General features: G+C 36.1%; 2 protein-coding genes, 1 non-coding gene and 1 pseudogene across 3 annotated transcripts; 3 read left to right on the forward strand and 1 right to left on the reverse strand.

The window, feature by feature from the left end:
• The first annotated feature begins 17,975 nt into the window (after positions 1-17,975).
• LOC141691013 (transcription repressor OFP12-like) lies at positions 17,976-18,629 on the forward strand. Its single transcript, XM_074495763.1, has one exon. It carries the CDS (start codon positions 17,976-17,978, stop codon positions 18,627-18,629), a length of 654 nt encoding a protein of 217 aa, XP_074351864.1.
• Positions 18,630-24,422: 5,793 nt separating this feature from the next.
• On the forward strand, positions 24,423-24,495 carry TRNAV-UAC (transfer RNA valine (anticodon UAC)). The gene has a single exon. It is a non-coding gene; the product is annotated as a tRNA-Val (tRNA).
• Positions 24,496-24,890: 395 nt separating this feature from the next.
• Positions 24,891-27,428, reverse strand: LOC141688996 (small ribosomal subunit protein uS13z/uS13y/uS13x-like). Its single transcript, XM_074493156.1, has 4 exons — positions 27,280-27,428; positions 27,012-27,172; positions 25,442-25,630; positions 24,891-25,335 (listed from the first exon to the last, which is right to left on the reverse strand). Exons 1-4 carry the CDS (start codon positions 27,280-27,282, stop codon positions 25,230-25,232), a joined length of 459 nt encoding a protein of 152 aa, XP_074349257.1. The 5' UTR covers positions 27,283-27,428; the 3' UTR covers positions 24,891-25,229.
• A 17,298-nt stretch (positions 27,429-44,726) lies between these two features.
• On the forward strand, positions 44,727-44,824 carry LOC141694213 (small nucleolar RNA R71; annotated as a pseudogene).
• The last annotated feature ends 27,265 nt before the right edge of the window (positions 44,825-72,089 follow it).

The following is a 72,089-nucleotide window of genomic DNA, read 5'->3' on the forward strand; positions in this document are numbered from 1 at the left end:
TTAGTGCGTGACTGATCAGCAGCCTAACCTTGGTTTTTAAAACTTAAAAATGAATATCCAATTCTAATGATGAGTTAAAAAGCAACTTGATTCCTTTGAATCATTTCAATTGATCATTGTTTAACCTCAGTTATCACTATTATGACTTGCTGAGCTAGTTAGCTCACCCTTACGAATCTTTTATATATTTTACAGTTGAAAAGAATGTGGATGATAGTGAAGTTCCTCAGTCCAAAGTGCGGGCTAAGGTTCCAGGGAGTTGAATCAAGCTAGTAGAAGCTTCATGCGGTATAGAGATAGTCATATTGTAAGAATGATTTTATTATCAATTTTAAGTTAAATTAGTTGGGATTTGGAACGTTGTAATAAAAGTTAAGGTTGTGTCTTATTTTCATACTTTAACCTGTTGCGATCCGTGGTTTTGTGAAGCAGGGTCATTATAAATAATATTTCTTATACAGTTTTATATATTGTGTTTATGTTGTGGACCCCAAACTTCTGACCCGGGTTTGGAAGGCGCCACAGGTTGGTATCAGAGCTACAGGTTATAAGTCACTGAAACAAGCCTAGATTGTCGGGATTGGATAGAGGGTTAGGATTAGGAATAGGAAGTAGAAAGATAAGACGTTGTGAGATTGAGTGCGATGGTATAGTAGGTCTCCGGCATAGTTCGTATTGCGATTCGGGATTCTCAGCTTGTGACGTGATTTCCAGACAACGGCAATGGCAGATCCTGATTTCCTGATGTCATTCGATCGTTTAGAGCTTTCCGTTCAAGGATCGTCATCTTCTTTCAGATTGGATTTGTACCTTGTTCCTCCACCAGCATTAATGGTACTACCTTCTGTTATAACGAGTGCACTTCTTCAAGCTATTCTATGCTACTTTTCTACCTCTTAATATGAGACTACCTATTCAAGAACCTCCATCTGTTTATTCTTGTTTCACTGGACATTCGGCTGTGAGCATATCTCTTTAATCTACCCTACATCTTGTTCTATACCCCCAGTTTAGAACTTGTCCTATGAAGCAATTGTACCTACAAAGATGGATTCGAGAGCTACAGTAAATGGTGAGCGCTTGAGTTATAAATAGAGGTGAGACGAAGTTTAGAAAGGAGATTTAAGTGTTTCAGAGGATAGCTGTTATCGGGTTAAAAGAAGCCCTTAGTGACTAAGCCACCCGTGAATAAGTATGGGATGAACTAGATGAATTTTGAAGGAGTAAGAGAGAAAAGTATAAACTTGGAATATTTGTGAAATTAAATGATGATGATATGATAACTGCGATATGTAAAGTAGTGATGTGATGTGATACGGGTAAACTTTGTTCTATGAAATAGACTTGTGGACTATTGGATAGTCTGTTCTATTTAACTACTGTAACGATAATGTCGGGAGTATCACCAGTATGGGAGCTTTGATGTGAAACTACGAATAAGATAATGTGCGACAACAATTGAAGTTTCGTCGATTAAGGAAGGTAAGTGGACACGATGAAGGAGAAAAGGTAGATTGGAGTGAACGAACTTTTATGTGATTGTTTCTTTAATATGGTACCTCGTTATAGGTCGGAAGGACAACAACCAACTCATATAGTAAGGACAACCAGGTTTGTGATTTTTCAAACTTTTTAGACAAATTTTCGAAAAAGATTTTCCTTTACAAATTTCTAAAAGCCTTTTTGAATAAAATGATTTTTAAACATTGGTTGTCGAGTTACTACTTGAGTTTCTTGTTTGTTAGAAAGCCTGGATTACCTGGAAAGATGCTGTTTCAGACCTAGTATTGCTAATTCCAATAACGAAGTAACCTGCGATTATGAAGAAGTTGATTATTCCTAACAGTAAGGTGCAAGTATTGTTTGATAAAATTTACAGCATAATCAGCGTACGGAGTAACTATACATTCAATTACTAGGACTATCAGAGTTCGAAGAATTCATTGATTCAACCGAAGCCGGAGCGTGATCGAAAAGATTGGAAAGATTTCCAAACCTCTCTAAAAGAAGAATATTGTTAACAAAAGGATCGTTATATTGTATGGTTCGTGGTTATTCTAAATTAAAAGAGGAAGCCCGAAGTTATCAGATAAGAATGCCATTATGATCGAATTGTTAAAGTATTATACGTGTAGGTGCGACGTTACAGACGCGAGACTTGACAAGTAAGAATCTACCATAATGCTTAGTTGCGAAGGCATTTTAGCATACTTCTAAAGTTGTTATATGATATAATTGGGAAATGATCGAGCAAGCTCGAAAGATGAATACAAGTGAAATGTGGATGGTGACCAACGGTATCATTCTCGTCCTCAGCATTACAGCGTATATTCCTTTTTAATTCCTAAAAATGTATGAACATCTTTTATTAATTCTTTATGATGATATCAAAAAGAAAGATATTCCATTCCTTTCAGATTTATTGGCTTCCCTCAAATTTTGCTTTCTGATTGGGACAAACAGTGTTATGGTGAGACACTTTGTCAGAATGACGAAGAGTCGGGTGGGACGCCACCTAATCATGTGTTGTATGTCATATGGTATGAAAGACCGGCCATCTTAAGTACCAATGTGGTTGTCTCATTCATATTTAAATCCTTGTTTCTTCTTTCTTTTCAACTTTCAATTTTGTTGAATTGTGAATCCTTCTAGTTGCTTCGTTGTATTGTCGTTCTTTGCAAGAGGTTTTCAAGCAGAAATCAACGTATCCTGAATTAAGCGGACGAAATTCCATCTACGTTTTATGCATGGGAAGGAAATAAGGGCACTTGGCGAGGATTACAAATTACTAGTCCCAGTGAAGAATCCACTAAGAATCAAGGGAATCCACTCCAATAAGGAATATATTTTCGAGAACGAGAATACGCGATTTTCCGGTGAAATATGTTGTACGGAATACGGACGTGATGATATGGATAATCAAGGTGAATACCTTATGTGTTAAGGTATTAAAAGATGTGAGAGAAACTTAATTGTTTATCTCTCAAGGTTTTATAGATGAGATGAATTACCCTGTTGAATTGATAAGATTGTGATTAACGGACTAGCAAGTCAAGAACGTGTAGTTGTTAAAGTAAGTGAGTACCAATGGTAAAATTGAAATTCCTGGCAATAAGTTGTGTAGAATTGATATCCTGGGAGGTAAGAGGATTTGATATTATTCTAAGGAATGGATTGACTACTAAAGCGTGATGTCCAGACAGACCGTCGTGACGAAAAGATAATTCTGAGGATGCCAAATGAGAAGGTGAGGAGGTTCAGAAGATAAAAGAAGGTAACGAATTTGTTAATGAAAATTACGGTGATCAAGATATGAGCATTATGGTGAATATGGAATACATAAAAGTCGGAAGCAAACAAAGTATGAAGATTTTTATGGTAATTAAGGAATTTAAAGATATGTTTTTGGATGAGTTATCAACATTTCCTTCGGATATAGAAATTGAGTTCGTGACTGATTTAGCACCTGAAATGAAGCTAGTGTCCAAGGCTCCGCACAGCATGGCGCCAGTTAAAGTGAAGGAGTTAGCAAAGTGAATTCAAGAAATGCTAGAAAAAGAAATGATTAGACCTAGGGTACCCCATAAGGTGCACCGGTATTAAATGTTAATAAGAAAGATGGAAGTATGTGATTATGCGTCGATTAACAAGAGCTCAACAAGTTTACTATCAAGAGCAAGTATCTGTTACCTTGACCCAATTATTTGTTTGATCAAACGAAGGAAGCAAAGTACTTTTATAAGACTGATTTAAGACTTGACATTTCACTAATTGAAGATTAAACCTATGGATGTATCAAGGATAATTTTCATAACTAAGTACTGTTCTCATATTGTCATCTATATTAACCAATATACCAGTAATATTTGAACTAGATGGACAGCACCTTTAAGGAATATCCGAGTAAGCTATAGTTGTGATACTTAAAGTCAACGGAGGACCATGCGAAGCATTTAATGATAACTGGGAAGTTGGAGAAGAAAGAAGTTGTATGAAATATAGTTCGTAACATAAATAGTCAATGTAGAAAAGATCAAAAGAGATTCAGCAGAAGTTAAAGATACTACGAATAAAAAGAGACCAGAAACACTCATAAAAGTAAGAAGTTTATATAAAGTAAAGAAGGGTAAAGAAAGTTTTACAGAGTTAAATGAAAGAATGGTTACAACACCTGTTTTATCATTTTAAAAGTATCAAGGAGGTTTGGTAGTGTATAGTGATGCTTCTCATTAGAAAATAGGATGTGTGTTGATGCAGCACAATAGAGTTATTGTATATGCATCCAGACAACCAAAACCTTATGAGCAGAAGTATCCTACCCATAATTTGGGATTAACAGTAATAATATTCGTTTTGAAGGATTTGGGAAACATGATATGTATAGAGAAAGGTGTAAGATCTATACGGGCCATGAGAGGTTGAAGTATGTGTTCACGAGGAAAAGCAAAGATAGAGGAAAGTAATAACGGACATAGAAACTATACCAGAGGGATTAACTATAGAATTCTGAAAGTTGGAATTGGAAGCTAAAGTTCATAATCCAAAAGGAAGAAGATGGATAGTGTAACCTTTCAGTTGAAGTTGTGAAGGGAAAAATAAGATGTCAAGAGAAAATAATGGATCACGATGTTAGTAGTTAGAAAACGGAAATTTATACGCCCAGGAGAACGATCACGATATATCCAGATTTTCTTCCAGCACTTGGATGCTACAAGTAGAAGAATTAAGAAATGGGATCCCACAGGGAATTCACAATATTAAGTATTTAAGTTATTGAAGAGATGTCAAGATATATGGAAATTTAAAGAAAAATAGTGATAACCAAGTATAAAAAGGAAATTTCAAGATAGATCAGGAGGTGTTGGACAGGTCAAAGAGTTAAAAACGAAATATTGGAACGCCTAGTGGATAAAGCAGATCCAGGAAGTGACTTTACAAGAGGCGAATCGTGAAGTGGGAGTTTAACAAAACAACGAATAAGAATAAGTGACCCCTATAAAGAATTAATTTCCTATGAGACCTAATTCAAGCAATCTATTATATCTCGAGGAATAACTTAAGATCCAACCTAAGAAAATTTCAGAGATTACGATTAAAGTGAGTTAAGAGCATTGCGAGCTCGGGTGATATTATGTGAAATGACGAGTGCATCAGGTGATTATAAGAAATTAAGGAACGTGGTGTATAAGGAGTGCTTGGATAAGCAAACTGTATTTATTGATAACATCCTCAGCTACTCAAAGAATAAGAAAGTCTGTGTGGAATGCCCAAGAATTTCTCTCCAAGGATCAGAAGGAAAGTAACTATGTGTTGAGTCTTCAAGAATGAAATTTTGACTAGGGTTAACAAGAGATTCTGAATTAATCCATTAACAACTACCTAAGTAAAACTGTATGGTAACAGATGCATTATGTCGGCAGAGAAGGTTGAATGTAATTAAGACCACCGAGGAGCTAATAGACGAATTGGAAAGAGTGGAATCTGGAGTTTAAATACTTAAAGGTGATAATACGTGAATATATGAGACTACTTTTCAGCCTTAATTGATGAAAAAGAATAAGAGATGCTTAAACATTTAGAAACCAAGTTAAAAACGAGCTCCGTCTAACATCCTTATGTGGAGAGTCAAAGTACGGAAATGATTTAGGAAATGTAAGATATGTTGAGAGGTGAAGTTTTAAGGAAACACTGGAATGATCATTTATCAGCAATGTCAGTTTTGTAATGCCCCTGTATCAAGCTTCGTGTGAACGCAAGTGTAGGTTCCCATTTCTATTAGAATAAAGTGGGAGAAAGAAAATTGTTAAATCCTAAGTTGTTAAATCCTAAGTTAAATCGGCACGCCAAAAGCGTAGTGCTATTAGTTGAAGCAGCTCGGAGTAGACAAAGAAAGAAAACGAAATTGTATTGAGAGAAAATATGAGTATAGAAATAGGACCGGTAGTGTTAGTAAAAATGTCGTCTTGAAAGAGATTGGATAAGTTGAGTAGAAGGGACAAGCTAAGTCCTAAAATTAGTAAACCATTCGAGGTATTGATACATATAGATAAAGTTGTTCATAAAATGATATGACCGTCACTCCAATGTGCATACCTAATGTATTTTGCTTGTCAATATTAAAGTGATAAGTATTGGGTTGAAATTAAGTAATTGATCAAGAAGCCAATGAGGCTCTTGTCTAAGTTGTTCTGCATATAGTGATCAATCCAAATTCTTGATCGTTAAAGGCAAGTCCTTGGAAATGAGTGCATACCTATTATGAGTACGTTTGAACCTTCGAGTAGAAGGGTCTACTTAGAAATTTGAGTCAGATATGCTTGACAAATATCCTCACTTAATTAATTAGACCAGATTCTAAGGACAGAATCCTTATAAGGGGAGAAGGATATAACGACTCGTGTGTTTTTCAATTATTTAAATATGTGATTATTACGGAAATTATTAAAATATGTGTATTGGTTTTGACCGCTTTGTGTTGGTTGATTATTGTATAGGTGTAATTTATAATATACCGGGTTGTTCGTGTGATTAATTATGGAGTCGTATTGGATTGTTTTTATTTTCCAAAGTGGATTTGGTGCAAATTTATTTGCATAAATATTGAGAATATTTCAAAAATTATTTTTATGATTTTATAATTACAATAATTATTTTTAGGATTTTATAAAATTGAGAAATCAATATTTCATTAATTATTTATCTTTAAATGATTTTCTGAGTATGTTTAATGGTAAAATCCATATTTAATTCTAAAATTCTTCAAAAATTATGAAACTCATATTTATTTAAGTTTGGAATATTCTGAGAATTTTAAAATTATTTTAGAAATTTTAGGGATTAATTTTACCTGCGCGTTATTTCGTTAATTGTTAAAAAGCGGGCATAAATCGCGCTTCAGAAATTGTTTTAAAATTTCATAATTTACGTTTTTATTTACTTTGGGATATTTGTAACATCTTAAGACTATTTTCATAAATTTCTGAATTTATTTAAAATATAGCTCGATTCGTTAATTTCGAAATGGGGATACGAGTTACATTTCAAAAATGTTATAAAAATTATAAAAATTCTATTTCATTAGTTTCGGGATTTTTAGAAAATTTTAGAATTATTTTGGGTACGGTTTGGGTAATAATTATTCGCAGATTTTACCATTAAAATCGATTAAAATGATACGAATTGGTTCGTAATCAGCCAGGACACGACACGTGTCCATTAAACGGGACACGTGTCGTGTAATTAAACGAAACAGAGGAGTGAGTCGTTGGAGATGGTAAACATCAATCTGTAGTCTCTCAATCTCTCATCTCTCGTTCTCTCTCTATCACTCTACTCTCTCTCCGCTCTCTCTATTATTATCAATCTCTATCGGTATTTCCTTTCTTTTCTTGTTGTCGTTCCTTCTTATTACTCCTTATACCGCCTGTGTTTCGGTAACTACTTCCACCCTTTTTGTTTTGATTGCTAATCGATTCATCTATGCTGTTATATGTATATGTATACATATGTGATTGTATGTATGTGTATTGATGTGTGTATACAGTTCGTGTATGTGTGTGTGTATGTGGGTGAAGTTTGGGTGCGTGGCTCTGAACTTTCCGGCCGTCCCTGTGTTCTTGGTAGCTTTGCGATGTTCGTGTTGTGGCGCGTTGTGCGCGTGTAACCCTGTTATGTTACCTTGTTCTGTTGGTTATATTCCGGTTCAGTAATTTGAATTAATCCGTGTAATTATTTTAATTACAGGGAATTATGACTACGATTCATAATATAAATAATTTTGTGCGATTGGTTTTAACTGAATTAATTGGTGGAATTTTTGTGTTGGAACCCGAATAATTGGGTGCCCCGAAAATTTTGCCGCCATCGGCGATGAGCCTCGGCGAGCCGACGGTGGACAATGATGAATCATTTATGAGTCCTACAAATAAAAATATAAACATGCGAGTAATAATAATTAATAACTAAATTGTATCGGTGAATGGAATTTGTAAGTTATAACTGGTTGTCGTGGTTCGAATTGGATTGTGATTTGTGTTATTGACGTCGATGATGTTTCGACGGGTAGTCCGATAAACAAAGCGGACGCTGTCCGATTTCCGGAAAATCAAACTACGGGAATACGGGAAGCGTATCCGAGGATTATCGGGATGTTGAGCGAGTATAAGTAAATACATATACGTATGTTTATACAGAACCTGATTGTATGTTGTGTTGTATGTTTTGGCCAAAACACGATAATCCTAATTTCGTAAAATGACGAGTATACGTATTTTCTGAAAATGAACACTGGATTGATTTCGATAATATGAACCCTAATTGTGTTCTGTGTTATTCTAATATGAATAATTACGAGTCGGGTTTGAATATCGTTGGGTAATAATTAGTATCGAGGATATGTCAAGCATACCTAGACGTCTAACGTAGGGCATTTCGACCCTGTAGGTTATGATCGAGAACCTAAAAGTTTACGATGGACTAAAGATAACCTAGTGGTCAATTGACGAGTTCAGTAGAGTTTCAACAGGAAGACCTGAGTGTCAAGGTCGAATCCAGAGTGACATAGTGGTTGGACGTAAAAGCCTAAGCGGCAGAGTTGGTCCAGAATTGATCAGTAATAGTTATAAAGCCTTGTAAGGCAAGTATTTCTGAACTTTGCTTCAAGATATATATTACCAATGTTTTCGAACTGTTTCATAACATGTCGCTATTATTCAAAATAACTCTTGTTTACATTGTAAGTGCATTAACTATTTACCCTTGAATCCCTTATTTTTCTTGATCTTGAGCCGTAAGCCTTGTTCTTTGTAAACCTTCCTTTGTTGATCCTCAGACACCAAACCACAAAAATATGATACTATTTCCCAAATGTTTAACTACCAAACACCAGAAGAAAATGGTTTGAAAACACAGAAAATTTTATACCCCAATCATTCTTAGTAACATCAAAGAACCATATCCTGAAAAATCATTACTGGTTTGATACATGACCCTTGTACAAACTGAAAATCGTTTCTTATACATACCCTGATATACCCTTGAGATATCCATGAGTTTTCTTATGTTTTATGCAAATGTTTAACCATCATCGATTATGATCTTGTTTTATTGAATCATATTGTTATTTTTATTGAACTGCTTTAGGATTGGATAGTTTTTATATATGTGGACCAGATTCGTGGTCAGACTATACCAATGGTCAAGTTAGGCCAATGTGTGTCTTGGATCCAGTAATTAGAGCAGTGTTGTGTGCTTGTTCGGGGTTAGTGCGTGACTGATCAGCAGCCTAACCTTGGTTTTTAAAACTTAAAAATGAATATCCAATTCTAATGATGAGTTAAAAAGCAACTTGATTCCTTTGAATCATTTCAATTGATCATTGTTTAACCTCAGTTATCACTATTATGACTTGCTGAGCTAGTTAGCTCACCCTTGCGAATCTTTTATATATTTTACAGTTGAAAAGAATGTGGATGATAGTGAAGTTCCTCAGTCCAAAGTGTGGGCTAAAGTTCCAGGGAGTTGAATCAAGCTAGCAGAAGCTTCATGCAGTATAGAGATAGTCAGATTGTAAGAATGATTTTATTATCAATTAAAAGTTAAATTAGTTGGGATTTGGGACGTTGTAATAAAAGTTAAGGTTGTGGCTTGTTTTCATACTTTAACCTGTTGTGATCCGTGGTTTTGTGAAGCAGGGTCATTATAAATAATATTTCTTATATAGGTTTATATATTTTGTTTGTGTTGTGGACCCCAAACTTCTGACCCGGGTTTGGAAGGCGCCACAGATCTGAACTAGGATCATATCATCACCATGCTTCTTGTAGAAGAGAGTCTTGCCAATAGTACCTATAGTGAATCCATGCTTAATCAAAAATTCTGACAGTGTATTAAACCAAGCTCTAGGTGCTTGTTTTATTCCATAGAGAGCCTTTAATAACTTGTATACAAAATTTGGAAATTCTGGATCTTCAAAGCCAGGTGGCTGTTGCACATAAACTTCTTCTTCCAACTCACCACTAAGGAAAGCACTCTTCACATTCATTTGATATACCTTGAAATTGGAGTGTACGGCAAATGCAAGAAAGATCCTTATTGCTTCAAGTCTTGCAACAGGAGCAAAGGTTTCATCATAGTCAATTTCTTCCTCTTGTGAGTAACCTTTTGCTACCAACCTTGCTTTATTTCTGGTGACAATTCCATTTTCATCCATTTTGTTCCTGAACACCCACTTTGTTCCAATAATACTTCTATTCTTTGGTGCAGAAACCAATTTCCAAACTTTGTTCCTTTTAAACTGATTTAGCTCTTCTTGCATAGCAGATATCCAATCAGGATCAATTTACTCAGTTTTCTTAAGCTCAATTTGAGACATAAAATATGCATGAAGACATTCATTTACAGTTGCACTTCTAATCCTCACTCCAACTTTGGGATCACCAATAATTACATCTGTATTGTGACTTCTATCCCATTTCCTTGTGTGACTTTGCTGACTTGTGTTTTCTGCTTCTTCTTCTTTATTGGTATGACATCCAGAACCTTCTTCTCTTTCTCCCCCTGAATTTGTGCTATCAAATTCAGGTATATGAGATGAGCTTCCATTCTCATGATTCACTTGTTCAGTTGACTTTTCATCAATTTTGTGATTTGTGTTGACTTCAGCTTCATCATCAGAATCACTATTAACGTTGAGATTTTCAAATTATAGGGTCTTAGCTTCATTTTCACTAAGGCATTCCAAGCCTGGACATTTGTCAACATTGAAAGTAACATTTGTGCTCTCCATAATTTTCTTCTGATCAATCACATAGTCTTTGTATGCAGTTTTCTCCAATGAATATCCCATAAAAATTGCTTCAAAAACCTTAGAGTCAAATTTTCCCATATATTCAGAGTTGTCCTTCAAAATATAGCACTTGCTTCCAAATACATAAAAATGCTTCACAGTAGGCTTTCTTTTAGACAAGATTGAGTAGGGTGACTTGCCAAGATTCTTGTTAATGAGATATCTGTTTTAAGTGTAGCATGCAGTGTTCACTGCTTCTTCCCAAAAACTTGTTGGCAGCTTTGCATCTTGCAGCATTATTCTAGCAGCCTCTACTAGTTTTCTATTCTTTCTCTCAACTACCCCATTTTGCTGAGGTGTTCAAGCAGCTGAGAATTCTTGAACAATGCCCTTGTCTTTGCAGAATTCAGTTAAGGTTGAATTCCTGAATTCTGTTCCATTATCACTTCTCAATCTTTTCATATAATTCTGATCTTCAGCCTGCTTCTCAATACTCTTTATGTGCTCAATTATGATGTGTGGAGTCTCATCTTTGGAATGCATAAATTCTACCCATGTATATCTTGAGTAGTCATCCACCATCACAAGTGCATATCTCTTTCTTGAAATTGATAGGACATTAACTGGTCCAAACAAATCCATGTGAATAAGTTGCAAAGGTGCACTTATATAATTCACAGTTTTACTCTTGTGACTTAATTTTTTTCATTTTTCCTTTTTGACAAGCATCACAGACTTCATCTTGAGCAAACTCCAGGTTAGGCATGTCTCTCACTAACTCCTTTTTTACTAGAGTATTGATTGCTTTGAAATTCAAGTGAGATAGCTTCTTATGCCATAGCTTTTTTTAACAGATGCCTTGGTGTAGAAGCAACAAATTCCATCCTCATTTGCCTATTCTAAGTCTGCAACAAATAAGCTTCCCTTCCTTTCTCCTTTCAGATGAACTTCAGGAGTCTTTTTGTTGATAAAAATGCATTCTCCTTTGACAAATGATACCTTGAATCATTTGTCTGCAAATTGACTAACACTGAGGAGATTCACTTCAAGACCAGCTATCAGTGCTACATCTTCAATGATAACATTTCCAGAAATTAATTTTCCATATTCCATTGTGAAACCTTTGTTGTTGTCTCCAAAAGTCACTAATGGGCCAGCCTTCTCCTCAAACTGTGATAGCATGACCATATCACCTGTCATATGTCTTGAGCATCCAATGTCTATGATTCATATGACTTTCTTCTCTTTGCCCTGCACACAATGAGTATTAAGTGTGTTTAGCAACCCAAGCAGTGTTGGGTACTTTCTTCTTGTTAACAGAATGAGCAGAACTAAAATGAGTAATTTTAGAAAGAATAGTGTTCATTGACTGTTGTACATTTTCCCTTTTTGATGTAGACCCAATTTTTACTTCTTTGAGATCTACTCTCAGCTTGTGGCAACTTTTCATCACTTTCAAGTTGCAAGGGATGCAATCAAATATTTTTCAACCTCTGGTGAGTTGATAAGAACATCGTACGTTATAAGTTTATGTTCATCATCACTCAAGATTCTATCTCTATTTCGTATACCGGGTAGCGTTGGATATGTAGAAACTTCCAACAGACTGGGATCATGAGATTTTCGGGGTGCCTCATTTTGACGAAGTCGATTGTGTATCGTTATAATTTTAGAATCAAAGTATAATGAGAAAAAATGTACACCCTCCTCCTCAATATATCGTTCGTCCACTGAACCCTCGACTCGGGCTTTATTTCCAACTATCAACTTAAAATTTGCAAATATCTTTCAACAAAATACATCCATTGAAAATTACACGGGCCATCCAATTTACACTCTGTAGCCAAATGTATTGGCAAATGCTTCATCGGATCAAAAAAACTTGGAGTGTACATGACATCAAGTTTTGACATGATTCTCGCTATGTCTTTCTCCATTTTTTCCGAATCATTGTACTTTAGATTTATAGAACATAAATCTTGAAAGAAGTTAGACAACTCAATAAGAACATCCGCCACACGCCTAGGTAGTAAGTCACGGCAAACCATAGGCAACAATTTTTGGTTAAAAATATGACAATCATGCGATTTCATCTGTGAATAGATTTTTTTTCAAAATTCACACACCTGGATATATTAGAGGCATACCCATCAGGAAGCTGAAATGTGTAAATCCACCTAAATAACTTAAGAAGTCGATCCCTTGAAAGCACATATGGGGCATTTGGCATCGTACCATCATCTTGAATCCAAAATTCATGATGCACACCTAGTTCTTTATAATCTTTTCTTGCTATTCTGTTGTCTTTCATTTTCTTAGTGTCACCAATCATTGTAAAAAATATGTTCTCAAAAATATTTTTTCGGTGTGCATGACATCAATGGTGATAAAGAGTGAGTGTCTCCCAATATGGAAGCTCAAAAAATGGGGAAAAGTGAGTCCAATTATGTATCACACCATAGTCCCTCGATTTTCTCCAAGATGTCTTTCCTGAAAGAAGAAACTGCATATCCTCACAAAGATTCCTTGCTAGTAATCCTGGATAACGACATGTAACTGAATGTGCTTCAGTTCTTCCAAATTTTGTAATCCTTCTCAACGGATCATCCGGTTCCAAGAAATATCGAGAAGTGCCATAAAACTAGGTTTAACAACATGATTTAGTTGATTGGCTTTTACTTGTCCTATACAAATATGACATGCCAACTTCCCCTTCGTGGACCACCCACTAAGCATTTCAAGTACATCAAAGTCACTAATTGTCCACATTAATTCTGCCGTAATCATAAAATTTGTACAAGGAAACCTACCATAAGTTTCAGATCCGGTGCGCCATAATATATTCAATTCATCATTCAATGGTCGGAGGTAAATATGAAGATCTTTTGTTGGATCATTCGGCCCAGAAATCAGAAGAGGCATAAACATGTAGGGAGCCTTCATGCACATAGATGGAGGAAGGTTGTAAACTACAACCACAGGCCAAACAGTATACTCCCTAGCGTGTGAATCACGGAAGGGGTCAAATCCATCACTAGAGAGGCCAAGTCTGACATTCCCAATCTCTTTCAAAGAGTTTAGAAATCCACGATCAAATTGTTTCCACTCATCTCCATCTTCCGGATGACATAATTAACCTTAAATTTTGACCATGTTGTGGTGCCACCTCATATCTTCTGCATCTTCTTATTCATGAATAAACGTCGCAACCTTTGGGTAAGAGGAAAGTATCGCAAGATCTTTCGTGGGATTTTATTTTCTTTGGATCCTTTTGCTCCTTGTATCGACTTGTGGTGCATATATCACAATATGTCTTGTTGCTATTTTCTTTGTAAAACAACATGCAATCATTCTCGCAAGTATCAATTTTTTCATATTCCATACGCAATCTTCTTATCATTATTCGCACGTCTTAGTAGTTTCGAGGCAATTTATGATCAACGGGAAATATCCAATAAGGTGAATCAACTCATCAAAGCCACTATTAGTACAATTATGTTTGTGTTTCCAATGAAGTAGCTTGTTAAGAAATAACAATATTGTGAAATCCCGATTGTTTGGATATGTTGGCTCAGAAGCATTCTCCACCATCTCGTAAAATTCTTTTGCTTTTGTATTTGGTTCTTCCTCAAAATTCTCAAAATGTCAATTTGCATCTGCAAAATCTCTTAGCATATCACGAGTATCATATATATTTGCATCACTATAATGAATATTATGAGAACTTGTATCGGCATTAACTCGAGGCATATCCTTCTCCCCATGCAAATCCCATCTAGTATACCATTTCATAATACCATTAAGGTATAAATCAACTTTTACCGAACTAGGATTCTTGACATAATTATTTACACAACCGTTACATGGACATCTTATTAGCCCTCCATCTTTAGGATCAAGATGATCACATACAAATTTAATAAAATCATCCACACCATTTTTGTACTATTCCGTTAAAAACTTCAAATCGATGTACTGATTAAGACCAACCCAACTACGATCGGATGTCATCTATAAATTATACATACGTGATATAAGTTGAATGCAAATTAACATAAATGTAAATATATCATAAATAATCAATTTAAATTAAACAAATCGATAAATTGGCTACCATTATAATTTACACTAATAATCACCATAAAAGTTCAATTAACTATAATTCACGGTTCACAACTACTAATAACACTAATTTCATCAACAAATTAAGAATCATCAAAAATTCATGTATACATGTATAGAATCATATAATAGTACCATAATATATTAAGAAAGTAAAATTAATTAAATGCAAAAGTTAAGAAATGAAACTTACTTGATGATTAATTAGATCTCATGACAAATGAGGACAAAGGGTGGAGTTAGGTGGATAAAAATGGAGAAATGGTGGAAGAAGAAGGCAAAGTGAGAGGAGAAAATTTAGTAAAAAAAGAAAAATTTAGAAAAGAAGTAGAAGATATCAGATCTGAAACGAGTAAATTTGACCAAGTTCGGTCATATATATAAATTCCACCGTCTGTGGTCATATTTATAAATTCGACCGCAGCAACGACAAGGAAGTCAAATTTAATACATTATTTAATCTTTATGAAAATTTATTTAAAAAGTAGTTCACAATAAAATTGACTAGTGGCGGTCAAAGTTAGATATGACCGATTTCGGTCAAATTTATTTTCTGATAATTTCTTTTAGCTTTGGCGGAAATTTTAGCGCCAATTTTTTTTTGAGCAAGACTAAATATGACCGTATGCGGTCATATTTATGGCGCTTAATTTTGGCTGAGCTGGCGAGAAATTTTCCTCCATTTTTTTGCAATCCTAAAAACTAAATATGACCGGCTAAATGTGACTGACAATAAAATTGACTTCTCTCAATCATATTTAATCCTTGACCAGGTTTAGAATGCTGGTTGACTTTCAATTTGACCGCCGGTAGTCAAATTTAAGTCTGGCCAATTATATATGTAAGATGATCATAAATATGAACAGTATCAGTCAAATTTTGCTGTAATCATATTTATATGGTCAAATTTACTCTTATTTTTTTGTAATGCTACTTTAATATATAATTTTCAATTTTTTAAATAATAAGAAAAATCCCTGATAAAAAATTGGACAATTTGACCACTAAAAAATTTGACGATTAAAAATGGACCAATGAGATATTTTCCAAAATGTTTGATATTCTGTCCGACATTTAAATCTCTATTAATTAGGGTTCTATGAACAATTTAGTACATATATAATCCCTCATTATTCAGTATTCAACAATATATTCTTCCTTCGTTCCATTAGATTTTATATGGTCTTTTTTTAAAAAATATTATATACTCAAAAAAGATTATAACATCTTATCATTAAGAAGATTATTTAACCTATTTCTTATTCTTCACAATTCAAAAGTATTAATATCAGTTTTTATTTACATTGAAAGTTGACAGTGAGACGGAATATTTAATGCATATGTGGGTTGACATGGTTATAGAAATTGATTATAGATATTTACCGATTTTTTAAAAATTACCAATTATATTTTAATAATATTAGATAAATTCGATAAATTACCGACAACAATATTTTAAAATTTTTTGATAAATTAAAAATCGTCATCTCAATCAATTAGTTTTGTTTTTTGAAATCTGGAACCATTACGTGAATTCGTATATTTACGTCTATTACTCCCTCCGTCCCAAAATGATGTTCCTATATTGACTTTCGGTACTGTTCACGTTAAGCGATTGACTACTAATTTACGTCTAATCTATAATATCAAACATAGTCATGAGTGATCTCGTTGGATTCGTATTTATCAGTACTTTAATACAGTGAAATTTTTATATTTAATACTAATACGAATTTAAAGATATTAACGATCAAAAGTGTGCATTGGCAAACATGTCCAACACAAAGAGCAAACATTTTTAGGGATGGAGGGAGTAGTGTGTATGCATGCTCTTCTGGACATCTTATCCTATTATAATGTTTAGTCTTACACAGTTACACTGTCACTGAGCCCCCTCGTTGGTGTTCAGAAGGTGCAGCAAGCTTAATTGACGTAACATAAAATACAATATCCAGCCAGTCTATTCAGAAAATATTAGTACCGCATGAAAGTCCAAAATATATAATTATATAATTCTTACAATTTTCTGAACCATACTGGTAAATTCAAAGTAGGGAGCAGTTTTTAATTTTCATGAATGATACAGAAGCAATAATTTGGGGCACATATTTATGAATATAGTAGGACCCCAACTTAGGTGAGGTCTCTATTGAAGATCTGGTAATATGTTACTTCAGAATCTTACCTGCTCGTATTTCATGAACTCGAGCAAGGTTCTAACTTCTAAGTGTGAAAATGAAACAATTCTGTATATGTAGGTTCTAAATGTGTGTGATTAGAAAAAGAAAATGCATGGTTACCCTCTGAGAGATTATCCCTGTGAATGACTTTCACTGACTTGGGAACAAAACCAAAAAACTTGATTAAAGTATTCCTGGCATGCACCAGACCAGTGCTCCTTCCTTCTCCGGTTTACATGTGCCTATTGCTTAAATCTTACTGAAGCCATCTGTCGAAACAAGTGCAAGTTATATATATAATTAAGTCATAGAAATCTCACCGTCGACTTCAACAATTAACTTCGGTATTCTTATATTCTTATAATAAGACGGTGCAAGTCTTTCCACTAATCATTTTGTTCACCATCCAAAAACCTGTTTTGCTTTCTTTTGCACAGATGTGTACGACAAGGATACTTAATCTTCTAAAATTTGAAATTTAACAATAAGAATACCAATTACAAAGCATACATGCATGTATAACATAGACCGCGGGTCAATTTCGTATATGAAATGATTTTTACTTAATTATCTATATTTTTTGTACACTCCATTGAAAATACATTAATATGAAAATAGATAACTGAGATTTAGTTTTACAGTATACCTCAAAATTGTCCACCAAACAAAACTAACTACAGTTAAACATATAATGATCTCTAGGCTATTTCGACACCAACAAATAAATTATAAGCTGGCTTTCACAAATCTTGGCTGGAGAGTTCAAGTAAGACAATAAAAACAATACCACACTTGCAGTGGCATGTTCCCTATTAAATCATTTCTCTCTTCTTCTCTCTTCTTCCATTACCAAAACATTGAAAGCTAGCACGACTAACCTAATTAAGATGCCAAGAACATTGGGAAGAAACCTCCAAATGTGCTTCCCTAAGATCACGTATCAAAAATCTATCGAAAAATTACAAACTCAAGAAAAAACCAACCAAAACCCTAGCAATATTTCATCAATACTCATCAAGAACTTCAACTCGATCTATCAATCCTCGTCAAGTTTCAAATTATCTCCTCCTTCGCCGCAATTCAATGACACCGACACGAAGACACCGGATTTTTCAACCTTGTATGCATCACAACGCTTCTTCTTCTCCTCCCCGGGCCACTCCAACTCCATTATTGAATGTGCCACGTCATCATTATCATCCTCATCTTGCTCATTATCATCATCCTTGCCGGAGAGAGCTGACAATGTGGTTGTTGAAGGCGGCGTACCCGTACCGACATTATCACCAGACCCTTATGTGGACTTCCGGCGATCCATGCAAGAAATGGTGGAGGCACGTGACTTGGGGGATGTTAGGGCTAATTGGGAGCATTTGCATGAGCTTCTCACGTGCTATCTTTCACTCAACCCTAAGAGCACCCACAAGTTCATTGTTGGGGCATTTGCGGACCTGCTTGTCAGTCTCATGAAGACATCGCCGGTAGAGAATAGCCGCCGGAACACCGGCCGTTGTAAAAAATCCGGGAAAAACATGCAATAATGATCTGCTAATTAACTAGCTAGCTAGATATAATATTTTACTAATCATTATTGGAGTAATAGGTTATGATGTGATTCAATCTTCAATTCAAGTGTAATTATTGTGGGGGAGTAGAGTAAAAATGTATACTTTCTTTCAATCATTGATACTACAAATTAACAAATATGAAGTATAGCACCTGAGATTATCCCTACATATATTGTACACATCATTTTAATTGACAAATTAACTTAATATAAATTTTTTATTTCGTAATAGGCTTTTTCTGTGATGGATCCATGATACAGTAATAAGTTAGATAAAAAAAAATTGTTTGATTCCTTTTTAACTGGTATGCATAAAAATTAGTAATTCAATTTTAAAATGTGCTCACGTACGTATACCGGACAAATTCTTTCTAATAAGCACCAAACTCTAGCTTGTTAAAGAAATTGTATTAAACTAAAATTTAGCAAACAAAATTACTTGTAGTTTTATACTACTTCATAAATTATATGGAGCAACAAAAGAGAAGAAATATAGATATTAGTTTAGATGCTAACTGGAATCTCTAAATCGGCCCTGTAAAAAATAGGAAGCGGCTCAAATATGAATCTACATTGCAAGTACATCTTGAAACTTGAAATAATTTATAATATATACAACATATATATTTATAATTAGGTTGGCTTAAAACAAACTGTGGGCTTGTATTGCAGTCTCTTGTTTTCTTCCAAAGCCTTGACAGTTCAGTAGCTAGCTAGTGTACAAGTAGATTAATTAGTTATAAATATCTAGTGGACATTCAAGAAACTAGTAAATGCATACACAACAATTAAATATTGAATTGTCATTGCTAATCAGCTTGATTTAAGTATCTTTCAGGTCCAGACAAGGTTAGTGGATCCCTCGTCCCAATCCAAACAAAATTATGGGATCTTTGATTTTGTTTTATTTGATAGTCTACTTAATTTATTGCAGAAACGGGGGGATATTCATCAATTATGTAAGTTTTTTTATTATATTTTTTTATTAAATTAATCAAACTTGTTTCTTGTTAAAGACTATTTCGTATTATTGTATGTTATTAAGAAATACAGTAATTAATGGAAATTAATATTTAAAGCCAGGTCATGAATGTTAAAAGTATTAATATTTATTTATTTTCTGAGAGAATGTGTCTGTATATCCATTATAATAAACAACCTATGTATATATCCATTATAATTGACAAAATAGTGATTTCTCTAATATTTCTGCCAAAAATGGCTTTCCCGCCTTTGTAAGGTAAAAGATAAGAATAAAATAATGAAGCTAATAAGAATAAAAAATCAAATAAATACGATTTTTGTTGGCCGAACGAGTTGTCTTTGCGAATTAGTATTCTTATAATTAATGGTTTGTAAGTTAATATTATACGATTAAAATAAGAGACCAATAATACATTACTGTTTAGTACTTTCCTTAAATAGGGAAAATAAATCATAATATAAATAAATAAATATTATATTATTATTATTATATATTAGTGTACTATACTCGTCTTAGAGATAAATATAATATAACATAAATAATTTTATTATTAACTTAAAACCCGTGCATGGCACGGATGACACATAATTTTTTAATATTATATAATTATAAAAAATATTTGAATTCAATTCTTAATTTTATTTATTTAAAAATTTTAAATGATATGACTTCATGATAATTATATTCATAGACGTATATGTTCATAACGTTTTAGAACATTTAAACTTATTTAAAGTGAAAGGATTGGTAAGTGGGGAAAATATTATTATAACAAAATTATTATTTTATTGAAGGTAAAAATATAATGTCTTCATTATATTGGGATCATAAAAAATATTATTTTAGCATTACTTAATCGAGTAACTATAACACTACAAAAGATATTTGAAAAAAAAATATTACTAATTGAACGATATAGTTATATTTTAATTATATGTGTATTTTTAAAAATAATATTTATTTTTTAATTAAAATTTGATTTTTTAGTTCAAATCAATAGGATACGAATTATACCTATTCTAATATTAATTTTATTTATCTCGTATAAGTGGTTTACATTATTTTATTTTAGCGTGATGCTCACTACACCAATCAAATCAAACTAATTATTTTTAGTTTAATTTTAATTTTTTTAAAATCTAGATCAATAAGGTAGTTTTGTTTTAGGCTGAATACTTAGTATATGATTTTATTTTTGTTAGTCAAATTGTATTTATATTTTAGTTTTGTGTTAGTCTAAATCAATTGTATAAAGTTTTTTTTTTATTTTGAATAAATAAAATATACTTATTTTGTTTATCCAACTTTATTAGTATATTTTTTTAGGAGAACTCATAGTATTTTTATTTTATCTTAGTCCGGGTCACATCATACCAACTAAATCTAAATAATTATATTTATTTAGCTTAAATTTAATTTAGCCCGAAGTAACAAATTACAATTATATAGAACTTGATATGAATTAAAATTTAAATTAGTAGAAGAAGTTGAGTTTAATATAAATTATTATGATATAGAGTTCGATATAAAATAAGATTGAAATTGGTAGAGCAGAGGAAGTTGACTTCAATATCAATTAAAATTAGAATTGATCGACCCAATAATTAGAATTAGAATAGTTAAGTAAGGATAATTAAGTAATTTCAGCAAGTACCGACCGACTAGGGCTGAGCAAAACCGAATTGAAACCGAAAAACTGAACCGAACCGTGCTAATTCGGTTCGGTTCGGTCTTAAATTTTTTAGAAATTCGGTCTATTGGGTCCGGACCAAATAGACCGAAATAAAATTCGGTTCGGTTCTTTTAACAAATATTTCGGTCCGGACCGATTAGATCAAATCATAAATACTATAATTTCATATTATATGTATTTTACATGTATCTTATAAATAATCAAAATTTTAATTTATAATTGTATTTATGGAGTATTAGAACTCTGCATATCACATTACTTTACTTATATTTTATATTTTATAATTTGTGATTTAATTTTTATTATAATTTTTTTTTGAAAAAAAATTCGGTCTATTCGGTCCAAACCCGGACCGAACCGGATTATTTCAGTTCGGTCCGGTCCGGTCCATAGTATAACTTCGCTCCGATTCGGTCCAAGATAAAATGATTATTCGGTTTTTCGGTTCGGTCCGTTTTTGAACCGGACCGAACCGACCGAATGCTCAGCCCTACGACCGACTACCAAACTTTTATTATGTGTTGGTGGTCACACAATAAACAAATAATTTTATATCATTTTACTTTTGTGATAGGTGGGATTTCCACCATTATTAATAAACTAGTATAATAACCCGTGCGAGGCACGTGTCATTTTTTAGAATTTTTTTATATATCATGCAATTATAATGTTCTTAATTATTTTTTTTATTTATAAAGTTTGTACAATTTCTAACGTATATCAAATATAAGTTGATTGTTTATCAATGTGTATTATTTTCATAAAAAACAATACCAAATTACATAAGGTTTCAAATATAACTCATTAAGCAAAATATATATATATATTCTTGTTTGTGTTGTATAATTTGTATTTAATGAATGAATATAAATAGGGTAATCAGTGTACGTTTAAAACGAAATGATTGTACTTAATTTGTAGAATGGCGTTAGTCTGTTTACAAATAAAAAGTTAAAAAATAACATTTATGTTGAATACAGAGTTAACCAAAAAATTTGAATTTTATTTAAATAAACTATATGTACTAGTATATATTATTACTGAGTTCACTACTAACTTACAATTAACTTACTCAATTTAAAAAGATAAAAAATGCACAACTGAAATCAGGATGACTTGCAATCATTATATACAATAATGTAAAATTTACATTATTGTTAATATAAAAGTTGATTTTAATGAAAAATGTTAGTTTTTGAAATTCAACCGATATATGGATGGAAAAATGTTAGTTTTTTATTTACAACTACGGTTACAAAAGTAACATTAAATTATATGTGTGTGTGTCAGCATGTAAATTGTCGTGTGTTACATTTCTTAGTAAATTATGATGGTGTCGATTATTTATATGCTAAATACCTGATTTATGTACATGTATAATCACTATTAACATCTAGTGAGACAAATGATTATTTAAATAACATGCATTTATAATTATTTAAAAATAAAAATTATGTAATAAATAAATTGCAATAATTTATATATGGTATTTATATTATCATTGGCAAACAATCTATGGGTATGTTTGGTATTGCAGCTGTTAACAGCCACAACAGCTTTTCGCTGGAAAGCAGTTAAAAAACTGTTTGGTAAAATTTAAAAACTGCTTTTCGAAAAAGTGATTTTGGCCTAAAAGCTCCTGTTAGAGAAAGTAAGTCCCCTCATACTTTTGGAAAATGCTGTTTTTCAGCTTTTGTGGGAGATGCTGATTTCACCATCAAACTTTACCAAAAGCATTATTATTTTTAATTTTTTGCATCAAAACATATACATATCAAAAAAATTACCAAACAGTCATCTGATTTTTATAACAGCACTTTTTCCAACAGTACTTTTTCTAACATCACAACAATTTTTAACAGAAATCCCAAACAGAGCCTATATCTAGTTTCTACGCAACTGAGTATCAATCATGGTTGTAACATAAAAATAAATTATATATTATAAAGACTTATTATTGATATTCATGATTTTTTTCAAGGATTCGAAAGAAAAATTATAATTATATCGTTATTTAAACCGTTTTAAGTTCTTTTCATTACTACTCTAATATTTCTTCATATAATAATTTGATAACATTGTATATTATTCTCCTAAAATTAAATATTTTTCAATTTGATAAAGTTTTTATAAATATTAGTTGAACCGGTTAATTCATTCAGATTATTGAACAATATATATTTTTTTCTTTAAATAGTATAAAATGCATTTAATCAAATGTTACAATATAATATATATAAATATAAAACTTTTATTTGAATAATTCAAAATATAAGAATAATTCAAAATATTTGTACAATATTATCTTGATCAATGAATATTATTTATCTAGAAGAATTCTTTTTTAAAATCTAGTTTTTTAAGTGAAAAATGAAAAATAAATCGATTTAATATATCATCGTAGTTTTAAAAAATCCCGTGAGATCTCATATCAAATTTCGAATATTTTTAAAATCGGGACAATTCCCAAAAATAATAACGCGCTACCAGTGAAGTTAGTAATTTCAATATAAATAATCAATTGACTTGATCTGATAAACTCCTTAAACACATTAATTTATATTAACATAAAATATTAAAAAAATTCACATTATCGGTAAGATATTCTCGCCGAACTTGTAATTTAAATTTACTAAACGTAGAATGTGATGATGTTTTTCGGCCGGTTCATGTTGTCAAATTTCGAGTATTTTTTTAAGAATGTGCCAAGTTCTGATTTGAAATTCGAAATAAAAAAGTGTTTTGACTCATTATAATTCGAATTCATCTAAGCGATTCTATTTTCAATATTTTCTTAAAAATATATATATGTACATTTTAATTACGTTTTATAATAATAAAATATGTTAAAAATATATGAGATATATTTTCAAACTAAAAAAAGAGTAATAAATAAAATAATAATTCATTTATGTACTATGTCTAATCTTAAATCCGGAATTTATTTAAAATTAATTGTACAAATATTCAAGTAATTATCTTTTTTTTGCGGAATTCAAGTAACTATCTTTAAAATATTCATTTAGCACACATACATATTGTGTATGATAAAAAGTGTGAGATAGAATTTATCACCTTTGACCAATGAAGCTGTCGTGGTGTAGTGGTTATCACGTTTGCTTTACACGCAAAAGGTCCCCAGTTCGATCCTGGGCGATAGCATGTTTTTTTAACTGTTTACATTATCCACTTTCACAACAAAGGAATGCAGTTTTACAATTCGCTTAACTGATGATCATGATTAATATCTCAACCAAAAATGATCATGATTAATATCTCAACCAAAAACTAGGCAAGCTCCTAGGTTTAAAAATAATGCATTTGTAACACAGGTTATCAACTTGAATGCTTTTCTTTCTTCTTTTCTTACGCCATTGGCAACCCCACTTTATGGGTAAAATTATCAACTTTTGCAACCCATTTTTGGAGTGGCAATTTAGTGTTTCGCGTCCTGTTGCTGTTTAATACCAGGTCATGCTGGAATTGAATTTGCTAGTATGAAGGAATGAAATTCTAAATTCGGATCCGGTCATTTCAGGTTGACCCACTTGCAGCAGTTGCACATGGAGATGTGTAAATCAAATTTATCGATAGATTATTCTCATACAACTGCACTGCAAAACTGAAAGCAAACCACCACATACAACAAGCATTACTGTTTTCAACAGCTGAAATTAGTATTAAGCAAAAATTGGCTGACAAATAGAAGGCTAATTAACACACAAACTGGTAAACCAATTTAAGCTCTTTGCAGAGCTTACCATCAAGGCCCAAGCGCGACATAAAAGGCTGAAACATCCAAAGATGCTACTAGTACATAAAAACTTGAATGGTTTAAATTTCTTTCTTTTCTTAAGATTACCAATCCAACAGAACTGCATAAGAACAGAGTAGGTCTATCTCTTCTTAGAGACACCAACAGTCTTTCCCCTTCGTCCAGTAGTCTTGGTGTGCTGTCCACGTACTCGAAGACCCCAGTAGTGACGGAGACCACGATGGTTCCTGTAACGATTAATAGCAGAGAGTTCAGAATTGTTTTTAGTCTGGAATGAGATTAGGTTGTTAAAGTGTAGCTGCGCATTAGAAGTAAGACTAGAACAGCACGCACCTAATTTTCTTCAGGCGCTCAAGATCATCTCTTAGTTTCATGTCTAGCGCATTAGATGTCACCTGAGAGAACTTTCCATCCTTGTAATCCTTCTTCCTGTTCAGGAACCAGTCTGGGATCTTGAACTGTCGAGGATTAGCAACAATGGTCATCAAACTGTCAATTTCAGCAGATGAAAGTTCACCAGCCCTACAAGTAGTTCAAATAAGTATCTTGTAAGGTGTATACCACAAGAAAAAAAACATAATAAATATGCAAGAAAAAGTTGTTGATCATGAAAGGTAGTAAGGTACTTCAAAAGTAACTCAACAAGACTAACTACATAAGCATTAAAAACAGTTTCCACGAGGAACAAAATTCAAAAATAAAAACTGCTACTATGATTCTATTAGCAAACTAAATTACATTTGATGAGCCAAACCCCGAGTCTTCTTTTTTCTTTTTGGGAATGGAAACCGCTCAAGGCAGAGCCACAGAAATCACCCATGCATGGAACACGTTGGTTTAACAAGTGCTAATTACCCCCACAAAGCAGTAGTGCAGTACACTGGGTCAAATCAGGCTTAGTAGAGCAGTGTGTGCCTCCCAACAACTTTGAGCTTAAAAACATGATTATCCCACTTGTCTTAAGATTACTACACTAATTTCATTATTATTTTGTTGATCAGTTTCTGATTCAACAGTTGTGCCATTATGTGATCACATGGTTATGGCCATACAAACCAAATTCATTTATCTGTAAACCTATAATTATCTTAACAGTGAATAGATAATCAATCAATATGAAATCAATTTGGGTAATTATTTGACCAAGGACACAGCAATTACACATTTTCACTAGACAATAGATAGTTCTATTTTAATATTAACTTATAGCTTTTGTATCTAAAAGTTACAAAAACACACACACACACACATATATTAGGGAAATAATTACCACAATTCCATCAGATTGATGACCTAAATTTGACTTGTGATTCTATTTATCAATTAGCTATTCAACAATTGTTCCATTATGTAGGTGTGGGGGGTAATGACAGAGTGGATCAAATTCATTCAAGTACAAACCCACTATTAATCATCTTAACACTGCATAAGCAATCACTACCATAAAATCAATTTCTATACTAATCTAACAAAGGACGTGGTAATATCTCTAAATCTCTAATTGACAACACTAACAACAATGAATACTTGTTGAAGACACATTAATCAAAATCACATACATAACCATTCGACCTCATAAAAATCAAAACAACGAATCACAAATATCACTACATATAATCCAACAAACAATAAAATTTAACTAGAATTACAATAACTACCATAAATCGCAATTAAAACAAACATTTAACAAACTGTATTATCGACACTCAAGTTCTGGTTATATTCTCCACTAAAAATAACAGTTAACAAACATAACTAATTTCACAACCACCACTACTAGTAAAACAAATTCACCAACAAACTTAACAAACTATAAACAGACAATCGAGTTCCGCAATATTTAACTTATCCAAACACCTAAAAAAATAACAAACTACAATCGAGTTCCGCAACAGGAAACTACCTCTTATTCATATCCACGTCAGCTTTTTTGCAAACAATGTTTGCGAAACGACGTCCGATACCTTTAATAGAAGTCAAAGCAAACATGATCTTTTGCTTTCCATCAACATTCGTATTCTGAATACGAAGAATGTGTTGAAAATCCTCATTTGCTACGAGCGACTGTAATTACACAATTAAATTAAAAAAATATTAAAATTGAAATAAAAATCGTTTTACTTGATAGATTAATTGGATTTAATTGAGTAAAAGGAAGAGGTATTGTTTACCATTGTTGCCGGAAATTGGGTATCTCAGACGCCGGTGAGATGAAGCTCAAATGAAATCGCGGCTAGGGTTTAGTTAAAATAGTGTGTTAGTGTGTGTAATTTTGTATCTATATACGAGCAAATTTGTGATCAATAGTATAACGTTTTACTTTTCGTATATTTTTAGTTTGGTCCTAGTTTAAAGTTTGTACGTTTATACAAAAGAAGTTATTTAAAAATTCAATATGATTAAAAATATCTACAGTGAAATAAAAATTTAAGAATATGAAAATAAAATAAAGAAATTTTTTAAAATAACACATGGAATATAATAAATATAAGAGAAATTTTTAAAAGATACAAAGCGGAAACAACGCTCCTGAAGTAACATCGGCTGACACTGCCCATACAATCTCATCTGCCATTGAAATGTCGACCATAGTGCACCACATGCTCATAAACCCCACCCATGGGATGCCATTGTACTTTGAGGTTGGAGAAAGTAGGCCACCCCCACCGCCTCAACCATAACCGTGGAACGACCCTAATTATATTAGAGGTCTGCGACCAACCAATAATGAATGAGATATATATGGATCCTATACAACTGAGGAGAGTGGAGAGTCAGCCGATGAGGATATCATCACAAGAGGAGACGCAGGGATAAAGAGCCCGTTGGAGGCAGACGCCTCGAGCTCGTTGGAGGCAGGTATCCCGAATATTAGGAAATTCAGGGAATGACATCCCAGACTTTTGAAGAAAGGATACGTGCTCATGAAGCAGAAATCCTACAACTTAAGAGAGATATGGATAATAGTCAGGCTTGACAGCTACCAAGTTCCAACCGAGCTAGAGGAACTAGATGAATTGTTCAAGTCATCGACTTGGAGGAGGCTCCCAAGAGAAAATCGATGGATGTCCTTTCGCAGAAACCCGTTTAAGTTGCTCCCCCTCGGAGACCAGACGATCCAACCCTGCATTTCACGAAAGAGATCATGAGCATTCGTATCACAATAAAGTTCAAGATGCCCACTATAAAGGCCTATGATGGGACTTGTTATCTGACGAATCATGTCAGGACTTTCTCGAATGCACTGTTGCGGCAGCCTGTGAATTATGCAAGCAAATGTCGAGTTTTCCCTCAAACCTTATCAGGCATGGCCAAAAGGTAGTACAGTCGCTTTCCCCCAAATTCGATTGGATCCTTCCAAGATTTAAGTCAAGCTTTCATCAAACAATTCATTAGCAGGAAAGTGCACGAAAAAAGCTGAGCTCCCCCCATGAGTATTGTGCATGGAGCAAAGGAATATCTTAGGGACTACTTGAATCGTTTCACAAAGGAGGCCTTGAAAGTCCCAGATCTTGATGATAAGGTAGATATGATAGCATTACCGCAAGGAACCAATGACGAGTTCTTCAAAATGTCTTTGGCCAAGCGGCCACCATAAAATATGTTACAGCTCCAAAGTAGGGCAGAAAAGTATATCCAAGTTGAAGAAAGCATGAAAAAAAACAGTGGTAAGCAACGAGCCCGCTGATGGCAGAAGGGGAAGACATACTAGGAATACTATGCAAAGGACAAGTATACTCTGGTTAACAAAGATGTTGATTCATCACCAAATAAAGGGGGACCTAGACAAAAGTTCACTGATATGCTAGACTAAATGCTCCTAGGATTCAAATCTTGAAGGAAATTGAGAAAGAGAGAGATATTTGCTGGCCAAAGCCTTTGAAGGTCGATCCTGCCAAGCTGGATAAGAGTGAGTATTGTCGATTTCACAAGAAAGTTGGCCATGACATCGATGAGTGCTGGAAGCTAAAACACGAGATTGAGTTCCTTATTCGAAAAGGAAGACTAAATAAGTACAATGGAGATGGCGAGAGGGGAGAAAGGAATAATAATGGAAGAAGGAATTTTGATGATCGCAGGAGGGATCAAGATGATCATGGGCGAAATCCCCAACCACGAGGACCAGTGATAAATATAATATTTGGAAAAATCAACTGCGGTCGGCTCTTCTAAGAAACTCAAGGAAGGCTTACGCTCGAGAGGTCATGTACATAGTTGGAGAATCCCCGAAAAGGGCCAAGACTGGAATAACAATGACATTCGATACCTTTGATTTAGAAAGGGTCAAATTTCCGCATGATGATCCTCTAGTAATAACACCTATCATAGGGAATGGTTTCGGTAAATAGAGTCCTTGTAGACAATGGAGCGTCAGTGGATATTTTACTTTATAATACCTTTATAAGAATGGGATACAACGATTCTCAGTTAACCCCGACTGATATGCCGATCTATGGGTTCGCTGGAATCGAATGTCCCGTTGAAGAGATAATTAAACTACCTTTGACAATGGTTCGAGAGCCAATGAAAGCTACGCAAATGTTGAACTTTATGGTGGTTAAGGCTGGATCAACATATAATGCAATTATGGGGAGGACGGGTATACATACCTTCAAGGCAGACCCTTCATCTTACCATTCAGTGACTAAATTTCCAACCAGGAACGAGATAGGATAAAAAAGGGAGACCAAAAGATGGTAAGAAGTTGTTATGTAGCCTCGTTGAGGGCAGATGGAGTCAGGGGTAGGTTCTACCCATTGAAGATATGAATATCCATAAAAATGATGAAAACGAGGAAAACCGACAGAGGATTTGATTCTGATTCCTTTGGTTCCCGAAGATCATGAGAAGGTAACTTTCATTGGAGCATCGTTGGAAGAGCCCCTAAAGGGAAATTAATAAGGTTCTTGCAAGAAAATAATGATATGTTTGCATGGTCGGCAGCCGATATGCCCGGTATTGACCCTGAGTTGATCACCCACAAGTTGAATGTTGATCCTAATCGGAAGACTATAAAGCAAAAGAAAAGGAGCTTTACTCTTGAAAGGCAGAAAGCCATCAAACAAGAAGTTGAGAAGCTCTTAGAGGCTGGTTTCATTGAGGAGATATAATTTCCGGAATGGTTGGCAAATCCTATAATGGTGAAGAAGGCTATTAGAAAATGGAGAATGTGTGTTGACTTTACTGATCATAATGATATATGCCTGAAGGATTGTTTTCCTCTGCCAAGGAAAGACACTTTGATAGATGCTACTTCGGGGCATGGGATGTTGTGTTTCACGGATGGATTCAGCGGTTATAATCAGATCAAGATGCATAAAGATGACATTCCAAAGGTACCATTCATCACTGACTTTGGTATTTTTTTTGTTATCTTGTTATGGTATTTGGTCTGAAAAATGCAGGAGCCACCTACCAAAGATTGGTTAATAAGATTTTTAAGGATCTTATTGAAAATATCATGGAAGTCTATGTGGATGACATGTTTGTCAAAAGCCTTGTAAAGGCGGATCATATATCCCATTTGAGGGAAGCTTTTGAAGTCTTGAGATGTTATAAAATGATGTTGAATCCCACCAAGTGTGTTTTTGGTGTAGTATCCGGAAAGCTTTTAGGATTAATGGTCTCCAAGAGGGGGATTGAGACCAACCCTGACAAGATAAATGCCATCCTAGACATGGAACCCCCGTGCTCTGTAAAAGATGTTCAGAAACTCACTAGAAGTATTACTGCTTTGGGACAGTTTATTTCCAAATCCAGAGACAAGTGCCTTCCATTCTTCATGGCTTTAAAAAAAGTAAAAGATGTTTCCTGGACTTATGAAAGTCTAATGACGTTTGAGAAATTGAAGAAATACATGGTTCAAGCCCGTTTGTTGAAAAACTAGTCTTGAATGAAACTTTGTATTTATACCTAGCCATTTTCGAAAGCGCCTTGAGTGTTTTAAAGTCCAAAAACCCATATACTATGTCGGCAAGATTCTACATGGGGCTGAGTTGAACTATTACGCTATAGAGAAGTTCTCTTTAGCCCTGGTTATGTCTTCAAGGAAGTTGCGTCCTTATTTTTAAGTTGATAAAATTGAGGTTCTGACAGATCAGCCTCTAAGATGTATCATTCACATTCCTAAAGCCAGTGGAAGGCTAATCAAATGGGCCATTGAGCTCGGAGAATTTGATATTAAGTGTAATCCTAGAACATCGATCAAAACTTAGGCTTTGACTGACTTCGTGGTTTTATGTACCATCGACAACCAAGAAGTCGAGGGTAGGAAGATATATACCAAGGCCTGAATGACAAGGATGGAGAGGAGAAGATTGAGAACAGAGATTTATGGGTGCTTTATTTTGATGGAGCATCAAAAACAAATTCAAGTGAAGCTGGCCTAGTTTTACAAAGCCCCGATGGGTTTCTTATTGAGTATGCTATGAAGTTAGACTTTCCTATCACAAATAACGAGGCAGAGTATGAAGCCCTTATAGCTGGGCTAGGCTTAGCTGGAACACTGAGAGTTAAAAACTTGAAAGTTTGGGGAGACTTGAAACTTATGGTGTCCTAAGTCAATGGAGAGTTTGAGGCCATAGAGGAAACCATGACCAAATACGTACAGCTTGTAAGAGCTGTAATAACTCAGTTTGACGAGTGTCAAGTTAAATACATCCCAAAGGAGGAAAATTATAAGGCAAATGCATTGCTCAAGTTTTCCTCTTGAGAGATTGAGAATAGTTCTGTAAGTGTGTACTTCCGTGTCTTAAAAAAATGGAGCATTGATGTTAAGCCGGTCGCCCCCATTGGGCTTGGAGAGTCTTGGATTGATCCCATTAATGCTTACCTTCAGACTGGGTGGCTCCCCAGTAATGTAATGGAAGCACGAAAGCTGTTTGTGTGAGCTTTGAGGTATTCCCTGATAGATAGGATTTTATACAAGAGATCCTTCGTGATTCCCTACCTAAGGTGCCTCAGGCCTGATGAGGCATGACTAGCCCTTGAAGAGGTGCATGATGGTATATGTGGCCAACGCTTGAGAGCAGGGCCCTGGCGTACAAGATTACTCGTTTAGGCATCTATTGGCCATAGATGATGTCTGATGCCAAAGACTACATAAAAATGTGTGATTATTGCCAGAAGTACGCGCCAGTTGTCAGGCAGCCACCTGAGATGCTGACCTCTATAAACTATCCCATCCCTTTTGCTATGCGAGGGATGGATATTCTTGGACTTTTTCTAATGGCTGCTACACAAAAGAAGTTTCCGATCATAGCTATTGATTACTTTACTAAGTCGATCGAAGCGAAGCCTTTGGCCAAGATTACAACCAAGCAAGTTTCTCAGTTCCTATGGTAAAATATCATGTGTAGATATGAAATTCCTCGTATCTTGGTAACCGATAATGGAACACGGTTTAATATCAACAAATTCAAGAAGTAATGTAAAGAAAATGAAATCGAATTGCGGTTCACTTCTATCACTCACCCTCAAGCGAACGGGCAGGCAGAAGTAGCAAACCGGATTATTCTAGAAGGGTTGAAGAAGAGGATTGAAAATTTCAGGAACAACTAGGTAGATGAAATACTCCTGATACTTTGGGCATATGGGACCACGTGCAGGGTCACGACGGGAGCAACGCCATTCATGTTGGCATATGGGACTGAAGCAGTTGTCCCTGTGGAGATATTGCATTCATCTCTAATGATTCAAGCTTACAATGCTGAAGAGAATGAGAAAGGGAAGAGATTAGCCTTAGACTTAATCGATGAAGTTCGGGGTCAAGCTCATCCTAAGATCATAGAATATTAGAAAAAAGCTTCATTTTACTATAACTTAAGGGTGAGAGAAATATTCTTCAAGCAAGGAGACTCGGTTCTAAGAAAAGTTGAAGCATCTGGAGTAGGACAAAAAGGAAAGCTAGACCAAAATTGGGAAGGGCCATATAAAGTCAAAAGGGTTCAAGGATGAGGGTCTTATAAGTTGGAGATAATGGTAGGGGAAGAAGTGCTAAGAACTTGGCATGCGCGGAACTTGAAGACTTATTACATATAATATTAAGTTATTAGGACTACAATAAGGTTCGTTCAAACCATAAGCCTTTGCCTCCTTAGGATGTTTTCCAGTATTTTAGGATTTATATTCCAGTTTTTGAGAATCTTTAATTCAGGTTGTAAGGGTTGGACCCATTATATAAGGTTTTGAAAAACCAAGTTATGTTTGCAAAGTTAAGTTTTCTTCGTAAACTTAAACATAATTATTCGTAACAATAGTAAAAATCATGAAAATCAGTGAATAGAAATGTAAAGCAAAAAGAGAAAGAGTTTTTAATAAATATTTCAAATATTTTACAAGAAAAGAAAGGAACATAAAGAACAAGAAGTCTAATCATTTGCCTTAGAACGCTCAGGCTCCTCAGAATATTCTTTTGAGCCGCTCTCGGAGCTTCTGTCATATCCGCTCTCAGAACCGCCCTTCAAGGTTTCTTCAGAGGTCTCCTCGGTTGGCCCATCAGATGTCTCCTCAGATGTCTCCTTAGAAATCTCTTGCGAGGGTCCTCGCATATTTGCTGGCTGGCTCAGTTTCTTCCTCGGATGAAGACACTTCTTCGCTAGAGCTTGATCCAGCCTATTTCCTCTTCTTGCCTTTATCCAGCACATGGTCTCTAGACCCAGAAACCCTCGCATTAGATGAATTTATAGGGCGGTCTTCTTCCCGGATAAGATCTACGATCTTTTACGTAAAACCTCCAAGGTTAGGGATTTTAAGGGGGCAGGGTAATGATTCAGCTCCAAGCATCTCAAGATACTCATTTTGAATAGCCTCAATTGCAGCATCCCAACCTTTCTTATAGTTCACTGCATTAGTAAGGGCGCCATGCTTCTCAATCAAGCTTTTAAACTCGGGAGTAATCATCCAAGCATTGAAACCTTTATCCATCTCATCGTTTAAAATAATGATTATGGCTCGAGTGGTTTCCAAGTAAGAAGTTGAGGTGGCTGGGCCTGGAGATTTATGATTGTTTCGTTGGCCTCCTCAAGCTTTTTAATTGTGTCTTCATAGCCCACCTTCCAAGCCTTATCTTGGTGGAGCGCCCCCTGAATGTGGACGTTCGCCTGAAAAAAGGGAAGGGGAAACAAATTAGTTCAAGGGAAAGGAAGATTGAGTGAAATACTAAAAACTTTTAAGGTAAGAAAATACCGTGGCTAGGGCCTGAGTGCCGAATAGCTCGTCAGCCTCCAAATCCTTTTGAAGGACGAAATCCCTATAGCCAACAAAAAAATGGACTGAAGCGACTAATCCTTGGCCAACTTAGTGTTCCCCATAATTGAGTCTTTTCCCCTTATGCCCCATGCGTGTTGGAAGAAAGATCCATGCTTTTGCTTTGCCCTCAAGGGTTGAATGGGGCCTTCCTCACCCTCTTCTGCGTTAATCTAAGTCAAGAACTCAGGAAACCGATCCCCTAGACGAGGATCTTTGAAAAATTTCATGGCCATCTTCATTCTCGTGGACTTCAAGTCCTTCGGATTTGTTACCTCAACAATTTTTCGGCCACTATGCAGAAAAAACATGGAGCAATTAAAATAAAATACGGCAGGTACACTAAGTATACTTGGACAAATGAATAAAAGCTGAAAATTACCTTTCATGAAACTGGAGAAAGTCCACTCAACAAGGATAGTTTCCTTTATAAGGTGTTGTGCAAGACATGCATGTATAATAACAAGACTAAGTTATATTGACATCCCTAAAATTAAGTTGTTTGATAATAAATATTTATATTCTGTAATTGTATTTCCTGAGTCTATAAAAATGCTTAGTAGATTAGACTGGGGAATTTTTATGTGAACAGTTTTCAAGCTAAGGAATAAACTTTGGAAGAAGATCAAGCCTTAATCATGCCTCAGAGAAAATTATAGCAGCTTGGAGTTGAATAATGTTGTTCTAGGAAAAATGTTCTGAGTCAAGATATCGACAAGTCACAGATCAATAGATATCGAGAAGTCTGTTGAGAAGTCCAAAATGACTTGTAGAGAAGTCCCAAGAGATATCGACAAGTCACTCCTGCATGTAGAGATCTCAGATATTAACAAGTCAAATGAAGATGTAGAGAACTAAAGATATCGATAAGTCAATACTTCATGTAGAGATCTCAGAGAGATCGATAAGTCAAAATGTGTATGTAGAGATCTCAGAAATATCGACAAGTCATTTTTGCATGTAGAGATCTCAGAGATATCGACAAGTCAAATTCTTCATGTAGAGAACTCGAGATGTTGACAAGTTAAAATCCCATGTAGGAAACTGGAGATGTCGACAAGTCAATTACATATGTCGAGAACTTGAGATATCGATAAGTCATTTTACTTATTAATATGTCATTTCTCTACTAGACAAAAAGAGATCTTGACATACTATCTCAAATTCAGAATACAGACAAGTTCAAGATTCAAGATTATCAGTCAACAAACAATTCATTCACTAAATTAGAAAGATTATAAAAGCAGCTTGAAGAATACAATATCAAGGGTCAAGATTCACTGGACAAAGGATGGTCACAGACCTGCAAGATTCTGCACAGATTTGCTAACACCGGAATAGGAAATAGACAAGGTTGCTTTAGAAATTGGTTTAGTACATTTTAGTGCAAGTTTTGTAAACTCGTGTTGCTAGTCTATAAAGATGCACATGTTCTTAGTTTAGATGTTACAAAAACAGATCTAGAAAAATCTTGTATTCTCTCAAGATAGTAGTGTTAGTCGCTAAACACGCCTAATAATACACGCAAGTATACGAGTTTGCAAGTAGTATAGAATATTTTCTAGTTCGTTCCCACAGAGACTGTATTGGTTAACTATCTAATTTATGCACCTAAGCAACAATGTATGGTTATTATCCAATGGTAAGACGATAATAAATTGAGATTGTTTATAACTAAGAATACGCTAACAATTATAACTACGAGAATAAGATTTACTGAATTGATATATATGACAAACATGGGATTCTAACTTCTTTAAATACTTCATTCAAAAGCCTTATTATTCTTAACCTTTGCATGCAATGGTGATGACACTAATCAGATAATACGAAACTGATAAACACCAACTTTCATTGCACGAGTACCATTCTACCAGACATCCACAAAAGAGATAGAAGCTGAATAGGCACCAGTTATATTGAGACCCTATATGTCTATAGAATTTTACAACATAACGGTTTAAGCACAAGTTATTTATCTTGATTACATAGGGCAAGTAAGATGGGTAAAATTACCTACGAATCATGCATAACAAATACATGAACCTATGCTAACATGACAAGTTCTAAATCCTTAAATTCACTTTCGCTTCATTAAAAATTAACACACTATCTTATAAGTTCGCGACGCTCATAAGACGAATACGCACAACCAATACTAGGATATCATACAATCACCACATACTAAGGCATCAAAATAATTTTAACTAAAGAAATCCATAAATAAATCCGTTGGAACCCCACGATAACGATTAGCCCATAATCAGACTCATCATCAACGTGGGTTCTGATGAAAACATGATATAACAAACGTAGTCTTTATATGATAAATAAAACCAAGTACAAAAAAGAGTATAGGTTCAGCAAAACAAGAAACAAGCATCCAAATTACAACTCAAAACAAAGATTCACAAGAATAAACTAGATCGTCTTCGCCTTTGTTGAATTGTGCTACAGGTCTCTTGCCGTCTTCTCATTGTGCTCTGGTCCGTTTCTGACTTGTTATATATTTAAAATGACCTAATATGAATATATATAGCAACCCTCAACAATCTGGAAGCTTCCCTTTTAGAAATGTAATCAAAACAGGATTTTGAAATTTGGCCTCGGCGCGGCCGCGCGCTATCACAGCGCGGGCGCGCCGTCCTTTTGGAAAAAACTCAGATTTCTTCTTAAAACTTGCTGCTTCGAGCCGGCTTTCCACAAGCTTTTATTCCAACACCACCTGGACACCAAATTAGCACCAAAACAATGCTAATTCACCTGATTACCTGAATAGTGCATGAAATGCAAAAATACTAGAAAACACATTAAAACACATAACAACTTGAGTACAAATACACCAATTCAAAGCTTATTAGAGCATAATAAAGTGTCATAAATGCCATTCAACATACCCCAAACTTGAATCGATGCTTGTCCTCAAGCATAAACAGACTCAAAAAACAAGAAACAAAAATGCATGAATGCAACTATATGAATGCAATGATCCCCAATAGAATAACTCAACCAACCAACAAGCAACATATCAACAAATGCAGTTATTCGCATGAAGATCGATCAAATCATACAAATAAACTTACAAACTAGAGACGTGCGTATGTGAAGATGCTTACAGATATACTATCGTAACTAGATCAATAATCATGACTCACTACTCATCAAGGCAATCACAAGTTTATAAATAAAATAAAAGCTAGACTCAAAATAACTGATAACACTTTAATTCTTATATTGGAGTTTTATACGGAGCCATGCTTTTATTCACTACAAAATAACACAAATATGCTTATTTGATCGTGCAATGAGTGAGGTCCACAAAAGACTTATACAATAGTACACATGTAGCGAACGTTAGGTTAGCGGATCCCAGACCATAAAAGCCTTAGGTCACTAGGCACAAAGTCCCCTAAGAACTTAATAACTCGAGTACTAAAGAGCCCACTCGTGATCAATTATACATAACACTTATTCTTTTTTTTCACAATATCTGAATGAGAGCGTTTCGCTCCATCTCATTCAACCCTAGACTACTCATAAAAATATGAGTCGGCTACTAGCCATTTGACACCTAGCCACATAGCTAGCAATGAAATCCAATTTCTCCAATTTTTAAATATCTATGTCTTTTATTATTAAGAGAATACCCTAAATTCTAAATATAAACAAGCGATTAAACCTCGACCATTCAAATAAACCATGATCATAATCTAGCACTCTAGCAACCTATAAGACTTAGTGAAATACAAGTGTCTCTATCATGCAAATCAATCCAATAAGACTCAACATCACTAAATACAAGATCACTACACTAGCATCAATATCGCAAGTCAATCAGAAAAATTATCTAAGGGATCATGTTATACTGCAAATGCATGAAACTACATGAACAAAATATCATAAAAACTACCAAAATAATAATAAAAAACTATAAGGCAAAATATGCAAACTATATGAACTAACCTATCATGAACATGCAAACTATATGAGACTCACACAAACATATTTCTTCAACTACTACCCCCAAACTTAAAATATTCACTGTCCTCAGTGAAGGTAATAGTAAGAAATCAGACATACCTATTATGAATCAGAATCCTCGCCCTCAAGGGTTGGAGTGTCAGGTGTGTCAGGAGGCGGATACACAGAGTCCTCACCAAATGCTGGCGACTAAATGTCAACTCTGGTGGCTCTAAATGCAGTCCCAAGTGCCTAGGTGAGATCATGTGCAAAATGACTATGGATGTCGTGCATCGCATCCATCCTCCTCGCAAGACGCCTATACTACGTCGAGATCAAAACAGCTCCCATATCCACTCATGCGGCCTCCTACTGCTGCTACGATGGTCCTCCTTCATCTCCTAACTGAGATCTCCATGCAGTCCTGCTCGCCTGACCAGCAGCTGGCCTCCCACCAGGTAGGTGGTCAAAAGAATAACCAAGTCCCTTTAGATCGGGCTTGCCTTCATCCCATTCCTGCATCGTAGCCAAAGTAGTGCTATCAAACGGAGCACTCGGAATCTGTAACGGCTCATATGTGGGCCAATGCACACCAACTGCCACACACAGCTTTATCACCACTGACACATACGAAATAGAACCTGTAGTGCTCCCCCTCAAGAACTGCAGAATCCCCTGGAAAATAGCCATCCCCAAATCTATATAATCACCCTGCAAAATTCCCCATAACAACCGTGCACGCTCCACAGTAACCTCATGCAATGCGAAGATGGTATCATATTAACACATATAAAAGCGTTCCATGCACGGGCAAACCTGTTCATGCCAGACGCCGGGAACGTAGAATACTCGACGGCTGTGCCCCTCTTGATCTTCCAATGTGTGTCGGTTTGGCACAGAGTAACAATAATAAGATCCAGATCAAAGTCCTCTGGAGTCTTATCATTCCAGGTATCCTGCCCCAACTTTCTCGCGGGCTGCTCAATCACGGTCCTGATAGCCTCTGCACTATACTCCACCGTCCTCCCTCGCACCACAGTGAAGTCATTCTTCTCGGCCTTGGCATTCACATAGAACTCGCGAACCATACTCATAGGCACATCGGCTGGTGCCTCGCAAAAAGGAACCCAACCCATCTCCAAGATCATCTCCAAAAGCTTACCATCATTCCCAGATGGCAGGAACCCTCTCTCCTTAGCAATAGGCTTCGCGAGAAGCCTCGTGTACTCCTCTTCAGCCTCGGGAGTAGAAAACCTGGGCCTCATACCACTCGAAATTGAAGAATCGGTGGCGCTGCTATCGACTTGAGTTCTTTGTCTCTTGGGTGCCATGGAAATCGATTAGAAAAAATAAAAGTTGTGTTTGAGAGAGAATTTATGTTTGAGAGTTTGTGAATTGATGAAGAAGTTTGTGTATGGGGTGTATGTATATATAGGTGGTGGAAAGAGAATTAGATATGGAATAGAAGTGGAATTTGATTATGGGAATAATGAGAGTAATGGGTTTGATTAGGAGAGGTAATTATGGGATGTGGGGGAGTAAAATTCGGTTAGGAATTGATTTTGGGACAAAATTCCCGTTTTCCCCCTTAAACTGCCTTTTATTTTTTCCAAAGTCGGGACAAGGCGGGGCCGCATGCTGGGACGGCGCGGGCGCGCACTACTTCTGCCAAACCGGTGCGGTCGCGCGCTGTAACAACGCGGGCGCGCAGTGTTTTTTTGTAAATGGCGTGGCCGCACGCTGAGACAGCGTGGGCACGCCAGGCTTCTGTAGTCAGACCTGTATTTTTCTAATTTTTTGATTTTTTTTATGATTTTCTCTTTTCTTCTTGCTTCCTCTACTTACTAATGTACAACAAACTTGGGTTGCCTCCCAAGAAGCGCTTCTTTTACGTTCCTAGCTTGACGTAGAATCTTGAGATCAAGTGGACAATAAAATGGCACTAACCACCTCACGGTTTGCCATGTCACCATAATAATGCTTCAACAGTTGACCATTTACCTTGAATGCTTGGCCCAGATCATTCTTAAAAATTTCCACCGCTCCATGTGGAAACACAGTTTTGATTATGAAGGGACCTGACCATCTTGACTTCAACTTTCCAGGAAAAAGACGGAGACAAGAGTTGAATAAAAGAACTTGTTGCCCTGACACAAATTTCTTGAGCACTAGACCCCGATCATACCACCTCTTGACTTTCTCCTTATACATCTTGTTGTTTTCATAAGCTTGAAGTCGAAACTCGTCAAGTTCATTTAACTGAAGCATCCTTTTCTTTCCAGCTGCATCCAAGTCCAGATTTAATTTCTTCAAAGCCTAATATGCTTTATGCTCGAGCTCCACAGGTAAATGACACCCCGTACCATACACCAACTGAAACGGCGACATTCCCAATGGAGTCTTATATGCTGTTCTATACGCCCAAATAGCTTCATCAAGCTTTAAAGACCAATCATTCCTTGATGGACATACCACTTTATCCAAAATGCGCTTGATCTCTCTGTTAGATACCTTAGAACCATTTGTATGAGGATGATAAGCCGTAGCAATGCGATGATTCACATTATACCTTTTCATCATAACAATGAACTTGAAATTACAAAAATGCGACCCCTCATCACTGATTATGACCCTTGGAGTTCCAAACCTTGTGAATATTTGCTTGTGAAGAAAATTAAGCACCACTTTCACATCATTTGTTGGTAATGCCTTAACTTCAACCCATTTCGACACATAATCAACTGCCAACAAGATATACTGATTGTTACAAGATGAGTCAAATGGCCCCATGAAGTCAATTCCCCAAACATCGAAGACCTCAACCTCGAGAAGCACATTAAGAGGCATCTCATCCTTTTTAGACATATTACCCACACGTTGACATTGATCACATTTCAAAACGAACTGATGAGCATCTTTAAACAATGTTGGCAAAAAAAACCTGCTTGAAGAACACGAGCTGCTGTCTTTTCTCCACCATAATGTCCTCCATAAGCCGTTGAGTGGCAATCTCGCAAGATCCCCCCCATTTCGCTGTAAGGAATACATCTCCTGATGATTTGGTCAGCTCCTTGGTGAAAAAGAAACGGCTCATCCCACATATACCACTTCACCTCATGAAGAAACTTCTTCCTTTGATCATAAGATAAGTCGGGAGGTATGATATTACTCACAAGATAGTTCACAATTTCTATAAACCACAGTTCTTCTTCTTGCACAAACAGCTGCTCATCGGGAAAAGACTCATTTATCAATGTCTTATCTAATGAAGTAGCGTTAGGATTCTCTAAATGCGAGAGATGATCAGCAACTTGATTTTCAGTTCCTTTTCTGTCCTTGATCTCAAGTTCAAATTCTTGGAGCAAAAGAACCCATCGAATCAATCTAGGATTCAATTCCTTCTTTAAAACGAGATATCGAATGGCGACGTGATCAGTGAAAACGTTCACCTTAGTCCCAAGTAGATAAGTTCGAAATTTCTCAAAACTGTAGACAATAGCCAAAAGTTCTTTCTCCATAGTAGTGTAATTCAGTTGAGCACCATTTAGAGTCTTACTAGCATAGTAGATTACATGAATTATATTGTTCTTTCTCTGCCTAAGAACTGCTCCAACTGCATAGTCACTTGCATCACATATCATCTCAAAAGGCTCATTCCAATCAGGTGCAGTTATGACAGGTGCTCTGATTAAACTCTTCTTCAATGTCTCAAAAGCTGCAAAGCACTCGTCATCGAATTTAAAAGGAACATCTTTCTCTAACAGACTGCATAAAGGCTTTGAAATTTTCAAGAAGACCTTGATGAAATGCCTGTAGAAACCCGCATGACCAAGAAAACTTCGAATCCCCTTGACAGAAATAGGTGGAGGAAGATTCTCAATGACCCCCACCTTGGCCTTGTCCACCTCTAAACCCTTATTAGAAACCTTGTGCCCGAGAATAATGCCTTAGCGCATCATAAAATGACATTTCTCCCAATTGAGTACCAGATTGGTCTCAACACACCTCTTGAGAATGTGTCCCAGATTCTGCAAGCATTCATCAAAAGAATCGCCAAAGACTGAGAAGTCGTCCATGAACACCTCCACATTCTGACCAATCATGTCAGAAAAGATGGCCATCATACATCTCTAAAATGTGGTTGGTGCAGACTCTCCACCCCGTGACTGTCCGTGTAGGAATAAGCTCATTTTTCTCATTTGCTACCACAGTAATTCCACCTTTCTTTGGCACACATTGAACCGGGCTTACCCATGAACTGTCAGAGATAGGATAGATGATCCCTGCATCTAGCCACTTCAGAATTTCCTTCTTCACTACCTCCTTCATGATATGATTAAGTCTTCTTTGTTGCTCGACTGTAGGATTGCTACCTTCCTCTAGCAGAATTTTATGCATACAGTAAGAAGGGCCGATCCCCTTGATATCTGCTATAGTCCATCCAATTTCCGACTTGAATTCTCTCAGAATCCTCAAAAGCTTTTTATCATCACTACCTGAAAGGTCAGATGCAATAATAACATGCAGAGTAGATGCATCACCTAAAAATGCATACCTCAAATGCTCAGGTAAAGGCTTAAACTCAAGAGATGGAGGTTCCTCAATAGAAGGCTTGAGGCGTTTAGGAGCTTTGTTCAATTCCTTCATTCCAAGAGATTCAAAAGGCATATCAATCTTCCTTTTCCAGGGAGAAGCATTCAAATAGTGAAATTGCTCTTCACCTTCGTCATCTTCACTGTCTGAATTCCCCAATAAGGTTTTTTCTAAGAAATCAGACCTTAGCAATTGATCAAGTTCCGACGTGACCACCGAATCGACCAACTCCACTTTTAAGCACTCCTTATTATCAGTAGGATATTTTATAGCATTGAACACATTAAAAGTAACATCCTGATCCAGCACTCGCATTATAAGCTCACCCTTCTGCACATTGATCAAGGTTTGGCTAGTTGCCAAGAAAGGTCTTCCCAAGATTATGGGAATCTTCTTATCCTCTTCAAAATCAAGAATTACAAAATTAGCAGGAAATATGACTTTATCAACCTTGACCAATGCATCCTCCGCAGTACCTCACAGATATGTAATAAAACGGTCGACCAATTGCAAAGTCATATAAGTTGGTGTGGGATCAGGTAAGTCCAACTGCTTGAAGATTGACAACGACATCAGATTGATGCTAGCTCCCAAGTCACATAAGCATATTTCAAAAGACACTTTTCCAATAGTACATGGAATAGTGAAGCTTCCTGGATCTTTAAGCTTTGGAGACAACTTCTGCTGCAGCACAACACTGCGTTCCTCCGTGAGAGCAACAGTCTCTAAATCATCTAGCTTCACTTTCCGAGAGAGAATACCTTTCATAAACTTTGCATAACTAGGCATCTGCTCGAGAGCCTCATCAAAAGCTATGTTGATATGAAGTTTCTTGAACACCTCCAGAAACTTCTCAAATTGCTTGTCCAGCTTTTTCTTCAGCAGCCGCTTAGGGAAAGGCGATGGATGATTGATCTGTTTCTCCCCTGTATTACCCTAAGGTGGAGCGTGCTCAATAATAGTCTTCCTTGGTTCCACTTAGTCATCCTGCTGCTTTGCTTCTTTCTCAGTCCCAGCTTATTCAGTCAACTCTTGAGTTTATTCGGGATTCGCAACCTTCCCAGACCTCAAAGTGATTGCCTTTACCTGCTCCTTAGCTTCCTTCTTTCCTGGCACTTCAGTGTCACTAGGCAATGTACCAGGTTGACGATTTAGCAAGGCATTGGCAATTTGCCCAATTTGATTTTCCAAGGTCTTGATAAAAACAGCTTGACTCTTGCACATAAGCTTCAACTCCTCTAATTCAGATTTTTCATTCGCTGGTTGCAGCTGAAGTTGTTGTCTTGGTGCATACCGCGGTTGTTGAAAACCAGGGGGGTTGTACTACTTAGCTGGATACTGCTGATAAGGCTGTTGAACCGCATTATGAGCGTTGCTCCAACTGAAATTAGGATTATTGCGGTTCTTAGGATGATAGGTGGCTGGCACAGGTTGCTGCGATCGCTAGAAGTTGTTCACGAACTGAGCTGATTCACTAAAAATTATGCACTGATCAGTCTCATGGGCACCAGCACAAAGCTCACAGAAACTAGTGATTTGATTAACTCCATAATTAGCCAAAGTGTCCACCTTCATTGTCAAAGCCTTTAGTTGGGCAGCGATAGCAGTTGTTGTGTCCAACTCCAGAATTCCTGCTACTTTCCCCTGAGTCAGTCTTTGGGAAGGATTCTGGTACTCATTAGCAGCCGTCAGTTCAATAAGTTCATAGGCTTCATCGTAGCTCTTAGCCCACAAGGCTCCTCCTGATGCTGCATCAAGCATAGGCCTAGAAGTAGGACCCAATCCATTGTAGAAGGAGTTAATAATCATCCAATCAGGCATGCCATGGTGTGGGCACTTCCTTATCATCTCCTTATATTGAGCCCAAGCCTCACACAGAGATTCTCCAGTTTGCTGTGCGAACTGGTTTAAGAGCATTCCTGATTACTGCAGTCTTCGCCATGGGGAAGAATTTAGTGAGAAACTTTTGAGCAAGATCTTCCCGAGTTATGATAGACTCTACTGGTAGAGAGTGTAACCAACACTTAGATTTGTCCCTCGGAGAGAATGGGAAGAGTCGTAGCTTGATAGCATCTTCAGTCACATCATTGAATTTGAAAGTATCGCAGATCTCGATGAAATCCCTGATGTGCATGTTGGGGTCTTCAGTAGGAGAACCCCCAAACTGAACTGAGTTTTGTATCATCTGGATCGTGCTTGACTTGATCTCAAAAGTGTTAGCCCTGATGGCTGGTCTAATGATGCTAGACTGAATGTCATTAATCTTAGGATTAGAATAGTCCATCAAAGCCTTCAGATTTTCTCCTTGATCACCCATAGCTACTAAAATTGGCTCTTCGACTTTCTCTTATTCTTCTACCTTCTTTTTTTCCTCAAAAACTTCCCTACGAACTACCACAAGTTCTTCCTCGGCTTTATCCAGTGTTCTCTTACGGGTACGCGACCGCGTATACATACACCCTCGCTAGAGTACCTGAAACCAGACAAGGAACAACTAAGTAACAATGTCCGAGTCAATGAACTTTAATGACCACAGATGGAAAGCACATAAATTATAAATTAACACTGCAGTCCCCGGCAGCGGCGCCAAAAACTTGTTAGTCGCTAAACACGCGCTAATAATACACGCAAGTATAAGAGTTCGCAAGTAGTATAGAATCTTTTCTAGTTCATTCCCACAAAGACTGTATTGGTTAACTATCTAATTTATGCACCTAAGCAATAATGTATGGTTATTATCCAATGCTAAGACGATAATAAATTGAGATTGTTTATAACTAAGAATTACGCTAACAATTATAACTACGAGAATAAGATTGACTGAATTGATATATATGACAAACATGGGATTCTAACTTCATTAAATACTTCATTCAATAGCCTTATTATTCTTAACCTTAGCATGAAATAGTGATGACATTAATCATATAACACGAAACTGATAAACGCCAACTTTCGTTGCACGAGTGCCATTCTACCTGACATCCACAAAAGAGATAGAAGCTGAATAGGCACCAGTTTTATTGAGACCCTATATATCTATAGAATTTGACAACATAATGGTTTAAGCACAAGTTATCTATCTTGATTACATAGGACAAGTAAGATCGGTAAAATTATCTATGAATTATGCATAACAAATATATAAACCTATGCTAGCATGATAATTTCTAAATCCTTAAATTCACTTTCGCTTCATTGAGAATTAACACACTATCTTATAAGTTCGCGACGCTCATAAGACGAATACGCACAACCAATACTAGGATATTATACAATCACCACATACTAAGGCATCAAACAATTTTAACTAAAGAAATCCATAAATAAATCCGCTAGAACCCCATGATAACGATTAGCTCATAATCGGACTCATCATCAATGTGGGTTCTGATGAAAACATGATATAACAAACATACTCTATATACGAATAAATAAAACCAAGTACAAACAAGATTATAGGTTTAGCAAAACAAGAAACAAGCATCCAAATTACAACTCAAAACTAAGATTCACAAGAATAAACTAGATCGTTTTCGCCTTTGTTGAACTGTGCTACAGGTCTCTTGCCGTCTTCTCCTTGCGCTCTGGTCCGTTTCTGACTTGTTATATATAAAAAACGACCTAATATGAATATATATAGCAGCCCTCAACAATCTGGAAGCATCCCTTTTAGAATTGTAATCAAAACAGGATTCTGAAATTCGGCCTCGGTGTAACGCCCCCAAATCCGGGGTCAGAGGATTTGGTCGTCACTATAAAACCTCAATCCAAAATAACCTGTTTAATCAATAAATAAATGCCAGCAGAAGATATTTAGCATCTATGACCCCAACTAATCCAAGATCTTTTAAGGTTACAGTTCTAAAAACAAGAATTCCAAATCCCACAAATAATTTTTTTCACTTTCTTTTAAAAACTCTTTTCAATAATTCTCAATCTCAAAACTTAACCCGCTAGTATAACATCGAAAAGAAGTATACTAGGCCCAACTACAAAATACACAACTATAATATAATGTAAATAACTTTATATAATAGAACTTACACTAGTCCGCAAACCCTGAACCAACCACCTTCCAAAAGCTTCCTCTTTGCTTCCTCGAATTACGCAGCTAAACAGCGCAAGTTAATCCTCGCTGGAGGTTAAATTTAAAAACAGGCAAGTATGAGCGAAAGAAATGCTCAGAAAGTTCAGCATAGCATATATAGGGTCTTTTGATATAAAATCGACATCTGCATTAGAGCAGAACATTTAAAATCATAATTGCTGAAACGAAAAATTTATTAAAGAATCGGAGAATTATTTCTCACTGTATTCAAAACTCTTTTTGATATTTTCGAGCGAAATATTTCAGTAATACTTTGAATCTGGACGAGAATAAAAATCGTAAAACTATGTTTACGGAATTATCTTAAACAACAATAACATGAACCAATGATTATGGACTGAATCATAAACCTTATTCAAAACCGAACTCTTGAAATTAATACTTATTTTATTGTCATATCAAATTAGATATCAATACGAACTTTGATGCTCACAATATCCCATATTGAAGTCAACATCAATCATCTATACTAATACCACCTTTGATATTTAACAACAAAGTAAGTATCAGCATAAATTAGAAATTGAATCAAAACTGCATTTCACCTTTAATACAAAACAGAAACAGTTAATAAACCATTTATTCTATGATTATAAAAACAACTTATAAATAACAGTTTAGATTGGAACCAATTATGCACTATGATGTTCTTGATGATCAGTCATGAAACAACACCGGTATCCCGCAGCCATACCGTAAATATAGGTCCACCCGTATCCCGCAGCCATACGGTACCTATAGGGCGCCAGAAAAGGCATATATTCGCCTGGTAAGATATTACACTTCCGTATAATAGCACACGCTGGACCGGCGCCTCGGCCTCATACGCAACCAGTAACCATCCAATCTTAAAACATTTTTTTCAAAGGGGTCATAAAAATCGACACCCTAAATAATTTTATTCCCCCATTCACTTGGGCAAGAATATTTGCAACCAAATCATTTTTCTCAAAATCCAAAACATTTATAAATCCAGTAATTTGATAAGTAAAAATATTTAACTATTTTGAAAATAGAATAGTAGAGAGTACTTGCATAATAAGCATTTAATTCAGCGATATGTAAAATATTTATCGATTCTGAACTGAGAATAGGAAAGCAATACTTGCAAAATAGGATTCAAAATAAATATCACTTGAACAATAAGTGATAATAGGGATACTTGTCTTTTGGTTTTTAGCTGTTAGCCACACTCGTAGAAATGCAATTATCTCAGTCTGTCATCACAAGGCCTCACCGTCTTTTACTTCGCTAAATCTCTGATCTGCTCCTCATGCAGTGCTTCAACCCAATATTCCATACTATTCAACTCTAGTCTTCATCCATACCATCTGGTCTTGATCGTCTTGAAAGACTCCTATCTAAAATTAGAAAATAACATTTTAATCGTCTAAACGATAATTACTCGACGAGCTGCGCGTCAAAATCCTATCGTCTACCATACGATAGCCCACACATATTTAAAACAGTCAAACACAAGAATTTTGACTCACATACGCATGTAATTCACATAGAACGTAAACACACAACTCACGTATCACATAATTCATATCACATATGACTCGGTTCGTCAAAAGGTTCGACTCAGTACGTTTAAAACTGAAATCGGGTCAAAAATATGATTTACCGAACAATAAATGACTCGCAAAATAAGCGACCTTTCGAAACAAAAGAATTTGGGTCTCGAAAGTATCTTTAATGAAAGCAGAATATTTTTCTGAGTCTGTACGTGTTCATTTCGTATTAAACGGACGAACGGTCTATTTATTACAAATAAAATAAGAATAAATCAAAACAAATTATAAATAATTGAATCAAATTATGATTTTTGAAAATAATAAAAGATAGTAATTTGAAATTGAAATAAATATTTTAGAAAAACTTTCGAAATAACATCTTTGTAAAATGGAGTTTTCCCGAGGTCATACCCCTCAAAATCAATCCCAAATAACACCATCCAACTGTACTCTAATAAAATCAATAAATTTAAAACACAAAATAATTTATATTTGCACGTATAAACACGCCAGAAACGAAAAATATGGACAAAAACGACTTCTATAAAAACTTTTGAAATTTATGAAATAAATATATAAATACTAACATGCTATAATATACACAAGTACGAAGGCGGAATTTCAGAATCATTACCCAAAATAAATTCTGATCACCCGGAAGAGAATATCTGATGTCCAGAAAATATCTCCAGAAAAATCCGAAATTAATAGCGATAGATATATACACGCTGAGATACCATGTGGAGTAATCAACACCGTTAAACTCCTTTTCTATGCCCCGAAAATAAATTAAAACAGAAAATATGATTCACAATTTTTCTTCTCAAAACCTCGCAATATATATACTTATGCGTAGGTATCGAAGCGCTGATCATTTTTATATATAATAATTGAAATTTGGACAGACGGGTTGTAATATATGAATTTTCGAAAATTAAAAGTATATAAGTAGGGGAGAGAGAAAAGAGACACAGAGTTTGGGGGTGGGTGGCGGTGGATATTGGATAAGAGGGGGGCTGTGATTTATGTACACACACACAATTCCTTTTTTTGTTTTTATTTTTATTTTCTTTTTTTAACTAAAAAATAATTCAAATTAATTAGCCCCAAAATTAATAATTAGCGGGAAATTATTTTTGTGGGGTTTGACGTCCCGATAGGTGCCCGATCCGATAATTTTTATGAAACCGAAATATTTCTAAAATTATCAGAATATTTAAAAACTAATAAAATAAAATTTTCTTAATTTTTAAAACATTTATAAATCGCGCGTCATATCCGCATTTACGATTTTACGAACAAACGTACGGATAAATATAACCCGAAAAAATTCTGAAAATATTCAAATACTAATAAAATATAAGTTTCATGATTTTTGAAATATTCTGGAATTTAATACTGAATTTACGCTTATATATCGGATCCAAAAATAGATTACTTAGCCGCTAATTAACTATAAAAACGATACAATTTAATACCAGATTTGGATAATTATCAAAACCGAACTTCTTATAAAACACCCTATGAGAAAATAATGTAAAAATATCTCGTCTATCGAGAATACGGGTTTTATTGATCTACCGAAATGATTATAATATCGAAAATTTTACGCCGGTACGCGCACGAGTCAAACCGTAATAGTTTTATAAAATAGTTTTATAATTACTCAGAAAATAATTTATTAAATCCATAAATCCCTATAAAATCATATAACAATCCAAAAATTACCAGAAAAATACCATAATTATCTATATTTTATTCTGGACATATTAAAAATCAAAATACTTACACTTTATCACATATAAACACCCAAATATAAATATCAATCATCTAATAATTCACCAAAATTCTCATAATAATCACATAATAATTAATTATTAATAAAAATAATTGCACAATATTTCCCGGATATTACAAAACAATTTCAATTTACCGATATCAATAAGATCGACTTTCAAATAACTTTTGAAAATAATACATTAAAGTAAATATTTTCAGAAATTAACAAGGATCGATATAACACTTAACAATTAGCACATTAACATTTAATAACACCAACTCGTAAAACATGAATAAAATATACACCATTTTATTCCTTCCAAATCAGAAAATCACATAAATATATTCAAATATTAATAATAATAATTCTGAAAATATTGGATATCACGCGCGCTATCACGGCGCGGGCACGCTGCATTTTTAAAACCCCGGCGCGGCCGCGCGCTATCACAGCGCGAGCGCGCTGTCCTTCTGGGAAAATGTAACACCCCCAGATCCGGGGTCGGGGATCCGGGTCGTCACGGTATTTATTTCCATAAATATCACTTAATTTAATTAAAAATAAATAACCTCATGATGTCACACCACACTAACACACACCACAACACATTATAGTCTCAAAGATGAAATTGAAATAAGTACAAGTCCTTGAATCCACAAATTAAAAGTTATTACAACCCAAAATGATTACTTAATAAGTTTACAGTTAATTGCCATTATCTGCCACAAGTTATAATTATACATAATTGATTCCCAAAAGTAGAATGCCTGATCTACATATAGATCTACCTCTGCAGCTATAGCAGCTATGATATCAACAGGAAGACGCGAGATGCTTCCCACGCTCTTGCGCTGGGTCTGCTGGAGTCTGGCCATCTTTCCTAACTGTTGTTGTGTGATGAAGAAATGAAGTAAGAGTGAGCATTACAGCTCGCAAGATAATATATAGTTTAATCAATAATGCAAGTATCTAAATAGATAACTTACTGGAAATCTTTATCAAGTGTAAGATAATTACTTACTGGATATAAGCTAAAAGGGAGATGAAGTTACCAAATACTTCACTATACTTGTATCATTTTAGAAAACTACTTGAACTACCACTACTCAAATTATAATAAGTTTTCGAAGTTCGTCACATAGATGAGACTACAAGATAAGACTTAAATGGATTCAGTGTTTGAAATATCAGTTGAAAGAATAAAGTTACGAGATACTTCATTAGTCCCGATATATATATACCTATATATATACATCTCATACACTCTTCTGCTATTAAAAGTATAAGCAGAGTTGTCATTCCCAAGAATTTTGGAAAGAAGATACTTTGGCATAAACCCGATATCTTGCTGATCAGGAAAAGATACCAATAAGTAACCTTTTCTACTAGTAGATGGACGAATTCCCCACTGGTCAACTCCCTGGACGCATTAAGACCTATGCTGGACTGCCACTCAGCCACTTACGCATTGATGGACTCCCACTGAGCCACTTACACTTTCATGGACGCCCACTGAGCCCATGTTGCTTATGCCGACTCAAATAGACGGACTTACTTCCCGAACGTTGGGTAAGTAATCAAAATGTTTTCTAAAAACAGCAACCTCGTTGTGAATATAAAATACACCACAGAGCCGGATCCCTCAGGTTTTGAGCGAGTATTTAAATCCCCTTCGAAAGGAAGATCTGAAATCTAAAAATAAGTTTTGGGATCCGCTCTAACTTTTAAAATCATTTTGAAGACTCGAAAACATTTTAAAGAATGTTTAGAGTAATGATGATTTAATAAAATAAGTCATTCCCGATATGTTAGAAAATATCTGAATATTATTATTTAAATAATATTCCCATAAGGATGATCTTTATAAAAATAATTGAAGTAGAAGTTTTAAAACTCATACTTGAAATGAATAATAAATAACAAAGATATACTTATACGAAAGTACGATCTTTATTTGAGTAATCGAAAATAAGTTTGATAATTATTCAAAACTATCGAATATACCTCATCCGATTAGTAGTTATAGAAACTATATATATATATATATATATATATATATATATATATATATTATACTCGGGAACATTGACTCCCGGTTTAGAAAAATGTTCACCTTCGGGTCCCCCATACTAAGGTTATACGCAACTAGTGCTTATCTCTAGCATATGTATTATGCTGTTTATAAGCAATTGAATTGATAATAGAATATCAAGATTACGAAACAGACATGCATATATATCATATCAACATGCTCCAATATATTACAAAATTTGCTAATAACGGTCATGCACTTATCACAAGATAATGCATATACACATATACATCACAATAACAGTTATACGGGTAGAAAACTTGCCTGAGCGACTAGGGGTGGTAAAAGGCCTGGGGAGAGTCTGGTACCCATAAACAACATATAAGTTGTAATTAAACCACGGTCGCTTAAGAAACTAGTCTTTAACCAATTAGACCCTAACGTTCGCTTTTGCGCTTAACGATTCACATAAGTCACTCGAGTACCCTCGGCTCCACCATTTTTAATAAATTAACCGTTACGAATTTTAAGGAGACTCTTTCACGAATACTCTACCAACTGACCTATTAACCTTACATAATTGTTTCTTACTCCAAATAGTCATTTAAGGACCTTAACCAAGGTTTCAAAGTAAGGCGAGGGGAAATGGTTCGTTCGCGAAATGTCGTTACTTAAAACGGTCCTTTCTCCTAAACCGTACATCGGATTCAAGCGAACCACATACCAAAATGAAGCTTATGACACAATCTAGCTAAACATGGAAAATTCACAGATTCAACAATTAGCTCTCTGTCCCGAACACTAAGAACAAGCAATTGTATGAAAACGGGCATTACGACGGCTATGTTTACGCGATTACCAAGTTTTAAACCACTCCAAACAACCACAATTCAACTCACAATTGTTGGGAATATGTTGTGAACTTGATGATTACATTAACAAAACACCTTACTAGATTTAACTTAGTGAAAAATGTAGCACTCGACAGATTATCAGATATAGTCCCGACGGATGACTCAATATAGTCCCGACGGATGATGATTTGGCATCCATCGAGTGAGTAGCTTATGTAACAATAAGTATTGTAACACTTTTATGTGAACAACTTTGTATAGATCCTGTAGTAGCATATGAGTCATGTTGACTATTATTAGATATGCAGAATAGGCTGATTAATTATAAATATAAGATGTCTTGTAATTCTGCATAAGTGAAATGAAATGTCAAATAGCTACCCGACGGATGATCAACAGAGCTACCCGACGGATGATCAACAGAGCTACCCGACGGATGATCAACAAGGCAACCCGACGGATGATAAGTATTTACCCGACGGATGATCAATTCAAACATCTGTTGACAGTGACAAGAGAATCACATGCGTTGGGTGTTTACAAAAGGAATGTGGGAGCCTGTTTAACAGGAAATGAAGAACAAAGAAGCATTACCACTTCCATTCAAGTTAAGAAGATTTTCAAAGATGCTGGAATAGAGTAGTGAAGCAGCATGGAGTTTGACTTGATAGTTTTGTTTTATTATCTTGTCTTATTACCATGTAAACTTGGTGATATATAAACCAAGTGTAGCTAGTCAAACAAACAACAAAGCAAACACTTTTAGAAGAGAAATAGAAAAAGCTGTAACTGTTAAGAATTTCTCTGTAGTTTGTTTGTTCACTTGTAAAGCAGTTGTGAGACAATTTGTTCTTCATAGAGTTCTTAAATCAATATATATATATCTGGTGGATACTTTCAAATCCACCAAAAAGTTGTAAAAACTTTTATTTTTATTGTGTTTTTGATTTATTTAACTTGTGATTCCGCACCTTGCAAATCAAAACACTTATATATATATATATAGTTTGAGTTAGAACATTTTATAGTTCAAGAAAAAGTTTACTAGAATTACATTCAACCCCCTCTTCTGTAATACTTGCTGCATTGTTAGGGACTAACAACAACCAACAATACAACCGACCCTCATCCAAACCTTACTACATAAGTCCCAAACCTCAAGATTTTCCAATTCATTCAACCCCAAACATGAACTACTCACTATACTTAAGTTTCATTAACTATAAACAAGGTTCCAACATCCAAATCACTACAAATCCAATCCAAACTTTAAACACACAAGTATCATGCTTCTCATTTACTATAATAATCAAAATCATTCCTAATACTCAAAGTAAAGTTAGGGTTTGGAGGTGTTATACCTTCCTTGGAGTGATTGGAGTAGCTAGAAAGCCTTAAGAAGCCTTGAGATAGCCTAGGAATGCTTGGATCTTAAAGGAAAAATAAAGAAAACAAAGTTAGTAACTTGAAAACACTATTCATCATCTTCTTCCTTGATTTATTGAAAGAGATTGTAAAGGAATTTAGAGCTTAAACTCCTAGGGTAGCCATAACTAATCATAAGGGACCTTGGATAATTACCTTGTAATTTAACAAAGCTTGGATCTTGATTTTTGGAATTTTTCCTCTTGAAAAAGGAAGAAGGCCGAGAGCTTGTTCTTGAGAGAGCAAGTCAACTTCTCTCCTTTTTGTTTTATGAATTATGTTTGGTTGCTTCTTCTTTTTGTCTTGGCAATTGATTAATTTTTTACCATGGTAAATTTTGCATGGCCAAGAATCAACCAACAACACCCTTCTCCTTGTCATGCTTATGTCATCAAGCTTGTGTCATCTTTTTACACTTGTCTTCCCTTTGTGGTGTGATGACATCATCATTTACTAACCTCCTTGATTAACCCTTAATTACTTGGCTAATGACCGCTTATCTGTTATATGGTTCGCTTAACTTTCGTTCTTGTTTGTCGTTTGAGGGATCATATCCGGGATCTTATTACTTGGGTTCCCCTAAACCTTTCTCAATATATTATATTCCTTTTTCGATCTTCTCTTATAATGCTTGAATTTAAATCCTTTTAATCATGTTATCTTATACTCAATTCTTTCGGTATCTGGTGGATTTTCGGGAAAAATCAAAGTGTTCGAATTTGGATTATGAGGATCTTTACATACACTTATATACCATATGGAGTACTAATAAGATCTCAGAATATCAATAAAAGAACCCCTATATAGTGTGGCATGAAAAGTTTTCTTAATCAACATAATCAGCAAAATCAATATTCATAAGGGTTACAAAAAGTCCAAATTTTTGGGGTTATTACAATCTCCCCTCCTTAAAAGGATTCCATCCCGGAATCAGATAGAAAACAAATAGGGGTACTTTTATAGCATTGCGCTCTCTAGTTCCCAAGTTGACTCCTCCACATTGTGATTTTCCACAAAACTCGGACCAGCTTGATAACCTTGTTGCGAAGCACTTGCTCCTTTTTATCCATAATCTTCACTGGTTGCTCCACGTAAGTCAGGTCTGGTTGCATGTCCACATGCTCGTATTCCACTATGTGCCTAACATCCTGATGATACTTCCTTAGCATTGACACATGGAACACATTATGAACTTATTGTAGGTTCGGAGGTAAGGCTAGCTCGTAAGCTAACTTCCCAATTCGTCTTAGTATCTCAAAAGGTCCAATATATCTTGGGCTTAGTTTCCATTTCTCTCCGAACCTCGTCAATCCCTTCCAAGGGGTTACTTTTAGCAGTACTAAGTCCCCTACTTCATACTCCTTGTCCTTTCGGGCTAGGTCTGCATACTTCTTCTATCGGTCTTGGGCCGCTACAAGCCGTCCTCTGATAAGATCCGCTATGTCTTTGGTCCTTTGGACCACTTCGGGTCCGACCATCTTTCGCTCTCCCACTTCATCCCATTATAAGGGAGATTGACACCTTCTTCCGTACAGGGCCTCGTAAGGCGACATTCCGATGCTGGCATGAAAGCTATTGTTACAAGAAAACTCGATCAACGGCAAGTGATCATCCCAACTTCCTTTAAAGTCTATTGCACAGACTCTCAACATATCCTCTAGTGTCTGAATGGTCATTTCACTTTGCCCGTCCGTTTGGGGATGGTAAGCGGTACTCATGTTTAATTTGGTTCCCGCGCATTCTTGAAAGCTCCTCCAAAATCTGGAGTTGAATCCGGGGTCTCGGTCTGAGACAATGGACGCTGGGACTCCATGTCGCGTCACTATTTCCTTAAGGTAAATGTCCACCAATCTATCGACTGTGTATCTCTAATTAATAGGAATGAAGTGAGCTGACTTTGTCAGTCGGTCTATAATTACCCATATGGCATCATGCTTGGATTTCTTCCTTGGTAAGCCTACAACAAAATCCATAGCTATCTGTTCCCATTTCCATTCGGGAATCTCCAGGGGTCGTAAAAGTCCACTGGGTCTCTGGTGCTCTACCTTTACTCTTTGGCAAGTCAAACATTTACTTACCCATTTTTCTACGTCCCTCTTCATGTTGGGCCACCAGTAATACTCCTTTAAATCCATATACATCTTGGTGCTCCTCGGGTGAATGAAATGCCTTGAACTATGGCTTTCATCCAAAATCTCGTCTTTAAGCTCTTGAACATTCGGAACCCAAATCCTGTAGGAATACCTCATTATCCCCTTATCATCTCTCTCAGTATGGATCTCTTCTCCAGTCATTGACTCTCTGCCTTCATTCATTACTTTTTCTTGGCACAATCTAATCTTTTCCAATAACTCTGGCTGCATGGAGATCTCAAACAGCTTTTCGGTTCCGGCTCCGGTTACCTTTACTTCTATTTCCATTTTCTCGAAATCCCTTATCAATTCCTCCGAAGTCATTATCATTTTGAGTCTTTCCTTCCTACTAAGGGCGTCAGCCACCACATTGGCTTTCCGTGGATGATAGAGAATCTCACAATCATAGTCCTTGATTAGTTCTAACCATCTTCTCTGACATATGTTGAGCTCTTTCTGCATGAATATGTACTTGAGGCTCTTATGGTCTGTGAAAATCTCGCACTTCTCTCCATACAAGTAGTGCCTCTAAATTTTTAAGGCAAAAACTATTGTCGCGAGCTCAAGGTCATGAGTAGGATATCTAATATCGTATTCCTTCAGTTGTCTCGACGCATACGCAATCACCTTACCGTGCTGCATAAGCACACACCCTAATCCTTTGTGCGACGCGTCACTATATATGACAAAATCTCCTTTTCCGTCTGGCAACACCAATACCGGGGCCGTTACCAACCTTTTCTTCAATTCTTGAAAACTGTTCTGGCATTTTTCTGTCCATTCAAACTTCTCTGTCTTACGAGTAAGTCGTGTTAAAGGGGTTGCAATCTTCGCAAAATCCTGTACAAATCTACGATAGTAGCCGACCAATCTTATGAAACTCCTTACCTCAGTGGGTGTGGTTGGCCTTTCCCAATTTGAGACCGCCTCTATCTTGGAGGGGTCGACCAATACTCCTTCCTTATTGATCACATGTCCTAAAAACTGTACTTCATTCCGCCAGAATTCACACTTTGAGAATTTGGCAAACAATTGTTCTTCTCTGAGTATTCCTAGAGCTATACTCAAATGCTCTGTATGTTCTGCCTCGGTCCTTGAGTAGATTAAAATATCATCGATAAAAACTATCACACACTTGTCCAAGTACTTCTTGAATACTATGTTCATTAAATCCATGAAAGCCACTGGGGCATTGGTTAATCCAAAGGACATTACTAAGAACTCATAGTGCTCATACCTGGTTCGGAACGCAGTCTTTGGAATATCTTCGGGTTTAATCTTTAGTTGGTGATATCCAGTTCTCAGGTCAATCTTGGAAAAGTAGACAGTATCCTTTAGTTGGTCAAACAGATCGACTATTCTGGGTAATGGGTACCTGTTCTTTATGGTTAGCTTGTTCAACTCTTGGTAGTCGATGCACAGCCTCATGCTCCCATCTTTCTTCTTAACAAATAATACTGGTGCTCCCCACAGAGACACACTGGGTCTTATCATACCCTTATCCAAAAGTTCTTGTAATTGGTTAGCCAATTCCTTCATTTCTAATGGGGCTAACCGGTATGGTGCCTTTGAAACTGGTGCCGTCCCTAGGGCCAATTCAATAGCAAATTCAATCACTCTATCGGGTGGTAGTCCCGGAAGGTCTTGTGGAAATACATCTTTAAATTCGTTGACTACCGGAATGTCTTGCAAGTTGGGCACCTCCTTCTGCGTGTCCACCACATAGGCTAGGTAAGCCTCATTTCCTTTTCGTAGCATCTTATTGGCCTGGGCCATGGTCAAAAGTTTATGCGTCTGCCTCTTCCCTCCAAATATGACTCCTTTTTTCCTTGGGATATTCAACTTAACTTTCTTCCCCTTATAGTCTATCTGAGCATCATTGCTAGATAGCCAGTCCATTCCCAAAATTACATCAAATTCCCCTAATTTAAAAGGAATCAGATCAACACTAAAAGATTGTTCCCTTATGCCTAACTCACAGGCGGGGTGAATCTGGTTAACAGGAATAACTTCATGGTTGGCTATTTCTATTAGTAAGGGTTCTATCAAGGGTTCAACCTTAGTCTTAATTTATGCGCAAAGTCCCTCAATATAAAAGATTTAGTTGCTCCCGAATCAAATAAAACATTTGCACTGACTGAATTTAGAGAAAGGGTAACTGCTACCATATCTGAGACTTTCATAGCATCTTGAACTGTCATGTTGAAAGTCCTCGTAGTAGGTGGCTTATTGGAGGCAGCCTTGCTTGCTCCTGAAGCTACTGGTTTGTTCATTGGGCATTCCCTCTTCCAATGACCCGGGCGTCTACACTGATGACAAGTGGTGGTTGGAATGATGGTGGGGGTTGATGAAGGGCACTTAGTTGAATAGTGACCCTCTCAACCAATTTAAAGCAGGTTACTGGCTTTCCTTTACAATCCCTAGAGTGGATCCTTCCACAAGTGTTACAGGCTGGAAATGGGGGTCGAGACTGGTTGGAATATGACATTCCTAACTTCTGGCCGCTCTGGCTCACATTCACACTTACGGGCCGCTTAAACCCAGTACTCCTTCCCGGTAGGGACACTGCTCCTCGATTAAATCTAGTTGGGAAGCTCCCTCCTGCGAGACCTCCGCCCATGCTCATAATTTTCCTCTTTATTCCTTTCTTCTCTCTTTCAATCTGCATCTATTTACTTCCGGTTTCTGCAATTGTTGCCTTTTGCACCAGAGTGGCATAATCTGTAAGCTCAAGGATTGCCACCCTATTCTGAATCCACGGTTTTAGTCCCTGCTGAAACCTCCTAGATTTCTTTTCCTCGGTGCTCACAAACTCCGGCACAAACCATGATAACTCAGTAAATTTTGCATCGTACTCTGCTACAGATAAGTTATTCTGCTTTAGCTCCAAGAACTTGAGCTCCATCTGGTTCTCCATAAACCTCGGGAAGTATTTCCCCAAAAACAACTGACTGAACCTCTCCCAGGTTATGACAACATCTGTCTCCATGTTTTTCTTGACCTCCTACCAGTAGTTGGCCTCTCCTTTCAGAAGGTAGGTAGAATATACAGTCTTCTGTGCCGCATCGATACTCAGAATCTCAAAGGATTTCTCCATTTCCTTTAGCCATGCCCTTTCCTCAACTGGGTCGGCGGATCCGTGGAACTCAGGGGGCTTAAGGGACTTGAAAGCCCTGAAAGAGTTTGCCACAACATTGTTATTTCCTTGAGGGGGTGGGTTGGGTTGACGTTCCAAGTTATGCCTTAGTAGTTGCATGAACTGCCCCATGGGATCCATGTTTGGGTTTGGTACTTGTTGCTTAACCTCAGTTTCTCCTTCTTCGGCCTCTATCTCAAATCCTTCCACATCAAATGTTTCCTCCTCCTCTTCATACTGGGAGTCATCTTGTTTGACATAATCCTCATCTTTCTCTTCACTGTGTTCTTAGTTCCTAGTATCCTGGTTATGGCTTCCCTGGTCCTCAAATCCAGGATTCGCCCTAGTTCCAATCCTTCTTGGCGGCATGATACTGATAAATTTTGGAAAATTCAACATCAGGTCACAATCATAAATAAGATTGTGCCTTGCACAGTTTCTATAATAGGGAGAACGTATCTCACAATTCTATTATATTATGACAGTTCTAATAAGAAGTGCAGTAATAATGACGATAAAAACAGTGATCTCGTCACTAAGGAACTGAACTGAAAGGAAACAAATATATACATAATGCGAGAAATACTTAGTTCGATCTTGTCAAAAGTACAACAGTGCTACAGTCATCTGCCCAAAATTGAAACACATGAGTCTATCTGTTTAGTCAGAGAAAGGGATATTATATACAAATCAACTATCCCGGAAAACTGGCTCTTACTATGGCCTCGACTAACTAGACGATTAGACTACCACATCACTGGTCCTGAATCAATCACCGGAGCGGGTCAACTCCCACACTCTCTCCATCGCACGACGGAAAATGTAATCAACCTGCCTCCTGGATATCCTGCCATATCTGTCCCCATGAAGTGATCGGAGCCTCGCACAGGCCATAAGCGCTATCCCAATCAGCTCTCTCCTCAGGGATCGGGGTATGGTAGCTCTAGCCTCATGAGCTCGTGCATGCCTACCAGCTCTCTCTGCATCCAACTCTCTCCTGGCCTCATCTAGCGGGCCTCGGCAACAGCCACTCGAGTCCTCAGAACATCCTGAACATAGCCGTGAGCTAACAAAGACTACCTATGGGCAGGGTCGAGAGGTGGTGAATCCGGAGCCGCCGGGGGTGCCTCCTCGGTCTGCCTAGGCTCGAGGGTATGGGTCTCAGAGCTGTCATCATAGGGGCTCCAAGATAGTGGTGGAGGGGTAGGAGCTCTGACCATGGGGAGTGAGGGTAGAGGGGTACCAGTATAATCCACTATAGCTCTAGCATGCTCCTCAGCTACTGGGACCTCATCCGGGTCCTCGTCATCTGAAATCGCAATAACCTCTGTCTCTGACTCCTCTGAGGGGTCCTCCTCCTCTATCTCATCCTCCTCAGGCTCCTTCTAATCCTCGGCATCTAGCAGTGCCTCATCATGCTCATGCTCGAACATCTCTGGGTCCTCTATCTCATGCGCCTACACATTAAACGAGCTAAGTTACTATCATGATACTTATAAGAATTCCCGTAAGGGTTTTAACTGTCAGCGCTACTTTAAGTAGTCCGACCATGAACTTGGCAAGAGTTCTTATTATCTTTGTGAGTTTATTATTATATCGTCGCATCATCTCTGAGGTTTATAACGCTTAGCTCTGATACCATTTCTGTAACACCCCTAGATCCGGGATCGGGGATCCGGGTCGTCACAGTCTTTCTTTTCATAAATATCACTTAACTTAATTTAAAATAAATAACCTCATGTTATGACCCCACACTAACACACACACCACAACAAGTTATAGTCTCAGAGATGAAATTAAAATAAGTACAAGTCCTTGAATCCACAAATTAAAAGTTATTACAACCCAAAATGATTACTTAATAAGTTTACAGTTAATTGCCATTATCTGCCACAAGTTATAATTATACATAATTGATTCCCAAGAGTAGAATGCCTGATCAACAGATTGATCTACCTCTGCAGCTATAGCAACTATGATATCAACGGGAAGATGTGGGACGTTTCCCATGCTCTTGCATTGGGTCTGCTGGAGTCTGGCCATCTTTCCTAACTGTTGTTGTGTGATGAAGAAATGAACCAAGAGTGAGCATTACAACTCGCAAGATAATATATAGTTTAATCAATAATGTAAGTATCTAAATAGATAATTAACTGGAAACCTTTATCAAGTGTAAGATAATTACTTACTGGATATAAGCTAAAAGGGAGATGAAGTTACCAAATACTTCACTATACTTATATGATTTTAGAAAACTACTTGAACTACCACTACTCAAAGTATAATAAGTTTTCGAAGTTCGTCACATAGATGAGACTACAAGATAAGACTTGAATGGATTCAGTCTTTGAAATATCAGTTGAAAGAATGAAGTTACGAGATACTTCATTAGCCCCGATATATATATATACATATATATATACATCTCATACACTCTTCTGCTATTAAAAGTATAAGCATAGTTGTCATTCCCAAGAGTTTTGGAAAGAAGATACTTTGGCATAAACCTGATATCTTGCTGATTAGGCAAAGATACCAATAAGTAACTTTTTCTACTAGTAGATGGATGAATTCCCCACTGGTCATCACCCTGGACGCATTAGGACCTATGCTGGACTGCCACTCAGCCACTTACGCATTGATGGACTCCCACTGAGCCACTTACACTTTCATGGACGCCCACTGAGCCCATGTTGCTTATGCCGACTCAAATAGATGGACTTACTTCCCGAACGTTGGGCAAGTAATCAAAATGTTTTCTCAAAACAGCAACCTCGTCGCGAATATAAAATACACCACAGAGCCGGATCCCTCAGGTTTTGAGCGAGTATTTAAATCCCCTTCGAAAGGAAGATCTTAAATCTAAAAATGAGTTTTGGGATCCGCTCTAACTTTTAAAATCATTTTGAAGGCTCGAAAACATTTTAAAGAATGTTTAGAGTAATGATGATTTAATAAAATAAGTCATTCCCGATATGTGAGAAAATATCTGAATATTATTATTTAAATAATATTCCCATAAGGATAATCTTTATAAAAATAATTAAAGTAGAAGTTTTAAAACTCATACTTGAAATGAATAATAAATAATCAAAGATATACTTATACGAAAGTACGATCTTTAATTGAGTAATCGAAAATAAGTTTGATAATTATTCAAAACTATCGAATATACCTTATCCGATTAGTAATTATAGAAACTATATATATATATATATTATACTCGGGAACATCGACTCCCGGTTTAGAAAAATGTTCACCTTCGGGTCCCCCATACTAAGGGTATACGCAACTACTGCTTATCTCTAGCATAGGTATTATGCAGTTTATAAGTAATTGATTGATAATAGAATATCAAGATTACAAAACAGGCATGCATATATATCATATCAACATGCTCCGATATATCGCAAAATTTGCTAATAACAACCATGCACTTATCACAAGATAATACATATACACATATACATCACAACAACAGTTATACGGGTAGAAAACATGTCTAAGCGACCGAGGGTGGTAAAAGGCCTGGGGTGAGTCTGGTAACCTATAAACAACATATAAGTTGGAATTAAACCACGGTCGCTTAAGAAACTAGTCTTTAACCAATTAGACCCTAACGTTCGCTTTTGCGCTTAACGATTCACATAAGTCGCTCGAGTACCCTCGACTCCACCATTTTTAATAAATTAACCGTTACGAATTTTAAGACGACTCTTTCGCGAATACTCTACTAACTGACCTATTAACCTTACATAATTGTTTCTTACTCCAAATAGTCATTTAAGGACCTTAACCAAGGTTTCAAAGTAAGGGGAGGGGAAATGGTTCGTTCGCGAAACATCGTTACTTAAAACGGTCGTTTCTCCTAAACCGTACATCGGATTCAAGCGAACCATATACCAAAATGAATCTTATGACACAATCTAGCTAAACATAGCAAAGTCACAGATTCAACAGTTAGCTCTCTATCCCGACCACTAAGAACAAGCAGTTGTATGAAAATGGGCATTACGATGGCTATGTTTACGCGATTACCAAGTTTTAAACCACTCCCAACAACCACAATTCAACTCACAACCAACAATACGACCAACCCTCATCCAAACCTTACTACATCAGTCCCAAACCTCAAGATTTTCCAATTCATTCAACCCCAAACATGAACACTCACTATACTTAAGTTTCATTAACTATAAACAAGGTTCCAACATCCAAATCACTACAAATCCAATCCAAAATTTAAACACACAAGTATCATGCTTCTCATTTACTATAACAATTAAAACCATTCCTAATACTCAAAGTAAAATTAGGGTTTGGAGGTGTTATACCTTCCTTGGAGTGATTAGAGTATCTAGGAAGCCTTAAGAAGCCTTGAGATAGCCTATGAATGCTTCGATCTTAAAGGAAAAACAAAGAAAACAAAGTTAGTAACTTGAAAACACTATTCATCATCTTCTTCATTGATTTATTGAAAGATATTGTGAAGGAATTTGGAGCTTAAACTCCTACGGTAGCCATAACTAATCACAAGGGACCTTGGATAATTACCTTGTAATTTAACAAAGCTTGGATCTTGATTTTTGGAATTTTTTCTCTTGAAAAAGGAAGAAGGCCGAGAGCTTGTTATTGAGAGAGCAAGTCAACTTCTATCCTTTTTTTTATGAATTATGTTTGGTTGCTTCTTCTTTTTGTCTTGGTAATTAATTAAATTTTTACCATGGTAAATTTTGCATGGCCAAGAATCAACCAACACCCTTCTCCTTGTCATGCTTATGTCATCAAGCTTGTGTCATCTTTTTACACTTGTCTTTCCTTTGTGGTGTGATGACATCATCATCTACTAACCTCTTTGATTAACCCTTAATTACTTGGCTAATGACTGGTAATCTGTTATACGGTTCGCTTAACTTTCGTTCTCGTTTGTCGTTTGAGGGATCATATCCGGGATCTTATTACTTGGGTTCCCCTAAACCTTTCTCAATATTTTATATTCCTTTTTGATCCTCTCTTATAATGCTTGAATTTAAATCTTTTTAATCATGTTACCTTATACTCAATTCTTTCGGTATCTGGTGGATTTTCGGGAAAAATCAAAGTGTTCGAATTTGGATTCTGGCGATCTTTACATATACTTATATACCATATGGAGTACTAATAAGATCTCAGAATACCAATAAAAGAACCCCTACATATTGTGGCATGAAAATTTTTCTTAATCAGCATAATCACTATTCATAAGGGTTACAAAAAGTCCAAAATTTTTTGGGTTATTACAGAAAAACTCAGATTTCTTCTTAAAACTTGTTGCTTCAAGTCGGCTTTCCACGAGCTTTTATTCCAACACCACCTGAACACCAAATTAGCACCAAAATAATGCTAATTCACCTGATTACCTGAATAGTGCCTGAAATGCAAAAATACTAGAAAACACATAACAACTTTAGTACAAATACACCAATTCAAAGCTTATTAGAGCATAATAAAGTGTCATAAATGCCACTCAACCAGTAGCAGAGTTTTTATTTTCTAAGAACACGGATTTGTAGTAAGACAAACTTAATTAATACAATTAAGTGAGTTTTTGAAATATTGTGTTTGTGTGATTTCTGTTAAACATAATACTCTACAATTCTTAACTACTTTGTTCAATCATTATCCAAACAGTTTTAAAATCCAAGTAAAATCGAAGAAACACATTCACCCCCTGTGTTACATTTCTTTGCATTCAATATCTAAGAAGTGTTATCAGAAAAAAAATCTGAAAGAAAACAGATAAAGATCTTGGAAGAACGAGTGCTCAGAAATTAAGTAGTGCCAAGATACATATCTTTGACAAGATCAACTACACACTATGGAAAAAGAAAATGATGTTGTTAATAAGGATGGGCAACCCCATGTACATTCAGATTCTCAAAAATGGACCTTTCATTCCTATACTAAGGGTTCCTGTAGCTATAGATGAAGATATGGTCATACCAGCGCATTATGCACCTAAAAATCCCTCAACATATACAGAGCTTGAAAAAGAAAAGGTTGCACTGGATATTAGTTTACAACTCATATTGATTGAGTCTCTTGATAATGTAATATACAATAACATTATCAAATGTGAGTCTGCTAAACAGATCTGAGAGAAAATTGAAATACAGTGTGAGGGAACATAAGAGGTTAGATCTAATCAAAGAAGGAACTTGGTGTCACAGTATGAGGGTTGTATGGCTAAACCTAAGGAAAGTATAACTGATGTTTTTGAAATATTTAATAAGTTGATAAATGATTTGTAGCTTCATGACAAGTACTATGAAGCTAAAGAGGTCAACCTTAAATTCTTGCTCACCCTTCTTGACCATTTGGAATAATAAATATCTGCTATTAGAGAAGGAATAGTTTTAAGCAGAATGACACTGGAAGTCTTGTATGGGATCTTGAATACTTATGAGCTGGAAATGTTACAAAGGAAGTCATTGAGAGCTGGTCAAGGACATGTTGTTGATGGAACTAGTGCCTTGGTTGCCAACGACAGTAAGTCATCTGAAGATGAACTAGAAGCTCAAACTCCAGCTGTTCAAACTGTTGAGAAGAAAAATAAGGAACCACAGAATCAAGTCATACTGGAAATGAAAGAGGATGAATTCTATACCCTTGATGAACTGGATGAGATGGACCCGTCAATGGCTTACCTTGCAAAAACATTCTCTAACATAAGGGTTAAGAAGCCTAATTTCTTCAAGGGCAAGGGTTAGACATCCAACAACAACAACACTTGGAAAGGAAAAACCCAGTTCAACTCAGCTGGAAAAAATGGATACAAAACATGATATGTTGACAGATCAAAGATAAGGTGCTAATTATGATGAGTTAGGTCACTTTGTCATTGAGTGTAGAAAGCAAAAGAAGGTGAAGAAAGATAAAGCTTATTTGGAATTGGAAGAAAAGTATGAAGAACTCTTGAGAAAGCAACATGGAAAGGCTTATATTGCAGAAGGCAAGAGTTGGGATGATAAAGATGAAGAGGATGACAATGAAGAATTTGGGAATTATGCTCTCATGGCTCTAGAGAAAGGAAAATCATCTGCATTTAAATCAGATGTACCAACTTAACCACAAATGATTTAAATGTAAGTCAATATAAATAAACTATTGAGAAAATGAGTGTAGAGATGTTTCACATCCACACAAGCATTATGGAAGCTACTGAGGAAGTAAGTAGGCTCTCAAAGATTAATGAGAAGCTTGAGATAGAAAAACAGAAATTGGAGTTGGAGCTTGTTGGTCTTAAGACAGTTAAGCAAGAAAATGAATATCTCAAGAACAAGCTTAAATGTGCTAGTGAAGTGGAGGCAGTGTTGAGAGAAAAGTTGGAGAAGAATGATCTGAAGCTCAAATCATACAAGAATTCATCTCAATTGGTTGGACAATATCATGAGAAAAACAAACCATGTGCTAACATAGCTATTAGTTTGGAATATGAGGCATTGAATTCTCACAAGAAAGGTGAAGTTGACAAAGGAAAAGAAACAATGAACCATGATGTTCCTGTGATGCTGAAGAAAGTTAATGCACCTCTGTTCAAAGCTTGTGAAGTTGATTTTAGTGAAGTTGAGTTGGTCATCAAACAAAAAATTGTAGATGAATATAGTTAGAAGAATAATGCAGAAACCACTTCTACTGCTGAAAATGAAAAGAAGGTGATAGTAAACCAAACTGCAAAGGCACCAACCGAGGAAGCCAAAATTGAAAATGCTGGAAAAAGAAAAAGAACAAAAATGGAAAACTAAGTGTAAACAAGAGCAACAACTATACCTATATTTCAGATGCTCCAAGAAAACAATGTAAAAATGTGGCTCAACAAATCATCTAACTTACCTTTGTAGAAAGGATGTTAGTGAGCCAAAAGTGGGAGCATGCAAGTACAATGAGGCTATGGCTGAAGATCCCTATTCCTTCTGTGATAAGTTTGACTGCATTCCTTGTAATATGAAGGTTATGACAAGTTGTCATAAATTGAGAAAAGATCTCAAGGAGGCCAATCTTGGATATGAGATTAACAAGGAAAATGCTGATCAAACTATGAATGATGTTCTTTTTGCAAGTCCAAATTCTACTCCTGCAACTTCTGTGAAAAAAGTAGAAAATACCCAACACTGTTTGGGTAGCTAAACACACTTGATTCTCATTGTGTGCGGGACAAGAAAAATAAAGTCATATGGATCATTGACAGTGAATGTTCCAGACATATGATAGGTGATAAAGCCCTGTTATCACAGTTTGAGGAGATGGCTGGCCCATTGGCGACTTTTGGAGACAACAACAAAGGATTCACAATGGGATATGGCAAGTTAATTTCTTGTAATATTGTCATTGAAGATGTAGCACTAGTTACTGGTCTTGAAGTAAATATTCAAAGTGTCAGCCAATTTACAGACAAAGGTCTCAAGGTAATATTTGACAAAGAAGACTGCTCAATCACTAGCATGAAAACTGGTAAAGTTGCTCTGAAAGGAGCAAGGAAAAAAATCTTGTTTGTTGTAGACCTAAATTTAGCAAACAAGGATGTAATATGTTATTTCTACACCAAGACATCCATTGAGCAAAACAAGTTGTGGCACAAGAAACTCTCTCACATGAATTACAAAATAATCTAAACCTTGGTGAAAAAGGAATTAGTGAGAAACATGCCAAATCTGGAATTTGCTCAAGATTAAGTTTGTGAGGCTTGTCAAAAAAACAAAATGAAAAGGTCTAGTCACAAGAGCAAGACTGTAAATTCTATAAGTGCACCATTGCAGCTTATTGACATGGACTTGTTTGGAGAAGTTAATGTCTTTGTTATTCCCAGTGGACTAACAATGAGATTTACAGAAGGGGGGTTGAATGTAAATCTCAAAACTTTTTCAAGTTTTGAGCAGTTTGTAAGGCTAAGTGTTTGAGTGATCAAATGTGTGTGAATTGCTTGGAGCTGATGCAGACAGATATATATTCAAACACAAATGTAATGAACACAAAGAACTTAAAAACTTTTCTGGTGGATTTGTTGTTCCACCAGAGATGTGTTATTTCAGAAAATCTGTGATTCAAAATTAAATCACAGCTGCTTCCTAGTACAAACTAGATGATTTTCTCTCTTGATATTTCTAAACAGCTCAGGGAAAATTCACATCTAATTACTAGCTACTACTTGGTTTATATATCACCAAGTTTACAAGTGAAGATAAAGATAAAGTACAATAAGAAGATAGTTCTCCACTTGTTTCTATTCCATTTTTATCCAGTGTAATATGGAATTATCTGTTGACTTTCCATTTTGAACCAGACTAAAAATGGCTGCTTTTTCTGTTGTTCCTAAAATAGGCTACCACATCTCTGTCAATCCATGTGCCTCTGTCAGCTTTGTTAACTGTCACTATCAACTGCTATGAGACTGAGCATCCGTTGAAGTTTTCATCCGTTGATGGCTTTATCCGTTGATGCTCTAGCAGTTGAAGCTTTATCCGTTGAAGCACTTATCCGTTGATGGATATTTATCCGTTGAAGCATTAGAGACATCCGTTGAAGCTTTGTTTCTTATCCGTTGAAGGTCTTCAATATCCGTTGAAACTTCTTCACTTATACAAAATTACAAGGCATGAAATATTTACAATTAGCCCTCCTATTTGTACATCCATTAGTAGTCAACATGACTGATTATTTCCTAACAACATCTAAGAATTACAGCTTGAAACCAGAGAGTGAAATGTGCTACAATACCAAACTTATTGCTAAGTAAGGCTACTCCTTCAACGGATAGCCAAGATGGTCTTATCCGTTGAGGCTACAAACACTAGATTTCTACTTAAGTGTTTTGCTTAACTTATCATCAAACTAATACACATATTCCTAACAATCTCCCCCTATTTATGTCTACTAGAACTGTAGGCATAAATTTGGGTTTAGCTTGATGATAACAAAACACTTAACAAATATATAAACTGTAACAAAGCAGAAATTCAAAAGTGCTACAAAAGTGTATATGCTGAGATGAAATTGAAGAAATACATTATTTCCAAGGGTGCTCCTTTAGCCTGAGCAAATTAATTTCTTTTCCTTTGATCCCTGGTTTTCTTTCCTAGCCTCCTGTCATTTTCCTCTATTTGAAGTTGAAGTTGTCTGTAGAATTCAGCTTCATCTTCTTTATTGATATCTAACTTAGACTGCATATCCTTGAGAGTTTCATTACTGGCAATCTTTAGCTGATCTTCAATTCTGAAAAATCTTCTGACTCCTTTGTTGTCTCTGAACTCCATCAACCAATGAGGTGATTTGTGAATTGTAATACCTCTCTCTTGAATGAGTAAAGTTCTAGGCAAGGCATTGGGCTCCCTCCAAGTTTTCCTTATGTTGGCAATCTTGTTGAGAATCTCAGTCCTGGCAGTCCTGGTAAAGCCAGAATCCTTTTGTATGGCTGAGTAGACTCTAATCAAGGTAGAGTAGCCTTCATTCAGAATTCTGTGAAGAGGCCATGTTCTTTCCCCAGCTCCTTTGTATTTGAACACTAGTCTTTCTGGTAGCTGTCTGTAGGCAGCTATTCCCCTTACATCCTCCAGCTCATCCAGATAGAGTTCAATGTCTGAAAATTCTTTTATGTCACAGATGTGAACATAATCATCTTTAGAGGTTTGAGGTTTAGGCTTAGGCTTCTGTGTGAATTTGATTGAGGCTTTAGAGGGTGTTGATTTGATTCTTCTTTTCTGCTTCTTTGATGGTGTAAAAGAGGTTAGGAAGGTGGGCAATTTGATGGTGTCCCAATAAATTGGTTCCTCCTTAGGAATGATTGGTTCACCATGAATGTTTATGAAGGGGTCAGGCACAATGGGTTCAGGAATAGAGGGTAGTGGTTTGGATATTGATTGGTTTTCTTCAGTCTCATCTACCATCTTTCTCTTTGCATTGACCTTCTTTCTATTCCCTTTCTGCCATTCTTCCTTACTTCTTTCCTCCATCTCAGTACCAACCATGTCCCCCATAGCTCTATCTTCACCTTTGTCTTCAATTTCTTTCTGTTCTTCAGCCTGACTTAACTTTAGCTGTTTTTCAAGCTTTGCTTGTGCTCTTTTGTTAGCCTTTAGCTGTTTGACTTCTTCCTTCAACCTCTTGGTTTCTTCCCTCTTGGCTATTGAGAATTTGGGATGTCCTTGCATCACATAGATGCTCTTTCCCTCTCTAAAGATAACAACCATGTTCCTCCTTACAGCCTCATCCATGTTCTCTTTGAGCTTTATGATACTTCTACCCAAAAGCTTGTCTTCATCAGGCTTTGGAAGAGGAAAATCCACTCCTTTCATTTGAGCAAGGCTTAGAGGGTTCTTTGTAGAGTCCTTGTTGAAGCTGTTGTTGGGCTTGAGAACCATAGGTTGCAGATCTTTGGAAGAAGTTTCTCCATCCTTATGCCTCCCTACTGGCTTGAGTTCCATAATAATTGATTCCACTTTTGTGCTATGCTTCACAGATTGTGATTGAGAAGTTGTAGAACCAAATATTAGTTGCATCTTTTCATCAATCTTCTTCCTTTGCTCTTTGACTTGCAATTCAGCTGCTGCTATCTGGATTAGATCAATTCCATCTAGCTTTCCTTTGACTTGAATTGGTGGAGAAGTTGTGATGACAGGAACTAGCACTTGAGAAATCTGAACTGTTGTAGATGGCTCTCCTTCCCCTTCCCCTTTATTCTCCCCCTTTTTGTTATCATCAAGGGTAGGGGTCAAGCCTTGTGCTTTTGCCAGCTGCATGAGTAGATTTGTTTGAGTTTGTTGATTCTGAAGAATGGTGACCATAGAGTCTTCAATGATTTGAACCCTATCTTCCAATCTGGCCAGCCTCTTGCCAGCATCAGATGCTTTCCTCAGTCTCCCCAACAAATCTTGCATAGTACCATAGGGTATTACTGAATCCAATTTCTCAGCATTGTAGGATTTCAGATCAGCAATGTCCTGCTTGAGCTCATCCACACTTAGATTTTGTTGGTAATGCTGCAACTGCAAGAGATGCAGAGATTCCAGATGAGCTTGAAGAATTGCCTTGGTACCAGCATCCTGAGTCTCCTGAAAGGCCTTCTGAATTGTCATGACTTGTCTGACCAAAGTGACACCAAATTCTCCCGGTGTTGGTGATTTGGCCAGTGCCCATTCAGGAAGAGCAGGAGCAGAACTTGGG

This window comes from Apium graveolens, chromosome 10, assembly GCF_009905375.1.
Source record: "Apium graveolens cultivar Ventura chromosome 10, ASM990537v1, whole genome shotgun sequence".
Lineage (NCBI taxonomy): Eukaryota > Viridiplantae > Streptophyta > Magnoliopsida > Apiales > Apiaceae > Apium > Apium graveolens.

Coding starts and splice junctions, on each gene's coding strand:
- LOC141691013 (XM_074495763.1), top strand. CDS start 17,976: ATGCCAAGAACATTGGGAAGAAACCTCCAAATGTGCTTCCCTAAGATC.
- LOC141688996 (XM_074493156.1), bottom strand. Junction 25,631..27,011: donor GACGTGGATATGAATAAGAG/GTAGTTTCCTGT, acceptor AACTACTTGTAG/GGCTGGTGAACTTTCATCTG. Junction 25,336..25,441: donor GAGCGCCTGAAGAAAATTAG/GTGCGTGCTGTT, acceptor TAATCGTTACAG/GAACCATCGTGGTCTCCGTC.